Source organism: Ranitomeya imitator, chromosome 5 (genome assembly GCF_032444005.1).
Source record: "Ranitomeya imitator isolate aRanImi1 chromosome 5, aRanImi1.pri, whole genome shotgun sequence".
Lineage (NCBI taxonomy): Eukaryota > Metazoa > Chordata > Amphibia > Anura > Dendrobatidae > Ranitomeya > Ranitomeya imitator.
The window spans coordinates 201,212,298-201,284,386 of record NC_091286.1 but is presented as its reverse complement, the minus strand read 5'-3'; the positions used below and the strand labels follow the sequence as shown (position 1 = coordinate 201,284,386).

At 45.1% G+C, this 72,089-nt stretch overlaps 1 protein-coding gene across 1 annotated transcript; it reads right to left on the bottom strand.

Annotated features, from left to right (window-relative positions):
• Window positions 1-33,887: 33,887 nt before the first annotated feature.
• LOC138637707 (uncharacterized) lies at window positions 33,888-36,902 on the bottom strand. The gene is made up of 6 exons (XM_069726572.1): window positions 36,634-36,902; window positions 36,480-36,554; window positions 35,968-36,160; window positions 35,638-35,800; window positions 34,386-34,890; window positions 33,888-33,995 (listed from the first exon to the last, which is right to left on the bottom strand). The coding sequence occupies exons 1-6, from the start codon at window positions 36,676-36,678 to the stop codon at window positions 33,888-33,890; spliced, it is 1,089 nt and encodes a 362-aa protein (XP_069582673.1). The 5' UTR covers window positions 36,679-36,902.
• Between the last annotated feature and the right edge of the window lie 35,187 nt (window positions 36,903-72,089).

Sequence of the window (72,089 nt, the reverse complement as noted above, 5' to 3'; positions counted from 1 at the left end):
ATGTTGTTGTCGATTATCTTCCCGGGCTGTCTGCACGGGGTCTACTTCATATAGGACTTCCTCCATCTCTTCCATCCTTTGGTTAGTCGTAGCCCCAATGCCGGGTCAGCTTCGCCTTGGTAGCAGTGTACATCAGCCCGGCTGAAGGTAGCTGTTCCTGCCTTTGGCCACTGGGTATGCTGAGTCCGGTTGGGACATTGTCTTTGCAGGTGGCCCAGCTGACGGCAGGTATGGCATCGCGCCCCAGGGGGACTGTGGTAGGCCGGGTTTCTAGCTGGTCCCCCTACAATCTTCGGTGGTTTGGGGCCCGCCCATGGACCTGGAGGGTCTTTGATCCGGACAACTGCAGCCTCCTGGCATCATGATGTTCATCGGCCTGACGAGCGGCTTCCTCAAGAGTCGTTGGCCGCCTGTCCCGAAGCTATTCCTGTGTCTCGGGGGTTAACAAATTAGAGAATCGTTCTAACAAGAAGAGCTGGTTAGTGGTTGCTTGGCTCCTTTGTAGCCACTGTAGCAGTGACGGCCGTAATTTACAGGTCCATTCAGAGTGGGTATCGGTTACGCGTTTTGTAAGTCCGCGGAAATTTTGGCGGTATGCCTCTGGTGTCAGCGCATACCAGGCCAAGATCACTTCTTTGATCCGCTCATAGTCCATACAGTCCTCATCAGGTACCATGCGATAGGCATCCCCTGCCCGGCCTGTCAGCTTGCTGGCCAGAATCTGAACCCATTCCTCCAGCTTCACTTGATGAAGGGCACATTGCCGCTCAAAGTTCTGCAGAAAGCCATCAATGTCTTCCTCTGCCTCCACCAACTGACAGAAGGCATTATACTGGATCTTTTTGTGGCTTACTGTTGAAGGTACCTGGTCGAAGGCCAGAGCTCCCCCTGCTCGCTGACTCTCCTCTTTCCGCTCTGCCATCTCCATCTTGGCCAGCTCCACTTTGATCCACCCTGCCATCTCCATCTTGGCTAGCTCTATCCTGGTCCGCTCAGCCATCTTTTCTTTCAGATCAGTACGCACATCAGCCATCATCTCTCGTATGATCTCTACTGCAGGGTTTGGGCCATAGAATGCCAGTCTGTTCTTTAACTCCCTCTGGAATTCAGTCTCCTCCACATTCACATTGGGGGGCACTGCACTGTCGTGTTCCACGATGGCTGCTATCAAATCCGCTTTTGTTTTGTTGCTGGCGATCAACCCTCGGGCTTCTACCAGGTCTTTTAATGTAGTCCTCTTTAACTTCTGGTAGTTGTTTTCCATTCATTCCTTTCCTCCTGTAGAAGGGGTATCATATCCCGCTGTCTGCCACCAGTGTAACGGGGTCTACCAATCTGGGGTACCTCTTTCAGTACCACCTCGTGTTTCCGGAGGTCCACTCTGCTTTGGCTGGAGTCTGAATGAAGGACGCTGGCTGGAATTCCTTGGTTTCATGGGCGCATATAAAAGATCACTGTTTCTCCACGTATTTCCAGTCTGACAACACTTCACTCACAGGACACAGAATATATCACACAGATACAGAGGGCAGGCCAATAGAAAAGTGGCAGGCCAGACAAACATTACAATAGCTGCAGGTGGCCGGAGCCTGCCGATATTTACTGTGGGAATTACAAAGGTGGGGGGGGACAAAAGGGGAATATCGTGTCCCCTCTGCCCAGGGGCATAGCCTGTGGGCTGATGCATTAGGGTCATGCATCTCACATGGAACCTATTATACATACATATAACGGCACAACATATTCTGGGTGCTGAGTGGTTCCGTAACACGTAACACCGCACAATGCTGAAGAGTTGTAGACAGTAGTGATGATGAGCGAACGTGCTCACCACTACTCAGTACTTTCCCAAGTATCACTATGCTCGATGTACTCGGCGAGCACCGTGTATTTCCGGGATTATTCGGCAGGAGCTCGGGTCTCCGTCCTGCAATTTTGGTGCTCTTTAGAGTGCCAATAACCATGCTGGGATTGTCTGCCATGCACTATAATGCCGCAGCCATCTTTGTTGTGGTATTACAGTGACTGGCTGGCCGCACAGCATCATCAGGTCTATAAGAGACCTGGCGCTGCCCTGCTCGCTGCATTCTGCTCCGGACTCAGCTAGTTTAGGAAGAGCTGCTGAGATAACGCCAGAATCATTCTTTTAAGGCCGGCTTCACACTTGCGAGTTTTACGGACGTAAGAGCGCAGAAACTACGTCCGTAAAACTCGCAAAAAATACGGCACAATTATTCTCTATGCCTCTGCTCCTATCTGCCGTATTTTACTGATCAGTATTATACGGCTTTCTACGGCCGTACAAAATCGCAGCATGCTGCGTTTGTCACCGTACTGCGCAAGAAATACGCCAATGAAAGTCTATGGAAGCGTGAAAAATACGGATTACACACGGACAAGCAGTGTGACTTGCGAGAAATACGCAGCGCTGTTAGAGAGAAAAGCCGGCAATTCAGTGCGGTGTACAGTAAAATCACACTGACAGCTTACAGTAGAATAGGTAGAATAAATGTGTACACATAGAATAGGTATATATATATATATATATATATGTCAGTGAGACACATATATGTATATATATTAATATTTATTCCAGCGCTATACAGCTTGAAAGCCGGTAATTCAATTACCGGCTTTTTCTTTCTCCTTCCTAAAACCCGACATGATTTGAGACATGGTTTACATACAGTAAACCATGTCTTCTCTCCATTTTTTTTGCAGATTCCACACTACTAATGTCAGTAGTGTGTATCTGCAAAATTTGGCCGTTCTAGCTCTTAAAATAAAGGGTTAAATGGCGGATAAAATTGGCGTGGGCTCCCGCGCAATTTTCTCCGCCAGAGTAGTAAAGCCAGTGACTGAGGGCAGATATTAATAGCCTGGAGAGGGTCCATGGTTATTGCCCCCATCCTGGCTAAAAATATCTGCCCCCAGCCACCCCAGAAAAGGCACATCTGGAAGATGCGCCTATTCTGGCACTTGGCCACTCTCTTCCCATTCCCGTGTAGCGGTGGGATATGGGGTAATGAAGGGTTAATGCCACCTTGCTATTGTAGGAAAGTTCCCACGATCTATGAACATCCAGCAGAGGGCGCCTCACCGCAAATGAAGCTAAATATAGCTCATTGATCTATATTTAGACTCATTCCCCGGGGTTTTGCAGCGAGGAGTAGCATTGCATTAGCAAAGCTCCTTGCTGCAAAATGTTTTAACCCCTTCAGAAGGATTTACATCGTTGGACGTTACAGATCTGCGGAGGGTAAGTATATTGTTGGTTTATTATGTTTTTTCTTTCACAGAACGAGGGTCTTCAGTGACTGGATTGGGCGTAGAATAAAATACTCCAACAACCATTGTTTTTATTTCATTAAAATAATTTTAAATAATGTGTTTGTGTTTTATTTAACCCTTTACTACAATTGGATTAATAATGGATAGGTGTCATAATTGACGCCTCTCCATTATTAATTAGGCTTAATGTCACCTTACAATAGCAATGTGGCATTAACCCTTCATTACCCCATATCCCACCGCTACACGGGAATGGGAAGAGAGTGGCCAAGTGCCAGAATAGGCGCATCTTCCAGATGTGCCTTTTCTGGGGTGGCTGGGGGCAGATATTTTTAGCCAGGGGGGGCCAATAACCATGGACCCTCTCCAGGCTATTAATATCTGCCCTCAGTCACTGGCTTTACTACTCTGGCGGAGAAAATTGCGCGGGAGCCCACGCCAATTTTTTCCGCCATTTAACCCTTTATTTTAAGAGCTAGAACGGCCAAATTTTGCAGATACACTCTACTGACATTAGTAGTGTGGAATCTGCAAAAAAAATGGAGAGAAGACATGGTTTACTGTATGTAAACCATGTCTCAAATCATGTCGGGTTTTAGGAAGGAGTAAGAAAAAGCCGGTAATTGAATTACCGGCTTTCAAGCTGTATAGCGCTGGAAAAAATAGTAATATATATACAGTACATATATGTGTCTACTGACATATATATATATATATATATATATATATATATAGACAGTATATATATATATTTTTTTCTTTTTGGGACACATGGATCATTTCTATAGCGGTATGTTGGTTTTGCAAGCCTGCGAGAAAACCACGCAGTACGGATGCCATACGGATTACATACGGAGGATGCCATGCGCAAAAAACGCTGACACACCCTGCCTACGGGGGAGCTACGGACCACTATTTTCGGGACATTTCAGCGTATTACGGCCGTAATATACGGACCGTATTTTCATACGCTGAGTGTGAAGCCGGCCTAATAGTTAGTGTGGGTCTGCTAGTGTTCATTCCTGATAAACCATCAATCCTTTTTAGGGCTAATTCGGGGGAACAGGGTTTGCAGCGCTAGGTAGGCAGGGGAGTCTATGCGCACATATCCACATCAGTGCAAGGCCTGCAAGCACTGTATGTGAGTACATAGATCTCACTGCATACCTCAAAAAGCTTCCTTACTGTCTGATGCTGCTTATTTTCTATATACCTAGCTGCAGTTATCCATGGCAATTGTTTTTCAGCTTATACCTACTCATTTTATTCTAAAGCAATCCATAGCCCCCTTTTTTCTACATTTATTTTCTTGGTCATTATAATACAAGAGCGCGCAAAGCTAAGAATTTAGAAAAATGTTTTTTGTCCCAGGTATCAGATGTGAGTGTGCCAAAAAAATCTGTATTTTTTTCTGTACTATCTAATATTTTGTAGTGACTTACAACATTTTTGGACAACATTTTTGCCCCAAAAATCTGTAGCTTGCCCAAAAATATTTAGCTACAGTTCTTATATTTATCACAGTTTTTTTTGTATGCCACATGCATTGCATATCATTGTGCTAAATATCTTACAATGTTAGTACTCCATTATTTTGGTGTGTCATAGCCAACTTATTGACACAATTGTGGTGGGCCCAAAAAAAATTAACCCCTTCATGACCTTGGGATTTTTCGTTTTTCCGTGTTCGTTTTTCACTCCCCTCCTTCCCAGAGGCATAACTTTTTTATTTTTCCGTCAATTTGGCCATGTGAGGGCTTATTTTTTGCGGGACGAGTTGTACTTTTGAAGGACATCATTGGTTTTAGCATGTCGTGTACTACAAAACGGGAAAAAAATTCCAAGTGTGGTGAAATTGCCAAAAAAGTGCAATCCCACACTTTGCTAGGTTCACTAAATGCTGAAACTGACCTGACATTATGATTCTTCAGGTCAGTACGAGTTCATAGACACCTAGCATCACTAGGTTATTTTTTACCTAAGTGGTGAAAAAAAATTCCAAACTTTGCTAAAAAAAAAAAAAAATTGCGCCATTTTCCGATACTCGTAGCGTCTCCATTTTCCATGATCTGGGGTCGGTTGAGGGCTTATTTTTTGTGTGCCGAGATGACATTTTTAATGATAGCATTTTGGTGCAGATACGTTCTTTTGATCACCCATTATTGCATTTTAATGCAATGTCGTGGCGACCAAAAAAACGTAATTCTGGCGTTTCAAATTTTTTTCTCACTACGCTGTTTAGCGATCAGGTTAAAGGGAACCTGTCACCCCGTTTTTTCAGATTGAGTTTGCATCTCGGCTTCAGGAAAATGGCCGCCGCGATCTCCATCTGCGCACACGCGGCATCCCGCGGCCATTTTCCTGAAGCCCCGTGCAGCAGAGCACTACATCTGCGCACGCGCGACCCCAGGAAGATGGCCGCCCCCACCGATGACAAGGGTAATAGCGCAGATCGCGCGCTGTTTCTTCACGTGCGCGCAGTGGATTTGGCACTTGGACATGCGCACACCACTATGCCACCAACGGAAAGCTGGGGAAGAAACAGCGATGTCACCACGCCCACCTGACCTGACCAGCCTGATTGACAGGCGAAAACGGCAACTTTGGTAATGTATTTCGCAGCATAGGTGGGGAATCAAGGTACACTACAGACACTATTGTAACGCACAGCTCAGGCCCTATTTAACAGTATTTTTATCTCAATCTGAAAAAACGGGGTGACAGGTTCCCTTTAATACTTTTTTTTAATTGATAGATTGGACGATTCTGAGCGCGGTGATACCAAATATGTGTAGATTTGATATTTTTTTTATTGATTTATTTTGATTGGGGCGAAAGGGGGGTGATTTAAACTTTTATATTTTTTTTATTTTTTTCACATTTTTTTTTAACTTTTTTTTTAACTTTTGCCATGCTTCAATAGCCTCCATGGGAGGCTAGAAGCAGGCACAGCACGATCGCCTCTGCTTCATAGCAGCGATCTGCTGTTCGCTGCCATGTAGCAGAATTGCAGGTGTGCTGTGAGCGCCGACCACAGGGTGGCGCTCACAGCTGCCGGCGATCAGTAACCATAGAGGTCTCAAGGAGCTCTATGGTTACTATGGAGAAGCATCGCCGACCTCCGATCATGTGACGGGATCGGCGATGCCGTCATTTCCGGCCGCCCGGCCGGATGCGGTAGTTAAATGCCGCTGTCTGCGTTTGACAGCGGCATTTAACTAGTCAATAGGCGCGGGCAGATCGCGATTCTGCTTGCGCCTATTGCGGGCACATGTCAGCTGTTCAAAACAGCTGACATGTCCCGGCTTTGATGCGGGCTCACCGTGGAGCCCTGCATCAAGGCAGGGGATCTGACCTCGGACGTACTATCCCGTCCAAGGTTAGAAAGGGGTTAAGGCCACATTTTGATGAGTCTGTTATCTGTGGCTAACACCTGGTGTATCTGTGGTGTCAAAATCCTTGCTTTGCAGGCATACATTGCATTATTCTGTCTGCTAGCCTTGTTCTACACAGTATTTATTGTTTTCAAAAATAAAAAAATAAAAAAATTATACAGTCTGTTATCTCTGTCAGACGCCTGGTGTATCTGTGGTGCCCAAATCTTTGCTTCGCAGACATGTGTTGTATTGTTCTGTCTGCTAGCCTTGGTCTACTCAGTATTTATTGTTTTCAAAAATTACCAAAAAACATTAACAAAAAATTTATACAGTCTGTTATCTCCGTCAGATGCCTGGTGTATCTGTGGTGTAAAAATCTTTACTTCGCAGGCATAGTTTGCATTGTTCTGTCTGCTAGACTTGGACTACTCATTATTTAGTTTATTCAAAAATTACCCAAAATTGTTTTTAAAAATATACACAATCTGTTATCTCTGTTGTGAATTCTGCTCTTGGGTTCCCTCCAGTGGTTGTTGGTGGGAATGCAGTTGTCTCTGAGTCACAGTCTTGGCCAGGTGTATCTGCTAATTGCTGTTCGGACTGGGATATTTAAGTGTGCAGGATTCATTAGCCCTTGCCAGTTGTCAATGTTCCTTGTGAAGTGTTGGATCACTTTCTGGCTTCTCCTGCCTGCTGCCAAATTCTGCAAAGATAAGTGTTTGGTTCTTTGTATCTGTGGCACACTGCTGTGTGCTGGTTTCAGTTTTATTCCTGCTCTGATTGTAGGATTCACTGGAGTTGCAGATTTACGCTCTTACATCTATTAGTTAGATGTAGGTAATTTTTGTTATTTCTGCAGTGGATGTTTTTGAAGGGTTTTTATACTGACCGCACAGAACTCTGTCCTATACGGTCCTATCTAACTAGAGTGGCCTCCTGTGCTAAATTCTGTTTTCTGCCTGTGTGTGTTTTTTCCTCTCTGACTCACCGCCAATATTTGTGGGGGGCTGTCTATCCTTTGGGGATTATCTCTGAGGCAAGATAGTATTCCGATTTCCATCTTTAGGGGTATTTAGTTCTCCGGCTGTGATGAGGTGTCTAGGTGTGTTAGGTACACTCCACGGCTACTTCTAGTTGCGGTGTTAAGTTCAGGATTGCGGTCAGTACAGTGACCACCATCTCCAGTGAAAGTTCTCATGCAGCTCCAAAGTCACCAGATCATAACAGTACAACTGGCCAACAATGAGTTAAATGCATCTCAGAAGAAGGGAAGGAAGCTCTTGAGCCATTTTTTTTTCTCCAGTCTATTTTGTGTTCTCCTCCCTCTTAATATCTGGGTGACTGAGGAGCCTGGTGCAAGCATGAATGTTCAGGATTTAGCTTCTCGTGTAGACCAGATTGCTGCTAAGGTGCAAGGTATTTGTGAGTATATTTTTCAGACTCCTGCTTTCGAACCAAAGATTCCAACTCCTGATTTATTTTCTGGTGACAGGTCTAAATTTTTGAGTTTCAAAAACAACTGTAAACTTTTTCTTGCCCTGAGACCTCGATCCTCTGGTGATTCCAGTCAGCAGGTAAAAATCGTTATTTCACTGCTGCGTGGCGATCCGCAGGAGTGGGCGTTTTCTCTGGAATCTGGCAATCCTGCTTTGCTTAATATTGATTCCTTTTTTCAGGCTTTAGGATTATTGTATGATGAGCCTAATTCTGTGGATCAAGCTGAGAAGACCTTGTTGGCCCTGTCTCAGGGTCAAGAGGCAGCAGAATTGTATTGTCAGAAATTCAGAAAATGGTCGGTGTTGACTAAATGGAATAATGATGCTTTAGCGGCAATTTTCAGAAGGGGGCTTTCTGAATCCGTTAAAGATGTTATGGTGGGGTTTCCCACACCTTCCGGTCTGAGTGAATCTATGTCTCTGGCCATTCAGATTGACCGACGCCTGCGGGAGCGCAGAACTGTGCGCGCTGTGGCGTTATCCTCAGAGCAAATTCCTGAGCCTATGCAGTGTGATAGGATTCTGTCTAGAACGGAACGACAAGGTTTCGGACGTCAAAATAGGTAGTGTTATTATTGTGGCGACGCTTCTCATGTCATTTCTGTCTGCCCTAAGCGGACTAAGAGGATCACCAGTTCAATTACCATCAGTACTGTACAACCTAAATTTTTATTATCTGTGTCCTTGATCTGCTCATTGTCATCATTTTCTGTCATGGCGTTTGTGGATTCAGGCGCCCCCTTGAATTTAATGGACTTAGAATTTGCCAGACGTTGTGGTTTTCCCTTGCAGCCTTTGCAGAACCCTATTCCTTTAAGGGGCATTGATGCTACACCCTTGGCTAAAAATAAGCCCCAGTTTTGGACACAGGTAACCATGCGCATGGCGCCAGCCCATCCGGAAGATTGTCGATTTCTGGTGTTGCATAAGGGTGGTTTCACATTTGCGTTTTTTTTTTTGGCGTTTTTGCGGTAAAAACGCAAAAAAAAGCATACATTTTTTTTTCTATACTTAACATTAAAAACGCATGCATTTTTTTTGCATGCGTTTTGACGCGTTTTTGCAACGCATGCGTTTTTTCGCTGCATGCGTTTTGTTGCAGAAATGCAACACGTAGTAATTTTAGTGGCGTTTAGTGGCGTTTTTTTGCCGTGAAGAAAACGCATGCATTTTTTCGCGGTAAAAAAACCTATTGATGTCTATGTAAACGCATGCGTTTTTAAGCACATGCATTTGCATGCGTTAAAAACGCATGCGTTTTTATAGAAAAACACAAGAATACACACTTACAAGCCATCCCCCAACCCTAACCCTAACCCTAACCCTAAAACACAAACTCTAACCCAAACTGTAACACAAACTGTAACACAAACTCTAACACAAACTCTAACACAAAGTCTAACACAAACTGTAACACAAACTCTAACCCTAACCCTAACCCTAGGGATCCTAACCCTAACACAAACCCTAACCCTAACCCTAAAATACAAACTGTAACACAAACTTTAACACAAACTGTAACACAAACTCTAACCCTAACCCTAACCCTAGGGATCCTAACCCTAACCCTAGCCCTAACCCTAACCCTAGCCCTAACCCTAACCCTAGGGATCCTAACCCTAACCCTAACACAAACCCTAACCCTAACCCTAAAACACAAACTGTAACACAAACTGTAACACAAACTGTAACACAAACTCTAACACAAAGTGTAACACAAACTCTAACCTTAACCCTAGGGATCCTAACCCTAACCCTAACACAAACCCTAACCCTAACCCTAGGGATCCTAACCCTAACCCTAACCCTAACCCTAGCCCTAACCCTAACCCTAGCCCTAACCCTAACCCTAGGGATCCTAACCCTAACACAAACCCTAACCCTAGCCCTAACCCTAGCCCTAACCCTAACCTTAGGGATCCTAACCCTAACCCTAACACAAACCATAACCCTAACCCTAAAACACAAACTGTAACACAAACCGTAACACAAACTCTAACACAAACTCTAACACAAACTCTAACACAAACTCTAACACAAACTCTAACACAAACTCTAACCCTCACCCTAACCCTAGGGATCCTAACCCTAACACAAACCCTAACCCTAACCCTAAAACACAAACTGTAACACAAACTGTAACACAAACTCTAACCCTAACCCTAACCCTAGGGATCCTAACCCTAACCCTAGCCCTAACCCTAACCCTAGCCCTAACCCTAGGGATCCTAACCCTAACCCTAACACAAACCCTAACCCTAACTCTAAAACACAAACTGTAACACAAACTGTAACACAAACTGTAACACAAACTCTAATACAAACTCTAACACAAAGTGTAACACAAACTCTAACCTTAACCCTAGGGATCCTAACCCTAACCCTAACACAAACCCTAACCCTAACCCTAGGGATCCTAACCCTAACCCTAACCCTAGCCCTAAACCTAACCCTAGCCCTAACCCTAACCCTAGCCCTAACCCTAACGCTAGGGATCCTAACCCTAACCCTAACACAAACCCTAACCCTAGCCCTAACCCTAGCCCTAACCCTAACCTTAGGGATAATAACCCTAAACCTAACACAAACCCTAACCCTAACCCTAACCCTAAAACACAAACTGTAACACAAACTGTAACACAAACTGTAACACAAACTGTAACACAAACTCTAACACAAACTCTAACACAAACTCTAACCCTCAACCTAACCCTAGGGATCCTAACCCTAACCCTAGCCCTAACCCTAGCCCTAACCCTAACCCTAGGGATCCTAACCCTAACCCTAACACAAACCCTTATCCCTAAAACACAAACTGTAACACAAACTGTAACACAAACTGTCACACAAACTTTAACACAAACCCTAACCCAAACTGTAACCCTAACCCTAGCCCTAACCCTAGCCCTAACCCTAACCCTAGGGATCCTAACCCTAACCCTTAGGGTTAGGGTTAGGATCCCTAGGGTTAGGGTTAGGGTTACGGTTAGAGTTAGGGTTTGGGTTAGGGTTAGGGTTTGTGTTTGGGTTAGGGTTAGGGTTTGTGTTAGGGTTAAGGTTAGGGGTTGTGTTAGGGTTAGGGTTAGAGTTTGTGTTAGGGTTAGGGTTAGGATCCCTATGGTTAGGGTTAGGGTTTGTGTTAGGGTTAGAGTTTGTGTTAGGGTTAGGATCCATAGGGTTAGGGTTATGGTTTGTGTTAGGGTTTGTGTTAGGGTTAGGATCCCTAGGGTTATGGTTTGTGTTAGGGTTAGGATCCCTAGGGTTAGAGTTTGTGTTAGGGTTAGGGTTTGTGTTAGGGTTAGGGTTAGGATCCCTAGGGTTAGGGTTATGGTTAGGGTTTGTGTTAGGGTTAGGGTTAGGGTTTGTGTTAGGGTTAGGGTTTGTGTTAGGGTTAGGGTTTGTGTTAGGGTTAGGATCCCTAGGGTTAGGGTTTGTGTTAGGGTTAGGGTTAGGGTTTGTGTTAAGGTTAGGGTTAGGGTTAGGATCCCTAGGGTTAGGGTTAGGGTGAGGGTTAGGGTTTGTGTTAGGGTTAGGGTTAGGGTTTGTGTTAGGGTTAGGGTTAGTGTTTGTGTTAGGGTTAGGATCCCTAGGGTTAGGGTTAGGGTTTGTGTTAGGGTTAGGATCCCTAGGGTTAGGGTTAGGGTTTGTGTTAGGGTTAGGGTTTGTGTTAGGGTTAGAGTTTGTGTTAGGGTTAGGATCCCTAGGGTTAGGGTTAAGGTTTGTGTTAGGGTTTGTTTTAGAGTTTGGGTTAGAGTTTGGGTTAGAGTTTGTTTTACAGTTTGGGTTAGAGTTTGGGTTAGGGTTAGAGTTTGTGTTAGGGTTAGGGTTCGTGTTAGGATTAGGGTTAGGATCCCTAGGGTTAGGGTTAGGGTTAGGATCCCTAGGGTTAGGGTTAGGGTTTGTTTTAAGGTTAGTGTTAGTATTCCTAGGGTTACTAGGGATCCTAACCCTAACCCTAACCCTAAGTATTTATGTTTAAAGTGGGTTTTCTAGTTGATTTTGATGATTGGCAGCTGTCACACACTTCTCATTATGCGTTTCAAAAACGCAAACGCAGGGAAAAACGCGTTTAAACGCGTCTAAACGCGTTTAAACGCAAAAAACGCATGCGTTTAAAAACGCATGCGTTTAAACGTGTTTAAACGCGTTTTTGCATCAAATGCGTTTGCGTTAAAAATGCTGCATTTTTAAACGCAAGTGTGAAACCAGCCTGTTATGACCTGGTGGTCAGGACAATAATGGACCTGGTGGTTAAGAGCACACGGAATGACCTGATAGTTACTGATAATATAGGACGAGCTCTGGGACGTGGGAACTCTGCTGACCGCATTCCCTAATCCTATAAAACACACTAGAAATAGCCGTGGATTGCTCCTAACGCTCCCTATGCAACTCGGCACAGCCTAAGGAACTAGCTAGCCCTGAAGATAGAAAAATAAAGCCTACCTTGCCTCAGAGAAATTCCCCAAAGGAAAAGGCAGCCCCCCACATATAATGACTGTGAGTAAAGATGAAAATACAAACACAGAGATGAAATAGATTTAGCAAAGTGAGGCCCGACTTACTGAACAGACTGAGGATAGGAAAGGTAGCTTTGCGGTCAGCACAAAAACCTACAAAAAGACCACGCAGAAGGCGCAAAAAGACCCTCCGCACCGACTCACGGTGCGGAGGCGCTCCCTCTGCGTCCCAGAGCTTCCAGCAAGCAAGACAACAATCAAAATAGCAAGCTGGACAGAAAAATAGCAAACCAGAGAAATACAAGCAGGCACTTAGCTTCTGCTGGGAAGACAGGTAACAAGAACGATCCAGGAGTGAACTAGACCAATACTGGAACATTGACAGGTGGCATGGAGCAAAGATCTAAGTCGAGTTAAATAGAGCAGCCAGCTAACGAATTAACCTCGTCACCTGTGAAAGGAAACTCAGAAACACCCACAGCCACCCGAGGAAGTCCATGGACAGAACCAGCCGAAGTACCATTCATGACCACAGGAGGGAGCCCGACAACAGAATTCACAACAGTACCCCCCCTTGAGGAGGGGTCACCGAATCCTCACCAGAGCCCCCAGGCCAACCAGGATGAGCCAAATGAAAGGCACGAACCAGATCGGCAGCATGAACATCAGAGGCAAAAACCCAGGAATTATCTTCCTGACCATAACCCTTCCACTTGACCAGGTACTGGAGTTTCCGTCTCGAAATACGAGAATCCAAAATCTTCTCCACCACATACTCCAACTCCCCCTCAACCAACACCGGGGCAGGAGGATCAACGGATGGAACCACAGGCGCCACGTATCTCCGCAATAACAACCTATGGAACACATTATGGATGGCAAAAGAAGCAGGAAGGGCCAAACGAAATGACACAGGATTGATAACCTCAGAAATCTTATACGGACCAATGAAACAAGGCTTAAACTTAGGAGAGGAAACCTTCATAGGAACATAACGAGACGACAACCAAACCAAATCCCCAACACGAAGTCGGGGACCCACACAGTGCCGGCGGTTAGCGAAACGTTGAGCCTTCTCCTGGGACAATGTCAAATTGTCCACCACATGAGTCCAAATCTGCTGCAACCTATCCACCACAGTATCTACACCAGGACAGTCCGAAGACTCAACCTGCCCTGAAGAGAAACGCGGATGGAAACCAGAATTGCAGAAAAACGGCGAAACCAAAGTAGTCGAGCTGGCCCGATTATTAAGGGCGAACTCAGCCAACGGCAAAAAGGACACCCAATCATCCTGATCAACAGAAACAAAGCATCTCAGATATGTTTCCAAAGTCTGATTAGTTTGTTCGGTTTGGCCATTTGTCTGAGGATGGAAAGCCGAGGAAAAAGACAAATCAATGCCCATCCTAGCACAAAAAGATCGCCAAAACCTCGAAACAAACTGGGAACCTCTGTCAGAAACGATGTTCTCCGGGATACCATGTAAACGAACCACATGCTGGAAAAATAATGGCACCAAATCAGAGGAGGAAGGCAATTTAGACAAAGGTACCAAATGGACCATCTTAGAAAAGCAATCACAAACCACCCAAATGACCGACATCTTTTGAGAGACGGGGAGATCCGAAATAAAATCCATAGAAATATGCGTCCAGGGCCTCTTCGGGACCGGCAAGGGCAAAAGCAACCCACTGGCACGAGAACAGCAGGGTTTAGCCCGAGCACAAGTCCCACAGGACTGCACAAAAGAACGCACATCCCGTGACAAAGACGGCCACCAAAAGGATCTAGCCACCAAATCTCTGGTACCAAAGATTCCAGGATGCCCAGCCAACACTGAACAATGAATCTCAGAGATAACTCTACTAGTCCATCTATCAGGGACAAACAGTTTCTCCGCTGGGCAACGGTCAGGTCTAGCCTGAAATTTTTGCAGCACCCGCCGCAAATCAGGGGAGATGGCAGACAAAATTACCCCCTCTTTGAGAATACCCGCCGGCTCAGGAACACCCGGAGAGTCAGGCACAAAACTTCTTGACAGGGCATCAGCCTTCACATTCTTAGAGCCCGAAAGGTACGAAACCACAAAATCAAAACGGGAGAAAAATAACGACCATCGAGCCTGTCTCGGATTCAACCATTTGGCAGACTCAAGATAAGTCAAATTCTTGTGATCTGTCAAGACCACCACGCGATGCTTGGCTCCTTCAAGCCAATGACGCCACTCCTCAAATGCCCACTTCATGGCCAACAACTCTCGATTACCAACATCATAATTGCACTCAGCAGGCGAAAACTTTCTAGAAAAGAAAGTACATGGCTTCATCACCGATCCATCAGAACTTCTTTGCGACAAAACAGCCCCTGCTCCAATTTCAGAAGCATCAACCTCAACCTGAAACGGGAGCGAAACATCTGGCTGGCACAACACAGGGGCAGAAGAAAAACGACGCTTCAATCCTGAAAAGCCTCTACAGCTGCAGAAGACCAATTGACCACATCAGCGCCTTTCTTGGTCAAATCAGTCAACGGTTTAGCAACACTAGAAAAATTAGCGATGAACCGCCGATAAAAATTAGCAAAGCCCAGGAACTTCTGCAAGCTCTTCACAGATGTCAGCTGAGTCCAATCGTAAATGGCCTGGACCTTAACAGGGTCCATCTCGATAGTAGAAGGGGAAAAAATGAACCCAAAAAATGAAACCTTCTGAACTCCAAAGAGACACTTTGACCCCTTCACAAACAAGGAATTAGCACGAAGGACCTGGAACACCATTCTGACCTGCTTCACATGAGACTCCCAATCATCCGAAAAGACCAAAATATCATCCAAATACACAATCAGGAATTTATCCAGGTACTCTCGGAAGATGTCATGCATAAAGGACTGAAATACTGATGGAGCATTGGAAAGCCCGAATGGCATAACCACGTACTCAAAATGGCCCTCGGGCATATTAAATGCTGTTTTCCATTCATCGCCTTGTTTAATACGCACAAGATTATACGCCCCTCGAAGATCTATCTTGGTGAACCAACTAGCCCCTTTAATACGAGCAAACAAATCAGACAGCAACGGCAAAGGATACTGAAATGTGACTGTAATTTTATTGAGAAGGCGGTAATCAATACAAGGTCTCAAAGAACCATCCTTCTTGGCCACAAAAAAGAACCCTGCTCCTAACGGTGATGACGACGGGCGAATATGGCCTTTCTCCAAGGATTCCTTTATATAACTCTGCATAGCGGCGTGTTCTGGCACAGATAAATTGAACAATCGGCCCTTAGGAAACTTACTACCAGGAATCAAATTAATTGCACAATCGCAATCCCTATGAGGAGGTAGGGCACTGGCTTTGGGCTCATCAACTACATCCCGATAATCCGACAAAAACTCTGGGACTTCAGAAGGAGTGGAAGACGAAATAGACAAAAATGGAACATCACCGTGTACCCCCTGGCAACCCCAGCTGGACACAGACATAGATTTCCAGTCCAATACTGGATTGTGAACCTGTAGCCATGGCAACCCCAAAACAACCACATCATGCAGATTATGCAACACCAGAAAGCGGATATCCTCCTGATGTGCAGGGGCCATGCACATAGTCAATCGGGTCCAGTACTGAGGCTTATTTTTGGCCAAAGGTGTAGCATCAATTCCTCTCAATGGAATAGGATACTGCAAGGGCTCCAAGAAAAAACCACAGCGCCTAGCATACTCCAAGTCCATCAAATTCAGGGCAGCGCCTGAATCCACAAATGCCATAACAGAATAGGATGACAAAGAGCAAATCAGAGTAACGGACAATAGAAATTTAGACTGTACCGTACCAATGGTGGCAGACCTAGCGAACCGCTTAGTGCGCTTAGAACAATCGGAGATAGCAGGAGTGGAATCACCACAGTAAAAACATAGCCCATTCCGACGTCTGTGCTCTTGCCGTTCAGCTCTGGTCAAAGTTCTATGACATTGCATAGGCTCAGGCCCATGCTCAGATAGTACCGCCAAATGGTGCACAGCTTTACGCTCACGCAAGCGTCGATCGATCTGAATGGCCAAAGACATAGACTCATTCAGACCAGCAGGCATGGGAAATTCCACCATGACATCCTTAAGGGCTTCAGAGAGACCCTTTCTGAAGATTGCTGCCAGGGCACATTCATTCCACTGAGTGAGCACAGACCACTTTCTAAACTTCTGACAATATATCTCCGCTTCATCCTGACCCTGACACAGAGCCAGCAAGATTTTCTCTGCCTGATCCACTGAATTTGGTTCGTCATAAAGCAATCCAAGCGCCAGGAAAAACGCATCAACATCACGCAATGCCGGATCTCCTGGCGCAAGGGAAAATGCCCAGTCTTGAGGGTCACCACGTAACAAAGAAATAATGATCTTTACTTGTTGAACAGGGTCACCTGAGGAGCGAGGTTTCAAGGCAAGAAACAATTTACAATTATTTTTGATATTCAAGAACTTAGATCTATCACCAAAAAACAAATCAGGAATAGGAATCCTAGGCTCTGACATCGGATTCTGAACCACAAAATCTTGAATGTTTTGTACCCTTGTAGTGAGATTATCCATCCAAGAGGACAGACCTTGAATGTCCATGTTTACACCAGTGTCCTGAACCACCCAGAGGTAAAGGGGAAAAAAGAGACAAAACACACTGCAAAGAAAAAAAATGGTCTCAGAACTTCTCTTATCCCTCTATTGAGATGCATTAGTACTTTGGGCCACCTGTACTGTTATGACCTGGTGGTCAGGACAATAATGGACCTGGTGGTTAAGAGCACACGGAATGACCTGATAGTTACTGATAATATAGGACGAGCTCTGGGACATGGGAACTCTGCTGACCGCAATCCCTAATCCTATAAAACACACTAGAAATAGCCGTGGATCGCTCCTAACGCTCCTTATGCAACTCGGCACAGCCTAAGGAACTAGCTAGCCCTGAAGATAGAAAAATAAAGCCTACCTTGCCTCAGAGAGGGGCGCAAAAAGACCCTCCGCACCGACTCACGGTGCGGAGGCGCTCCCTCTGCGTCCCCGAGCTTCCAGCAAGCAAGACAACAATCAAAATAGCAAGCTGGACAGAAAAATAGCAAACCAGAGAAATACAAGCAGGCACTTAGCTTCTGCTGGGAAGACAGGTCACAAGAACGATCCAGGAGTGAACTAGACCAATACTGGAACATTGACAGGTGGCATGGAGCAAAGATCTAAGTGGAGCTAAATAGAGCAGCCAGCTAACGAATTAACCTCGTCACCTGTGAAAGGAAACTCAGAAACACCCACAGCCACCCGAGGAAGTCCATGGACAGAACCAGCCGAAGTACCATTCATGACCACAGGAGGGAGCCCGACAGCAGAATTCACAACACCAGCCTTACTTGCATGATGTTGTCGTGCTGGGTTTTCCGTGGTTGCAGGTACATAATCCTGTGTTGGACTAGAAGTCCATGTCTGTGACTAGTTGGGGTTGTCAGGGGGTTCATAATGATGTTCCTCTGATGTCAATCTCCTCTTCTTCACCTTCTGAGATTGCAGAGTTTTTGTCTGATTTTCAGGATGTATTCGATGAGCCCAAGTCCAGTTTTCTTCCACCGCACAGGGACTGTGATTGTGCTATTGACTTGATTCCAGGCTCTATGTTTCCTAAGGGTCGACTTTTTAATCTATCTGTGCCTGAACATACCGCCATGCGGAGCTATATTAAGGAGTCTTTGGAGAAAGGGCATATTCGGCCATCTTCTTCACCGTTGGGAGCGGGGTTCTTTTTTGTTGCTAAAAAAGATGGTTCCTTGAGACCCTGTATAGATTATCGCCTCTTGAATAAAATCACGGTCAAGTTTCAATATCCTTTACCTTTGCTTTCCGATTTGTTTGCTAGGATTAAGGGAGCTAGTTGGTTTACGAAGATTGACCTTCGAGGGGCTTATAATCTTGTTCGTATTAAGCAGGGTGATGAATGGAAAACTGCGTTTAACACGCCCGAAGGCCATTTTGAATACCTTGTGATGCCATTCGGACTCTCTAATGCTCCATCTGTTTTTCAGTCCTTCATGCATGATATTTTTCGGACTTATCTTGATAAATTCTTGATTGTATATTTGGACGATATTTTGATTTTTTCCGATGGCTGGGAGTCTCATGTGCAACAGGTTAGGATGGTATTTCAGATCCTTCGTGACAATGCCCTGTTTGTGAAGGGGTCTAAGTGTCTCTTTGGGGTGCAGAAAGTCTCTTTTTTGGGCTTCATTTTTTCTCCCTCGTCTATAGAGATGGATCCGGTTAAGGTTCAGGCCATTCATGATTGGATTCAGCCCACATCCGTGAAGAGCCTTCAGAAATTTTTGGGTTTTGCAAATTTTTATCGCCGGTTCATTGCTAATTTTTCTAGCGTGGTTAAACCCTTGACAGATTTGACGAAGAAAGGTGCTGATGTGGCGAATTGGTCCTCTGCGGCTGTCTCTGCCTTTCAGGAGCTTAAATGTCGATTTACTTCTGCTCCTGTGTTGTGCCAACCGGATGTTTCTCTTCCGTTTCAGGTTGAGGTTGAAGCTCCTGAGATTGGGGCAGGGGCCGTTTAATCTCAGAGGGATCTTGTTGGTTCCTTAATGAAACCGTGTGCCTTCTTTTCTCGGAAGTTTTCGCCTGCGGAACGCAATTATGATGTCGGCAATCGGGAGTTGTTGGCTATGAAGTGGGCGTTTGAGGAGTGGCGACATTGGCTTGAAGGAGCTAAGCACCGTATTGTGGTCTTGACCGATCATAAGAATTTGATTTACCTCGAGTCTGCTAGACGGCTGAATCCTAGACAGGCTCTATGGTCCTTGTTTTTTTCCTGTTTTGATTTCGTGGTCTCGTACCTTCCGGGTTCTAAGAATATTAAGGCTGATGCCTTCTCTAGGAGTTTTTTGCCTGGTTCTCCTGAGGTCTTGGAGCCAGTCGGTATTCTGAAAGAAGGGGTGGTCCTTTCTGCCATTTCCCCTGATTTACGACAGGTTCTTCAGGAATTTCAAGCTGATAAACCTGATCGTTGTCCTGTGGGGAAGCTGTTTGTTCCTGACAGGTGGACTAGTAGAGTGATTTCTGAGGTTCACTGTTCCATGTTGGCTGGTCATCCTGGCATTTTTGGTACCAGAGACTTGGTTGGTAGGTCCTTTTGGTTGCCTTCATTGTCACGTGATGTGTGTTCTTTTGTGCAGTCCTGTGGGACTTGTGCGCGGGCTAAGCCTTGTTGTTCCCGTGCTAGTGGGTTGCTTTTGCCATTGCCTATTCCTGAGAGGCCCTGGACGCATGTTTCGATGGATTTTATTTCTGATCTTCCGGTCTCCCAGAAGATGTCTGTTATCTGGGTTGTTTGTGAACGGTTCTCTAAGATGGTTCATTTGGTGCCCTTGCCTAAATTGCCTTCCTCTTCAGATTTGGTTCCGTTGTTTTTTCAGCATGTGGTACGTTTGCATGGTATTCCAGAGAATATTGTGTCCGACAGAGGTTCCCAGTTTGTTTTTAGGTTTTGGCGGGCCTTTTGTGCCAGGCTGGGCATTGATTTGTCTTTTTCCTCTGCATTTCATCCTCAGACAAACGGCCAGACCGAGCGAACTAATCAGACTTTGGAGACTTATTTGAGATGCTTTGTGTCTGCTGATCAGGATGATTGGGTGGCTTTTTTGCCATTGGCCGAGTTTGCCCTTAATAATTGGGCTAGTTCGGCTACTTTGGTTTCGCCTTTCTTTTGTAATTTTGGTTTTCATCCTCGTTTTTCTTCTAGGCAGGTTGAGCCTTCTGACTGTCCTGGTGTGGATTCTGTGGTTGACAGGTTGCAGCAGATTTGGGCTCATGTGGTGGACAATTTGGTGTTGTCTCAGGAGGAGGCTCAACGTTTTGCTAACCGTCATCGGTGTGTTGGTTCCCGGCTTCAGGTTGGGATCTGGTTTGGTTGTCTTCCCGTTATGTTCCTATGAAGGTTTCTTCCCCTAAGTTTAAGCCTTGGTTTATTGGTCCTTATAGGATTTCTGAGATTATTAATCCGGTGTCTTTTCGACTGGCGCTTCCGGCCTCTTTTGCTATCCATAATGTCTTCCATAGATCTTTGTTGCGGAAATATGTGGAGCCCGTTGTTCCCTCTGTTGATCCTCCGGCCCCTGTGTTGGTTGATGGGGAGTTGGAATATGTTGTTGAGAAGATTTTGGATTCTCGTTTTTTGAGGCAGAGGCTTCAGTACCTTGTCAAATGGAAGGGTTATGGCCAGGAGGATAATTCTTGGGTTTTTGCCTCTGATGTCCATGCTGCTGATTTGGTCCGTGCCTTTCATCTGGCTCATCCTGATCGTCCTGGAGGTCCTGGTGAGGGTTTGGTGACCCCTCCTCAAGGGGGGGTACTGTTGTGAATTCTGCTCTTGGGTTCCCTCCAGTGGTTGTTGGTGGGAATGCAGTTGTCTCTGAGTCACAGTCTTGGCCAGGTGTATCTGCTAATTGCTGTTCGGACTGGGATATTTAAGTGTGCAGGATTCATTAGCCCTTGCCAGTTGTCAATGTTCCTTGTGAAGTGTTGGATCACTTTCTGGCTTCTCCTGCCTGCTGCCAAATTCTGCAAAGATAAGTGTTTGGTTCTTTGTATCTGTGGCACACTGCTGTGTGCTGGTTTCAGTTTTATTCCTGCTCTGATTGTAGGATTCACTGGAGTTGCAGATTTACGCTCTTACATCTATTAGTTAGATGTAGGTAATTTTTGTTATTTCTAAAGTGGATGTTTTTGAAGGGTTTTTATACTGACCGCACAGAACTCTGTCCTATCCTGTCCTATCTAGCTAGAGTGGCCTCCTGTGCTAAATTCTGTTTTCTGCCTGTGTGTGTTTTTTCCTCTCCGACTCACCACCAATATTTGTGGGGGGCTGTCTATCCTTTGGGGATTTTCTCTGAGGCAAGATAGTATTCCGATTTCCATCTTTAGGGGTATTTAGTTCTCCGGCTGTGACTAGGTGTCTAGGTGTGTTAGGTACACTCCACGGCTACTTCTAGTTGCGGTGTTAAGTTCAGGATTGCGGTCAGTACAGTGGCCACCATCTCCAGTGAAAGTTCTCATGCAGCTCCAAAGTCACCGGATCATAACATATCTCCGTCAGATGCCTGGTGTATCTGTGGTGTAAAAATCTTCACTTCGCAGGCATACGTTGCATTGTTCTGTCTGCTAGTCTTTGTCTACTCAGTATTTAGTGTTTTCAAAAATGACCAAAAAACATTTTTAAAAATGTAAACAGTCTGTTATATCTGTCAGACGCCTGATGTGTCTGTGGAGTAAAAATCTTCACTTTGCAGGCATACGTTGCATTGTTCTGTCTGCTAGCCTTGGTCTGCACAGTATTTAATGTTTTCAAAAAATACCAAAAAACATTTTTAAAAATGTATACAGTCTGTTATCTCTGTCAGACGCCTGGTGTATCTGTGGTGTAAAAATATTCGCTTTGCAGTCATACGTTGTATTTTTTTGTTTGATAACCTTGGTATACTCATTATTTAAAAAAAAATATGTAAAAACAACAACATATTTTAACTGTCTGTTATCTCCGTCAGACGCTCGGTGTATCTGTGGTCTCCAAATACTTGCTTTTCAGGCATACTGATCACATATAATTTTTTGCCAAATAAATCCATTTGTATTGAGCTTTTCAAATATTTCAGTAGTCCATTTAAAATGGGCAAGGCAAGGGACAAGGAAGTGGACGTGATGCTGATGGTGCATGCAGAGGATGAGGCCGTGGCCAAGCTGAAAGTGGGCCACAACAAAGCCCCACATCTTCTCGCTCGACCTTCCTGTCCCAGTTTCTAGGGGACTGCAGCACACAACTATTGAAGCCAGAGCAGTGTGAAACTGTTTTTGGTTGGATAGCGGATAATGCTTCCAGTCACTTAGCCACCACGACCACCATGTCTTGCACATGGTCAAGTTTGAGTAGCCATGAGTGTGGACCGGATATTCCTCACCATGATCCTCGTTCCTCCCACCTTGCTGCGTGCCCTGAGGCAACTGATCCCACACTTGGACACTCGAAAGAGCTGTTCTGTTTTCCCTTTATAGATTCCAGACTCTCGGCTGGTCAACTTAAAGTGGGGCCAGATGAGATCGCATGCAGTGATGCCTAAAGCTTTGACTTGTCACGGTCACACATGGCAATGGTGGGAAAGTGTCACAAGAGGTGGACGATGATGAGACACAATTGCCAGAAAGTCAGGAGGAGGAGCAGGGTGCGGATGTGGAAGACGAGGTGGTGGATGACATAGTGACTCACCCAACCTGGCAGGAGGATATGCAGAGCGAGGACAGCAGCACACATGGGGAAGGAGGCATATCACCAAAACAGGCAGGAAGAAGCAGTGTGGTGGCCACAGACAGAAGGCTTGCACCCGTTCCCCAAAACACCAACATGAGGGAAATTGCCATTCCAACTGTTAGATCTTCCCAAGTCTGGTTATTTTTTAAATATTTAAGTAAATAGGGCAGCACACTGCAGCGCCAAAACATGCAAACTTGAAAACACAAAATTTGAACTGCATTACTGCACTGAAAATATGAAAAATGAGAGCTTTTAGCGCATAAAAATGGCCAATTTTATGTGTACCTCGTAGCCACGATAAGGCATCTCTCTTATACGAGGCCCTACGCTTGACCTACCTCTCTGAGAATAAACGTCTCCATCTGAATGGGTACATGTGAAACCTCTCCTTGGACTCAAATTCTCTCTCACTGTGGAGGGGTATTGGACCTATTATAATTAAAACACCTGAAGCTAGGAGGCGGGGAGTGCACGATCAGAAGGCTAGAGAATACATTTCAAAAAACCTGATCTGCACATCCAAACATAGACACAGTGTGAACAGGTGCTGAACCCAGAGTCGCCAACTCGTATATATTTAAGTAAATAGGGCAGCACACTGCAGCGCCAAAACATGCAAACTTGAAAACACAAAATTTGAACTGCATTACTGCACTGAAAATATGAAAAATGAGAGCTTTTAGCGCATAAAAATGGCCAATTTTATGTGTACCTCGTAGCCACGATAAGGCATCTCTCTTATACGAGGCCCTACGCTTGACCTACCTCTCTGAGAATAAACGTCTCCATCTGAATGGGTACATGTGAAACCTCTCCTTGGACTCAAATTCTCTCTCACTGTGGAGGGGTATTGGACCTATTATAATTAAAACACCTGAAGCTAGGAGGCGGGGAGTGCACGATCAGAAGGCTAGAGAATACATTTCAAAAAACCTGATCTGCACATCCAAACATAGACACAGTGTGAACAGGTGCTGAACCCAGAGTCGCCAACTCGTATATATTTAAGTAAATAGGGCAGCACACTGCAGCGCCAAAACATGCAAACTTGAAAACACAAAATTTGAACTGCATTACTGCACTGAAAATATGAAAAATGAGAGCTTTTAGCGCATAAAAATGGCCAATTTTATGTGTACCTCGTAGCCACGATAAGGCATCTCTCTTATACGAGGCCCTACGCTTGACCTACCTCTCTGAGAATAAACGTCTCCATCTGAATGGGTACATGTGAAACCTCTCCTTGGACTCAAATTCTCTCTCACTGTGGAGGGGTATTGGACCTATTATAATTAAAACACCTGAAGCTAGGAGGCGGGGAGTGCACGATCAGAAGGCTAGAGAATACATTTCAAAAAACCTGATCTGCACATCCAAACATAGACACAGTGTGAACAGGTGCTGAACCCAGAGTCGCCAACTCGTATATATTTAAGTAAATAGGGCAGCACACTGCAGCGCCAAAACATGCAAACTTGAAAACACAAAATTTGAACTGCATTACTGCACTGAAAATATGAAAAATGAGAGCTTTTAGCGCATAAAAATGGCCAATTTTATGTGTACCTCGTAGCCACGATAAGGCATCTCTCTTATACGAGGCCCTACGCTTGACCTACCTCTCTGAGAATAAACGTCTCCATCTGAATGGGTACATGTGAAACCTCTCCTTGGACTCAAATTCTCTCTCACTGTGGAGGGGTATTGGACCTATTATAATTAAAACACCTGAAGCTAGGAGGCGGGGAGTGCACGATCAGAAGGCTAGAGAATACATTTCAAAAAACCTGATCTGCACATCCAAACATAGACACAGTGTGAACAGGTGCTGAACCCAGAGTCGCCAACTCGTATATATTTAAGTAAATAGGGCAGCACACTGCAGCGCCAAAACATGCAAACTTGAAAACACAAAATTTGAACTGCATTACTGCACTGAAAATATGAAAAATGAGAGCTTTTAGCGCATAAAAATGGCCAATTTTATGTGTACCTCGTAGCCACGATAAGGCATCTCTCTTATACGAGGCCCTACGCTTGACCTACCTCTCTGAGAATAAACGTCTCCATCTGAATGGGTACATGTGAAACCTCTCCTTGGACTCAAATTCTCTCTCACTGTGGAGGGGTATTGGACCTATTATAATTAAAACACCTGAAGCTAGGAGGCGGGGAGTGCACGATCAGAAGGCTAGAGAATACATTTCAAAAAACCTGATCTGCACATCCAAACATAGACACAGTGTGAACAGGTGCTGAACCCAGAGTCGCCAACTCGTATATATTTAAGTAAATAGGGCAGCACACTGCAGCGCCAAAACATGCAAACTTGAAAACACAAAATTTGAACTGCATTACTGCACTGAAAATATGAAAAATGAGAGCTTTTAGCGCATAAAAATGGCCAATTTTATGTGTACCTCGTAGCCACGATAAGGCATCTCTCTTATACGAGGCCCTACGCTTGACCTACCTCTCTGAGAATAAACGTCTCCATCTGAATGGGTACATGTGAAACCTCTCCTTGGACTCAAATTCTCTCTCACTGTGGAGGGGTATTGGACCTATTATAATTAAAACACCTGAAGCTAGGAGGCGGGGAGTGCACGATCAGAAGGCTAGAGAATACGTTTCAAAAAACCTGATCTGCACATCCAAACATAGACACAGTGTGAACAGGTGCTGAACCCAGAGTCGCCAACTCGTATATATTTAAGTAAATAGGGCAGCACACTGCAGCGCCAAAACATGCAAACTTGAAAACACAAAATTTGAACTGCATTACTGCACTGAAAATATGAAAAATGAGAGCTTTTAGCGCATAAAAATGGCCAATTTTATGTGTACCTCGTAGCCACGATAAGGCATCTCTCTTATACGAGGCCCTACGCTTGACCTACCTCTCTGAGAATAAACGTCTCCATCTGAATGGGTACATGTGAAACCTCTCCTTGGACTCAAATTCTCTCTCACTGTGGAGGGGTATTGGACCTATTATAATTAAAACACCTGAAGCTAGGAGGCGGGGAGTGCACGATCAGAAGGCTAGAGAATACATTTCAAAAAACCTGATCTGCACATCCAAACATAGACACAGTGTGAACAGGTGCTGAACCCAGAGTCGCCAACTCGTATATATTTAAGTAAATAGGGCAGCACACTGCAGCGCCAAAACATGCAAACTTGAAAACACAAAATTTGAACTGCATTACTGCACTGAAAATATGAAAAATGAGAGCTTTTAGCGCATAAAAATGGCCAATTTTATGTGTACCTCGTAGCCACGATAAGGCATCTCTCTTATACGAGGCCCTACGCTTGACCTACCTCTCTGATCGTGCACTCCCCGCCTCCTAGCTTCAGGTGTTTTAATTATAATAGGTCCAATACCCCTCCACAGTGAGAGAGAATTTGAGTCCAAGGAGAGGTTTCACATGTACCCATTCAGATGGAGACGTTTATTCTCAGAGAGGTAGGTCAAGCGTAGGGCCTCGTATAAGAGAGATGCCTTATCGTGGCTACGAGGTACACATAAAATTGGCCATTTTTATGCGCTAAAAGCTCTCATTTTTCATATTTTCAGTGCAGTAATGCAGTTCAAATTTTGTGTTTTCAAGTTTGCATGTTTTGGCGCTGCAGTGTGCTGCCCTATTTACTTAAATATATACGAGTTGGCGACTCTGGGTTCAGCACCTGTTCACACTGTGTCTATGTTTGGATGTGCAGATCAGGTTTTTTGAAATGTATTCTCTAGCCTTCTGATCGTGCACTCCCCGCCTCCTAGCTTCAGGTGTTTTAATTATAATAGGTCCAATACCCCTCCACAGTGAGAGAGAATTTGAGTCCAAGGAGAGGTTTCACATGTACCCATTCAGATGGAGACGTTTATTCTCAGAGAGGTAGGTCAAGCGTAGGGCCTCGTATAAGAGAGATGCCTTATCGTGGCTACGAGGTACACATAAAATTGGCCATTTTTATGCGCTAAAAGCTCTCATTTTTCATATTTTCAGTGCAGTAATGCAGTTCAAATTTTGTGTTTTCAAGTTTGCATGTTTTGGCGCTGCAGTGTGCTGCCCTATTTACTTAAATATATACGAGTTGGCGACTCTGGGTTCAGCACCTGTTCACACTGTGTCTATGTTTGGATGTGCAGATCAGGTTTTTTGAAATGTATTCTCTAGCCTTCTGATCGTGCACTCCCCGCCTCCTAGCTTCAGGTGTTTTAATTATAATAGGTCCAATACCCCTCCACAGTGAGAGAGAATTTGAGTCCAAGGAGAGGTTTCACATGTACCCATTCAGATGGAGACGTTTATTCTCAGAGAGGTAGGTCAAGCGTAGGGCCTCGTATAAGAGAGATGCCTTATTGTGGCTACGAGGTACACATAAAATTGGCCATTTTTATGCGCTAAAAGCTCTCATTTTTCATATTTTCAGTGCAGTAATGCAGTTCAAATTTTGTGTTTTCAAGTTTGCATGTTTTGGCGCTGCAGTGTGCTGCCCTATTTACTTAAATATATACGAGTTGGCGACTCTGGGTTCAGCACCTGTTCACACTGTGTCTATGTTTGGATGTGCAGATCAGGTTTTTTGAAATGTATTCTCTAGCCTTCTGATCGTGCACTCCCCGCCTCCTAGCTTCAGGTGTTTTAATTATAATAGGTCCAATACCCCTCCACAGTGAGAGAGAATTTGAGTCCAAGGAGAGGTTTCACATGTACCCATTCAGATGGAGACGTTTATTCTCAGAGAGGTAGGTCAAGCGTAGGGCCTCGTATAAGAGAGATGCCTTATCGTGGCTACGAGGTACACATAAAATTGGCCATTTTTATGCGCTAAAAGCTCTCATTTTTCATATTTTCAGTGCAGTAATGCAGTTCAAATTTTGTGTTTTCAAGTTTGCATGTTTTGGCGCTGCAGTGTGCTGCCCTATTTACTTAAATATATACGAGTTGGCGACTCTGGGTTCAGCACCTGTTCACACTGTGTCTATGTTTGGATGTGCAGATCAGGTTTTTTGAAATGTATTCTCTAGCCTTCTGATCGTGCACTCCCCGCCTCCTAGCTTCAGGTGTTTTAATTATAATAGGTCCAATACCCCTCCACAGTGAGAGAGAATTTGAGTCCAAGGAGAGGTTTCACATGTACCCATTCAGATGGAGACGTTTATTCTCAGAGAGGTAGGTCAAGCGTAGGGCCTCGTATAAGAGAGATGCCTTATCGTGGCTACGAGGTACACATAAAATTGGCCATTTTTATGCGCTAAAAGCTCTCATTTTTCATATTTTCAGTGCAGTAATGCAGTTCAAATTTTGTGTTTTCAAGTTTGCATGTTTTGGCGCTGCAGTGTGCTGCCCTATTTACTTAAATATATACGAGTTGGCGACTCTGGGTTCAGCACCTGTTCACACTGTGTCTATGTTTGGATGTGCAGATCAGGTTTTTTGAAATGTATTCTCTAGCCTTCTGATCGTGCACTCCCCGCCTCCTAGCTTCAGGTGTTTTAATTATAATAGGTCCAATACCCCTCCACAGTGAGAGAGAATTTGAGTCCAAGGAGAGGTTTCACATGTACCCATTCAGATGGAGACGTTTATTCTCAGAGAGGTAGGTCAAGCGTAGGGCCTCGTATAAGAGAGATGCCTTATCGTGGCTACGAGGTACACATAAAATTGGCCATTTTTATGCGCTAAAAGCTCTCATTTTTCATATTTTCAGTGCAGTAATGCAGTTCAAATTTTGTGTTTTCAAGTTTGCATGTTTTGGCGCTGCAGTGTGCTGCCCTATTTACTTAAATATATACGAGTTGGCGACTCTGGGTTCAGCACCTGTTCACACTGTGTCTATGTTTGGATGTGCAGATCAGGTTTTTTGAAATGGTTATTTTTTAAAGACTCTGCCGATAACCCCAAATAGGCCATTTGCACCACCTGCTATGCCCGCATCAGCAGGGGTAGCAAAACTACCAGCCTGACCACCACCAACATGATTAGGCACATGGCAGCAAAGCACCTGACTTTGTGAGCCGAACCTCAGGCTCCAGGAACACTGTCTGCAGGTGACACCACTGCTTCTTCCACTGTTTTGCATAGAAGCCAATCCCCAGTTCACTGTGCATGTGAAGATGCCTCTGGCCCTGCACCTGTTCTTGCCCACAGTGAACCAGCACCATTATCAAGCCCTTCCATGTCCTTGTCCCAGCGCAGTCTTCAGTTGTCTATACCCCTGTCATTGGAACACAAGCAGAAATACCCAGCCAACGCCCCACAGGCCACAGTACTAAATTCTAACATTTCTCATCTGCTTGGCCTTGAAATGTTGCCTTTTAGGTTCGTTGTGATGGAAGCTTTCCGCAACCTGATGGTGGCGGCCTTCCCAAGGTACTCGGTTGTCAGTCACCACCATTTCTCCCGGTGAGCCGTACCAGCATTACACCAGCATGTGTCCCACAATATTACCCGCGCCCTCAACAATGCTGTTACTGGGAAAGTCCACCTAACCACGGACATGTGGACAAGTGCTTGTGGGCAGGGATGGTACATCTCACTGATGGCACACTAGGTTAACATAGTCGAAGCCGGGACCCAGTCGGACTTTGGGATGGAACACATCCTCTCCACGCCGAGGATTGTGAGCCCTACGTCAATCAGGGTTGCCTCCACAGTCTACAGCTCCTGCACCTCCTCCTCTTAAGCCTCCGTCTCTGAAATGAACACATCAGTCAGAAGCTGGAAGCACTGCAGCACTGCCTCAGCCAAGTGACAACAAGCTGTGCTGAAGCTAGTCTGCTTAGGTGACAAACTGCACAATGCTGAACAGTTGTGGACAGCACTGAAAGATCAGTCAGATATTTGGATGACACCGTTGAACCTATAGCCAGGCATGGTCGTATGTGACAATGGCCAGAACCTGGTGGCAGCTCTGAGGCAAGGTGAGCTCACACACGTACCTTGCCTGGCTCATGTGCTAAACCTCATGGCTCAATGCTTTCTGAAAAGCTACCCGGAGCTGCCGGATCTGCTAATGAAAGTACACTGTCTTTTTGCCCATTTTAGAAAGTCAGCTACAGCTTCAGCCACTTTTGCTGTGCTTCTGCAACGTTTGCAGCTTCCGGCTCACCGACGCGTGTGTGATGTCCCCACACATTTGAACTCTGCACTGCATATGTTGGAAAGGATTTGTGAGCAGAAGAGGGCAATTGTTGACTACCAGCATCAACAAGGCCGTCGATATTCAGTTCAGACTCCACACATAAGACCTCAGGAGTGAACATGGATGTCAGACATATGTACCATCCTCCAAAACTTTGAGGACTGCACCAAGATGGTGAGCGGCAATGACGCCATAATTAGCGTCACCATCCTGCTTCCCTACATAATGAAAACCTCTGCTCACAACAAAATAGGATACATTGCAGGCACAGCATGAGGACATGGAGCAAGGAACCATATAGGGTGATTACACTCAGCCCACCCTCATGTCGTCCCAACGTGGACTGGTAGACAATGAGGAGGAGGAGGAAGAACAGGAGCTACTTTCATGTGCTATAGACAGTACTACAAGCACAGCTGTCATATAATCTGTTCAGCGGGGATGGCCTGAGGACAGGGAGGAGGAGGAGAAGGAGCAGGTTGAGGACAGCATGGTCAGTCGTCCTGTTGGTGAAGACAGGGAAGTCTTGCCTGTTAGCAGTCTGGCACGTATGGCAGACTTTATATTTTGCTGCATTTCCCGTGACCCTCGCATTAATGCAATTTTTGGTGACACTCATTACTGCTTGGTGACACATCTAGACCCACGCTACAAGGAGAACTTTCAATATCTTATTCCAGAGGCAGACAAGTGTACTAAAATGTTGCAATACCAGGGGGCCCTTGTAGTGGAATTACTTTAAAAATTCCCATATGAGAATGCTGGCAGCAGACAGCAGAGCTTGTTGTACAGCCAAGGAGTCCAAGTGAGAGAGACAGAAGTACAATCCAGCTCAGGCAGGGGAACAATGGCAAAGTTCAGGGACAGTTTTCTCAGACCCTCCCATTATGCCGGCACAGAGGCAAGGGGGCTCTCACAATAAGTGCAATGTTTGGGAAGATGCTGAGGGAGTACCTTGCAGATCGTACAAACGTCCTTCGGGATTCCTTTATGCCTTTTAATTATTGGGTATCCAAGCTGGACACAAGGCATAACTGGCTCTCTATACCTTGGAGGTCATGGCCTACCCTGCTGCTAGAGTTCTGTCAGAGCGGGTTTTTAGAGCAACAGATAAGCGGTTCTGCATTTCAACTGAAAAAGCTGACAGGCTGTCTCTTATAAAAAATGAACAAGGGCTGGATTTGGCAAGACTTCTGTACACCACCAAGTGAAAACAGCGAAACATAACCTCTAAGTCTAAGTTCACATTTGCGTTGTGCGCCGCAGCGTCGTTGCCGCAACGCACAACGCAAACAAAAACGCAGCAAAACGCATGCACAACGCAGCGTTTTGCGCCGCATGCGTTCAACGCATGCGGCGCAAAACGCTGCGTTTTTTTGAAACGCAGTTGCGTTTTTACCAAAAAACGCAGCGTTTTTCGACGCATGCGTTTATAGTGCAGTGAGTCATTCTTCATCCCCCTCCCACAAAAAAAAGTGTCTACACAATAGATAAGGACCACCAATGGCTAGAAGAGGGTTGGTGTTAAAAATGTGTATATACCATGGCAGAGATGAATTCCTCCCATTTTGCTGGTATTCATGATGGAGCGACCCATGGACAGTATCTACATGGATATGGAGATGGAATTTGCCTTGGCTCATGCCTATGCTGTTGCCTGTTTTAATCAAAGGGAAAGGGAAAAATGGAGATGGAGTCGTCGCCGCTTTTGGATACACCCTATCGTGGAAGTCCGGGAGAGCCGTGGAGCATACCATTGCTTGTTCGGCGAACTGAATGACAACCGGGAAAAATATTTTGAATATACCAGGATGTCACAGGACAGCTTCCGCTATCTTCTGCGTCGGGTGGAAGGATCCATTAGCAGGCAGGACACGCAGCTCCGGAGAGCTATTTCCACAGAGGAACGGCTGCTGGTGACTCTACGGTACGTTGCTGTTTGAATGACTGTGATATGTATTTACTTTTTATTTTATTTTTAATTTTTGTTTTTAATTGTAATGGTCAATGTACTTTTATAAATTACAATGTACTTTAATCTAAATTTCTTTATTTTCTTGGCAGTTTCCTGGCTACCGGAGAGACGTTGAGATCACTTCATTTTCAATTCCGGATTGGAGTCTCCACTCTTTCCGGAATTATTGCTGACACATGCCGCGCATTGTGGGATAATCTCCGGGAGGAATTATTACCCGTCCCTACAAGCGAAATCTGGGAGGCCAACGCACAGAAATTCGAGCAAGTGTGTTCTTTTCCAAACTGTATTGGCGCAGTGGATGGAAAGCACATTCGGATTACCAAGCCTGCGAAAAGTGGATCCGTTTTCTACAATTACAAAAAATACTTTTCAACTGTGCTCATGGCAATTGCCGGTGCGGACTGCCGTTTTCTCGCAGTGGACATTGGTGCATTTGGGCGTGCAAATGACTCGCGCACATTTAAAGAGTCGGATATGGGCCAAAAATTATATGGCAACAATTTTAATTTCCCACAGCCACAACCTCTTCCCCACACCGAAGGCCCTGCGATGCCATTTGTTGTGGTTGGGGATGAGGCATTCCAAATGTCTGCCAACCTATTGAAACCCTACTCCAGTCTGGGCTTGGACCATACAAAAAGGGTTTTCAATTACAGACTGTCCAGGGCCAGAAGGACTGTGGAATGCGCCTTTGGCATCCTTGTCTCCAAATGGCGGATATTAGGATCCGCCATTAATCTTAAAATTGAAACAGTGGATGAGGTGGTGAAGGCTTGTGTGGTTCTCCACAATTTCATTATGGCCAAAGAGAGACTGAATGTGGAACTCGATGAACCCATAGCCAACCCATTGCCCGATTACCATGATCATCCTCTGAGGACAAGTGTGGAAATTGCGCAGATGCGGGATCGTTTTGCGGCCTATTTTGTGTCAGATGTTTGCCGTGTGTCATGGCAAGATCAAATGGTGTAGTAATGTTACTGTTGGACTGTCTTCTGATTTTAACTACACCAATAAATACCTCTACTGTGACTGTGCTAAAAATATATGAAAATAAAGTAATTCTCCAGTAAATGTGCAATAAATGTTCCGTTTAGGTTGGTTGGGTATATGTCAAATTTGGCATCTAACTATAGTTCACAAATTTAATGTGCCTATAAAAAACTGGAACCCGTTGTTTTTAAAATGTTGTTGTTTAATAAAATTTTTTTCTAATTTTATACCGATTCAAATAACATTTTTATACCATACCATAACATATTTATTTGTTTGTCTGATCGCCGTGTATCTTTGTGTTTTACAGCAAACGCAACGATAACAGCGATGTTTTACAATGGTAACCAGGGTAAATATCGGAAGCGTGGCCCTGCGCTTAGCAACATGATGTTTACCCTGGTTACCCGTGGGCCTCTGCATCGTTGTTCGCTGGAGAGCTGTCTGTGTGACAGCTCTCCAGGGACCAAACAGCGACGCTGCAGTGATCTGCATCATTGTCTGTTTCGCTGCTGCATTAAGTGTGAACACCTCATACACTTTAGTGTTTGTGAACACCTCATACAGCAATGAGAGACACCCAAAAAAAGGCAAACTAACAATTGTAAAAATAGTGTCTGACATTGCATATATGAGGTGTTTGAAGCACAAAATATGTGTAGACAGCACACGGCGTGACTTGCCGAGAAATATTCTGGAAACTAAGAACAAATATTGTTTTTTTAAACCAAAATTTTTTATTGGGGGGGGGAAACAGAAAAAAAAAGGGGGAAATAAACTTAGGGGGTTTCAACCTGTGCCACCATGGGGGAATGGTATGTGTCTTGTTTGGAATGGGGAGAGGAAGGGGAGGATGATGATGAACAGGAGGATGATGGCGAAGAGGAGGATGATGTCCTATAGTCCAGGAGGCTCGATGGCAGGTCCAAACCCTCCGCAGGGTATACTGGGGAAGAAACCGCCACCTCTGTAGGGGAGGGAGGAGGCAACACAAGCCTTTGAGTTTTTCTTGGTTGGCCCTGGCTGCTCCTGCTGCGGCTAGAGCCCCGACGCGCATTTGGTGTCTGTACTGGAGCAGCCAGAGCCTCAGTGTGTCCTCTTTCCTTTTTTGCCGTTTTTTGCTCCCACGGCAGCTCCCACAGAATGACGCCTACGGGAGGATGAGGGCATGGCAGGAGCAGGAGTCGGCGGCACTATGCTATGGTGCCTGTGGTGGCGTCGCTCGGCACGTGGACCACGGTGGGGTGGCTGGAGTGGCTCTCCAGCAGGAGTCGGAGTCATGCTTGCCAGCGACGGCACTACAGGCATTGTCGCTGACTGCATGACCCGAGCCTGCTGGAGAGCTCTCACGTAGGTAGTGTTGCAGGCCTGCATTACCGAAATCTGGAGTTCCGGCGTAAGGTGTTCCACCATGCCCTTAGCAATGGTACTAAAGAAATGTTTGGCCGGACTCGAGAGCTCGGATTCCATAGTTTCAAGGCGCCGGTCGATATTGGACAGACGAGTGTCCATTTTATCGCTCAATGCCTTGAAACAGTTCTGGAAAACCGTGCTCAAATGCAAAAATTTGGGCATGGCTGGCCTGTCCGAGGCCCGCTGGCGCTGTCGGGAATTCCCAAACGAAGGTGCGCCAGAGGCCTCGGGCAGGGGAACACCTGATGTACCGGCTGCCGGTTCTCCAGATGGCGGTGCAAGCCTGCTGTCGCTGTGGGAGGGCTGTGATGGGTCAGATGGCGATTCATGAAGGTCCGCTCCTGCGGGGCGAGCTCTCTCGAGGGTGCTGCTGTGTGTCCTGTGGAAAGATAATGGAAAAATTAGTCTTCAACCTATCCCATACGCCAACTCCTGGAATAAAAGTAACATTACATTACACAACAATACAAATCCTCTGTCTCTCAGTCTGTGTGGCCTATAATAAATTGCTGATTGTTATCGCCAGCTGACCGTTATGGCTGACGATAACAATCATGGACATTCCCGCTGCCAAAGCCTTTTGACCGCATACCACTGTGGGTAAAAAAAAATTTGGAATCTAAAACTCTTTCTTGACGCTGCCTATGCCGCAAAAATAGTATAAAATTTAATGTCAAGATAAAAAAAAAATACACAGTGATTTCGCTGATCTGATTGCAGGAACGACCATGACGTTAGGATCATGTGATCAAGACTTCATCATTATTCCTGCGATCAGAACTACCCTGACTCAGAACTTAACCTGTCATGGACTACAAGGACTCACGCTTAACCCAAAAAATAACTAATGGCCTATATACCATTTCACTAGAGATAAATTTACGTGGATGGCCAATATGTTACGCTGACTACATGGATGGCCAATACACTATGTGCCTGGGAAATATACTATGTGGATACGTGGCTAGAACGTGTACTATGTGGCTGCGATATAGTGCCCTGCCAATATACTATGTGGATGCACAATGTACGTGGCTGGGCAATGTACTATGTGGCTGTGCAGTAGGCTATGTGGCTGGGCAATGTAATGTGGCTGTGCAATATGGTTTGTGGACAAAATACTTACTGTCGGCGGCCAAGGACCGGTCTTAAGAACTGTAAAGCCTTGCTGTATTTGTATGGCACAGACTTGGCCGCAGCAGCACCACTCTTTGATCGCTCCTCCTCAGCCCGGATCCCCTTATTGAAACGGTCCTTCATGGATCGCCATCTGATCCTCAACCTTTTAACTGTGAATGCAAAGAAAAAAAAAAGGTTACATATTTAGCATTTTAAAAGGATAAAACAACCGTGTGCGATGCAAACTTTAGGCGTTGATTGCATCACACACGGTTGTGTTTATCCTGGAAAGATGGGTCATAGCAGCGTATCAGCACTGCGTATCAGCAATACTCACCAAAGTTGGCTTTGTCCTTGGCTGGAGCAATGTCAAAGCCCTCCCACAGCGACTTTGCCACCTCTACCCACAAACGCCTCAACACCACCTGGTCCATGTGCCGGGAGTCACGGCTGTCCCACAACGGGCCACGCTCCTGGATGCTGGAGATCAGGAGCTCCACGTCAATTACTCCTTGGTCCCGTTGTGAAACCTAGAAAAAATTACAAACCAAAAAGGTTAGAAATATGCAAATATTAACAACCACCAGCACCTGTCATGATATGTACCTTGGCCCTATCCTTTGCCATTTGATATATGTATATTGATGGTTTCTACACCTGTATTTTGGAATGTTTTTGTTCTGAAAGTTTCACCTTTGTTACCTTCCCCCAATACTTGCTACCCTGAAAAGTTATAATGTAAGCTTACTAAACATCCCTAGTGAAAGCAGGATGCTACTCAAATGTAATGTTCGGCACAGCAGGATGCTACTCAAAAAAATAAAAAAATTGTTAAAAAAAAATACTCACTCGCCGTCCTGACGCCACACCTTGGCCCTGACCTCGCTGCTCCCGCTGACTGCCTTCCCCCTCACTTGAAGAAGCCTGTAAAAATTGTATAAAGAAATTATTTTCAATACTACAAATGACAGCGAATAGTAAGCAAATGGACATAATTACTCACCGCACTCCCCTGCGCCGATTGGCTATGTTCAGAATCACTCGCCATTCTTGCAAGTTTGTTCTGCCATGAAAAAATGGGAAAAAAAATCACATCCAAACCTAACTATGGCACATACAATAAAATAGGCCCAAAAATTTAAACAACCACAATTGACTGTTGACTGATAGGACAATGCAAAATCAGAAAGCGACACCACAACGCCATACATTGCAAGAGAAGACAATAGAAGAAACTATACAAGAATAGACCCAAGCAAAATCAAGCAAAAATAGACACCTATGTCCAAATTTTTACATATCAAAACTTTCCAAAAAAACATTACAGGCACAAAAAAGGACAATGAAATAGCAAAATAATGAACGCCATACTTTACAATTGCAAGAAGACATGATCCAAAAAAACACCATCTGGTGACATCTAACCACAGAAAGACATCAGAAAAAGGCAATAAATACCATTCTAGATAATAAGCAATAAACATTACGGGACAACCGCTGTAAAAATATACAGCAACCCAAAGATAAACCATAGTCAAATAGAAAAGAAAACACATGAAATTTTCAAAAAGGGCACCACCCAAAAAAAAAAAAAAAAAATTATACTACACACTTGGCAATGCAAACAGTCAATGATGGAAGATATATGCCATACGGAAAACGACGTAAAAACATCAGAGATTTTTTCTTTAAATAAAGGGAAAGTACAATTGAAACTATAATGGCATAGCAGCACGGAACTATACAATACAAATGAGACATCATAAATATAGCCCCCCCACCAGCAAGAAAAGACACTCAAGGAAAGAAAAAATAAAGCCAACAGCATAATAAAAACACAGCAAGACATGAGCCAAGAAAATGCCACACAGTTACCACCAACAATAGAAACCAGAAAAACATGCACCTGAAATTTTACAAGAAAAAATGAGCCAAAATCAAGACATTGAACAACCACATGACACAAGAACAAAACACAAAACCAATCCAAAACCAACGTAAAAAAAAAAAAAAAGCCAAAGACAATAAACGCAATCATATAAAGCCAGAAGAACATCAGAACCAGAAAAACAATTTTTCAATAACAACCCATAACCGTAAAATAGCACAGACCAAACATTGCAAAAATAAATAAAAATCAAGAAATAAAACACAGAATACAAAATGTGCAAAGAGAAATATATACTTACAAGTTTGGAAAGCAGATTCTCTCCAGATTCTCTCCTGGGTGATGACTTGTAAAAGACAATGGCAAACCCCTTTTTCTTTTATATATATAGGTTGTTTTTTTTGTGTCTAGACAAAGTCTAGACAATGTTTTGCATTTTTTATTGGAAAACGCATGCGTCGTACAACGCACCACGACGCAGGTACTTGCGTCGTCTGCGTTGTCAATACAAGTCTATGGGGGAATAGGCGCATCGACGACGCAAACACGACGCATGCGTTTTTTAAAAGGTCGGCGCCGCCCGAAAAATGCAACATGTTGCGTTTGCCGCGCCCAGACAGGTGCGCCCTAACGTCGCATGCGGCGTAAAACGCAATAAAACGCAACACAACGCATGCACATGCGGCCCCATGCGGCGCCAATGTTAAAGATAGGGCCGCACGACGCATGCGTTTTGTTGCGGCGGCGACGTTGCGGCGCAAACCGCAAATGTGAACGTAGCCTAATACATACTTCTTTTTTGTGAAGGTGTATTCTCATGCACCTCTTCACAACCACGTATCGGTATACACTTCCTGAATTAGTCTGTTTGGTGTTATCCTCCTCCTTATCCTCATCCTCATCATCCATAACCACTAGAACACCAGGATGAATGTATTCAGTGATGCAAAAGTCACTCATTTTTTGTGCAAGGGTGTTTTTATGATGCCCGATACTAATTTGAAACCAAAACAAATGTTACATCCCCAGGGGAAAATGTCATAAAAATGAGATGTATGTATATTCTTCCCATTTATTCTTATGTTTTCCAGTTTTCCTTTCTCTGGACCATCCTCTTATGACCTAGTCTACACCTCTCCAATATAAAAATATTGAAATACTATTACCGTATATACTCGAGTATAAGCCGATATTTTCAGCCCAAAATTTTGGGCTGAAAGAGGACTGGCCGGAGCGAGCCGCCCCCTCCCCCCCACGGCTAAGCGAAGGCCAGCATGACAATGGGTTGGAGAGGAGGGGGTGGGGCTGAAAGGGTTAACAGTATAGGGGGCGGGGGAGATAGTTGAAGAGAGGGTTAGGGAAGTGTCAGGGGGCGGGGGCCGGTCAGTTCCCGCTCACCAGCACTGAAAGCAGCAGCATGTCAGGTGTGGATGCTGTGCTGCAGAGCCTGAGGGCGGCTGCAGCCTCTCGGCCTTCCGGATGGCTGGAGGCGAAGGTGGCCCACCTGCTGGACGGCGGCGCCGGCGGCAGCGGATCCCCGCCGGCGGTCCCCCATCTTGATCGGCGGGCTCGGCGGACACGGCCCCCCGAGCGCCTATCGCCGGATCCTGGGCCTAGCGCCCCCCGCAGGAGTAGGAGCCCCTCCCGGGACCCTCCAGGCCGGGCGCCGGTAAGAGCAGCGGCGAGTAGGCCCCGGCCTGGGAGGAATCCGACTGCCAGGGGGGGCGCAGCGGCGGTTGCTAGGCCCTCACCTCGTGGTGCGGTGGGGGCGGAGCCAAGACGCGCCGGGCAGCGCTTGGGGCCTAGAGCAGCGGGAGGCCGCGGCGGTGCCGGTTCCGCCGCGCGGTCTGCCTCGGCGGTGAGAGCGGGGCCCAGAGGAGCGGTGGATGGAAGCGGGGCGGGCGGCCCAAGGCAGGACGGCGCTGGGTCGGCCCCTACTGCAGTGGCAGGGGTCCCCCTGCTCCAGGGCCTTGGAGCGGACAGCCTCTTACGGCGGCCTGGACTGCGGCTGGCGCCGGTCAGCAAGATGTGCCCTCGCCGGTCCAGGCGGCGTCTCCCCCCATCGCGGGGAGTCCGAATCCAGTGTCCCACGGGCCAGCTGCGTCCGGGAGCAGCGGGTCTGACGGACACCTCCAAGGCACATCGTTGGATGGGTCGGTGGCGGATTGGGCCGTTCGTGGACGTCCGGATACCAGCACTCCGGCTGGAGGGACCACAGATCCCTTGCAGCCCGGTGAGTATGCGTCTGTGTCTCGTGCTTGTTCTTATGATGCTAGTGCGCCTGCGTTTAGTGGTGGTCAGGGAGCGCTTAGCGGCGTAGCTGCGGCAGGGGTAGCAGGCGGCGGTGAAGCGGCAGGGGTGCGGGAGCTTTTGGTTAATGTGCAGAACCTGCTAGCTAGATTGGATCGTGATGTGGCTCCGCAGGGTTTTTTGGGTGCTTGGTCTGGTGTAACACGGAGTCCGGTTAGTGCGGCAGCAGCGCAGGCCGAGGTTGCGGAGCCAGTTTCGGTTTCTGTGCAGACTGAGAAGGAGAAGGAGTGTAGGGTCCACTTAGATGATAGGGCGCACGGCGAGGTATACGTGTGTTTTGAGGGCCCGTTGGGGGCGCATCTTAAGAAAGAGGTCAGGGAAAAGATTAGTAAGGATGAGTACGTGGAAATTTTTTCACTGCTCCCCTTGGAGAAATTTAACATTGACAAGGGGAAGAAGGAGGATTTAAAAAAGGAGGAGGAAGAAAAGCGGCGTTGGCGTTTGATTCCCCAGACTTTTGCTAATTGGCTTCAAGCTTTTGCCATTTTGGCCAGTGTTATTGGCGAGAAGGCTCCGGAGAATTGCTCGGGGCTGTTTTGCTACATGGATTCCATCAGTGAGGCTCATAGGGTGTATGGCGGTCAGGCGTGGCTGAGATACGATGAGCAGTTTAGGCAGAGAAAAGCTGTGCGGCCGGCTATTAGGTGGGACCAGAAGGATATTGGTCTCTGGTTGCGCGTGATGGCGCAGTACAAGTTCGGCCATCCCTTTCAAGGGGGGGCCGGTGGGTCCGGCCATGGATCTCAGTCCGGTGCAGGGAGCTCCTCAGCAACGCCGGTCAGGCAGGAGGACAGAAGTTGGGTGTCTGCTGGCAATTTAATGAGGGACAGTGCAAATTTGGAAGCAATTGTAGATTTAAACATTTGTGCTCCCACTGCAGTGGTTCCTCCCACGGAGCCGCAAAATGCTTTAAGAAGGGCAAGGCAAAAGCAGGTCCAGGTAATTCCCATGGGGGAGACTCCGGTGATGGTGGAAAGGATGGTCCCTTATCTAAGTAGGTACCCGGATAAGGAAAAGGCGGCACTGTTACTGTCCGGTTTTACGGAAGGTTTTGTTATTCCAGCACCTCCTTTTGTGGTTCCCGTTGTTAGGAAAAATCTGCATTCAGCCTTGTTACACTCTGAGGTGGTTTCAGAGAAGTTACGTAAAGAGGTGGCTTTGGGCCGCATGGCTGGCCCTTTTGACCATGCTCCGTTTGAGGACTTAGTTGTTTCCCCTCTGGGGGTGGTCCCTAAGAAGGAAGCGGGAAAATTTCGCCTTATCCAGCACCTGTCGTATCCTAAGGGTAGGTCGGTGAACGACGGCATTGATCCTGATTTGTGCTCGGTGGTTTACGCATCGTTTGATGAAGCGGTAGCTTGGGTGCAGAGATGCGGAAAAGGTGCCCTGTTGGCAAAGACGGACATAGAAGCCGCTTTTCGATTGTTGCCGGTTCATCCGTCTAGCGTTAGACTTCTTGGATGTTTTTGGGAGAAAAAATTTTTTGTTGACAGATGTTTGCCCATGGGTTGTTCGCTGTCTTGTGCTTTGTTCGAGGCGTTTAGTTCCTTTTTGGAATGGGTGGTACGGGACATGTCTGGTTGCGATGCGGTCCTACACTACCTAGACGATTTTTTGTGCATCGGCCCGGCGGGGTCCGATTGCTGTGCAAGGATTTTGAATGCGATTGAATGGGTGGCTTCGCGGTTCGGGGTCCCGCTGGCACCGGGTAAGACGGAAGGCCCGAGTACGTGCTTGTGTTTCTTAGGCATAGTCATCGATACCGTGCGGTGGGAGTTTCGTTTGCCTGAGGACAAATTGACGGGCCTACGGGAAGACGTTGTGCGAACTGGTCGCCTGCGTAAGGTGCCTTTGCGAGACCTGCAATCTCTGCTCGGTAAGCTTAATTTCGCTTGTCGAGTCATGCCAATGGGGCGAGTTTTTTCTAGGAGGTTGGCTAGCGCTACGGCGGGAGTTAAGGCTCCCCACCATTTTGTGCGGTTATTAGCTGAGCACAAGGAGGATTTGGCAGTGTGGAGTGAGTTCCTGAAGTCATATAATGGTAGGTCGTTGTTTATGGCGGGCATGATTGACAACGAGTCGTTGGAATTATTCACTGACGCAGCCGGAGGTTCGGGTTTTGGAGCATATTTCCAAGGGCAATGGTGCGCTGCAAAGTGGCCTGCGAGTTGGATTTCTACTGGTTTAGTTCGTAACATTGCTCTCCTGGAGATTTTCCCTATTTTGGTAGCGGTGCACTTGTGGCAAGATAATTTTCGGAACAGGCGTGTTCGTTTTCGTTGCGATAACATGGGGGTGGTTTGCGCGATTAATAGTTTGTCTGCATCTTCGCCGCCGGTGGTTTGCGTGTTACGGCGTTTGGTGCTGTTGTGTTTGAATTTGAACGCGCATGTCACAGCGTCGCATGTGCCGGGAGTTCATAACTCCATCGCTGACTCTCTTTCTCGTTTGCAGTTCGATCGTTTTCGGTCATTGGCCCCGGAGGCGGAGATGGTCGGTTTGGAGTGCCCTCCAGAACTTTAGCTAGCGGTGTCCGGGACGCTCAGGCATTGATTAAGGCGTCGTTGGCTCCCAGAACCTGGGAGGCTTATCAGGCAACTTGGCGGGAGTGGGAGTTTTTGCTAGCAGCGGAATCTGGTGGGTGGAGCTACCAGGATCAGATCGGGATCCTGTTGTCATGGTTGAGCCGGGGGGCATCAGCGGGTTGGTCTCCCGCAAAAGTGTCAAGAGTCATGGCGGCCCTGGCCTTTGGTTGCAAATTGCGGGGTCGGGACGATATCACCAAGTCCTTTTTGGTGCAGAGGGCCGTAAGAGGTTTTAGGCGGCGGCCCAGAGGAACAGATTCTAGGAGGCCGGTGTCTTTTAACGTTTTGGAAAAATTGGGCGAAGCATTGTCATCACTGTGTTCTTCGTTTTTTGAGCTTTGTTTATTTCGGCTGGCCTTTTCATTGGCCTTTTTTGGGGGCCTTTAGAGTAGGAGAGTTGGTGGCACCAAACAAAAAAGGGTCGGGGGGTTTATTGGCCAGGGACGTATTGTTGGCTGGGGGCCAGGTGGAGTTATGGTTGCGAAGGTCAAAGTCGGATCAGGAGGGGCGGGGCAGCAGAATTGTGGTGGGCTCAGTTGCGGGGTCCGTTATGTGTCCAGTCTCTTGCCTTAGCAACTTTTGGGGCCTGCAGCCTAAGCGGGATGGGGCATTGTTATGTCACCAGGATGGTTCCTGCTTGTCTCGATACCAAAAACAATCAAACATGAAGATATTTTATCAAATATCCCAACCATGCTCAACCCCACCATGGGGGAGCGGCCCAAAGAGATATTTAATTATTTTTAGTCACAACGGACACTCCTAAGAATAGCATTTAACAAAAGAAAAAATGGAGTTCATGTCCATAAATAAATATTTTATTTTACAAATGACAATCATAATACTACACATACATGAATAAAGATGTTTTCAAATAATACCTTAATATAAATCATAACAAAGAGGATAATTGGTAGCAAAAGATGGAAATATAAACACCTGAAAGGGTTAAACTAGTGCCCGGTAGTTATTATTTAAAGTGCATAGTGCTGTAAACGTCTAGGGGCAAGGACCTACAATAATAAAGTTCTCATACGTAAATCTACCCGGCTAATATGAAGTCATGTAATTTGTATCAGCCCTGCGCACAGACCGAGTGACTACAATAGAGTCCGTAATAGGCCAGTCAGATCTAAGAAATCGCTATAAGTCCATCAAACTAAATCCTTACCCAGATAGGAGGCAACTAGGATAACCCGCCAGGTGGCCCCAACGCGCGTTTCGCGTTAGCTTCGTCAGGGGGCGATGCTGCTATGTGACCTGAAAATGCCTTATATAATGCACCTCACTAGAGGGACCCCTTTCCACCTGTCGCGGCGCATGTCATCACCCGCCTGACCGGAAATTGCATCACCGGCGGCATCCAAGATGGCGCCGCGGTCAGTTCCGTCGCGATGACGTCACTGACCCGCACGCGTCATCACACGGCGCCGCCCGCAATGCTCCGGACCAAGACGTCAGCGGACATGCGCACAGTGGCCCTGTGCTCAAACTAGAAGATGATGTATCACAAAAAGAGGGGAAGGGGGGCGGAGAAAAACAGTCAAATAACCAGCGGAGCCAATAATAGCCCCAGATAGAGGAGGAAAGATAGAAACAATAGCGTTTGAGATGGTCATACATTGCTCAAAGTGACTAGTTGGTTAACAATCAGTGAAAATAGCGCTAAACATATATAATGACGGGGCCTCATAATGACAGGACATACCCATAAAATTGTGCATAATTTGTAGGTGACAAAAGACAGTGTTTAAGTGCCATGCTCAGGCACAGTGAATATTGATACAAAAAGTGGCACATACAAATCAGCCACATAAGTTCATATGCGCATCTATATACATAACAATATTATGATAAAAAATATACAGATAAAATAAAAAAATATACACGATGCATAAATATTAATTTGTTGATCATTCCATAGGTTCAGTGATCTGAAGGAGACATATGCCGACCATCCGAGAACACATCAAAAGACCGCCTTCTCCACTGACACAGAGGAAAGACTCCGCCGGATAATATAAATATGGTGAGTATAAAAAAATTGAAAACTAAAAAGGCAAAAAAGAAGAAATTAGAAATAAAAATAAAAATAAAAATAATAAAAAAGAATCCAACACAAACAACAACATCAACACAAAATAACATATAAAAGGTAAAAAAATATATATATACAGGAGACAAATATTATAAAAAGGAACTAAAACTGAGCTGCTCATTGAGACCCGCTGGAGCTAGTGTATGTAACACTGCAATCCACCGGCATTCTCGTTGAGCAAGCTTTTTTTTGGCATCACCACCTCTTATGCCAGTATGAACTTTTTCAATGCCCCAAATTTTTAGATCTTTCGGATTGCATTTATGGTATTTTCGAAAATGTTTCGGAATGGGTTTTAAGCTTTCGATGTCCACCACCTCACTGGCTACTTGGATGTCACGCACGTGTTCACGCACTCGAACACGTAACTCTCTTGATGTCAATCCAATATATATAAGATTACACGTACAAGTCGCGTAATACACGACATAGGTTGTACTACATGTAATGTGTTCTCTAATCATGAACTCACGTGAACCGTCCGAAGAGGTAAAGGTAGAACATCTGACCATATTTCTGCAGGCAAGGCAATCTCCACAAGGAAAGAAGCCATTTTTCTGTTTCCCAATTTTGAATGGGTTTTGGGTTTTTGCCACGTAATGACTGTGCACTAAAATATCCTTGATGTTGTTACTCCTACGTGCTGTCATAAGAGGTCGTGTTGAAAGGCAATTTCTGAGCAAGGGGTCAGTAGTTAAGACAGACCAATGTCTATCAAATATCTGTCTCATTTCCTCCCATCTGTGGTTAAAAGTGGATATAAATCTGGGTTGATTATCCACCGATTTTTTCTTTTTTCCATCTACCAAGAGGTCATTCCTATGTGTACGTTTAGCTCTTACATAACCTCTTTTGATAACACGTTTGCTGTAACCGCGTTGTTGAAACCGCTCCCCAAGGTCCACAGCCTGCCTTTCAAATGATGAATCTGAGGCACAGATCCTTCGAGCCCGAAGGAACTGTCCAATGGGGATGGCTCTTATCGTGGAGGGGGGATGAGATGAGGAAGAGTGAAGAAGAGCATTAACTGAAGTTTCCTTACGATACATATCAGTATGGATTTCTCCATTCTCTTGAACTCGTAGTGTAATGTCAAGAAAGGAGATTTCATTTTTGTGATATGTATATGTGAGTTTGATGTTGGAGCCGTTGTCGTTCAATCCCAACATAAACTGCCCTGGAGTTACAGCAGTTTATGTTGGGATTGAACGACAACGGCTCCAACATCAAACTCACATATACATATCACAAAAATGAAATCTCCTTTCTTGACATTACACTACGAGTTCAAGAGAATGGAGAAATCCATACTGCTTGTATCGTAAGGAAACTTCCGTTAATGCTCTTCTTCACTCTTCCTCATCTCATCCCCCCTCCACGATAAGAGCCATCCCCATTGGACAGTTCCTTCGGGCTCGAAGGATCTGTGCCTCAGATTCATCATTTGAAAGGCAGGCTGTGGACCTTGGGGAGCGGTTTCAACAACGCGGTTACAGCAAACGTGTTATCAAAAGAGGTTATGTAAGAGCTAAACGTACACATAGGAATGACCTCTTGGTAGATGGAAAAAAGAAAAAAAATCGGTGGATAATCAACCCAGATTTATATCCACTTTTAACCACAGATGGGAGGAAATGAGACAGATATTTGATAGACATTGGTCTGTCTTAACTACTGACCCCTTGCTCAGAAATTGCCTTTCAACACGACCTCTTATGACAGCACGTAGGAGTAACAACATCAAGGATATTTTAGTGCACAGTCATTACGTGGCAAAAACCCAAAACCCATTCAAAATTGGGAAACAGAAAAATGGCTTCTTTCCTTGTGGAGATTGCCTTGCCTGCAGAAATATGGTCAGATGTTCTACCTTTACCTCTTCGGACGGTTCACGTGAGTTCATGATTAGAGAACACATTACATGTAGTACAACCTATGTCGTGTATTACGCGACTTGTACGTGTAATCTTATATATATTGGATTGACATCAAGAGAGTTACGTGTTCGAGTGCGTGAACACGTGCGTGACATCCAAGTAGCCAGTGAGGTGGTGGACATCGAAAGCTTAAAACCCATTCCGAAACATTTTCGAAAATACCATAAATGCAATCCGAAAGATCTAAAAATTTGGGGCATTGAAAAAGTTCATACTGGCATAAGAGGTGGTGATGCCAAAAAAAAGCTTGCTCAACGAGAATGCCGGTGGATTGCAGTGTTACATACACTTGCTCCAGCGGGTCTCAATGAGCAGCTCAGTTTTAGTTCCTTTTTATAATATTTGTCTCCTGTATATATATATTTTTTTACCTTTTATATGTTATTTTGTGTTGATGTTGTTGTTTGTGTTGGATTCTTTTTTATTATTTTTATTTTTATTTTTATTTCTAATTTCTTCTTTTTTGCCTTTTTAGTTTTCAATTTTTTTATACTCACCATATTTATATTATCCGGCGGAGTCTTTCCTCTGTGTCAGTGGAGAAGGCGGTCTTTTGATGTGTTCTCGGATGGTGGGCATACGTCTCCTTCAGATCACTGAACCTATGGAATGATCAACAAATTAATATTTATGCATCGTGTATATTTTTTTATTTTATCTGTATATTTTTTATCATAATATTGTTATGTATATAGATGCGCATATGAACTTATGTGGCTGATTTGTATGTGCCACTTTTTGTATCAATATTCACTGTGCCTGAGCATGGCACTTAAACACTGTCTTTTGTCACCTACAAATTATGCACAATTTTATGGGTATGTCCTGTCATTATGAGGCCCCGTCATTATATATGTTTAGCGCTATTTTCACTGATTGTTAACCAACTAGTCACTTTGAGCAATGTATGACCATCTCAAACGCTATTGTTTCTATCTTTCCTCCTCTATCTGGGGCTATTATTGGCTCCGCTGGTTATTTGACTGTTTTTCTCCGCCCCCCTTCCCCTCTTTTTGTGATACATCATCTTCTAGTTTGAGCACAGGGCCACTGTGCGCATGTCCGCTGACGTCTTGGTCCGGAGCATTGCGGGCGGCGCCGTGTGATGACGCGTGCGGGTCAGTGACGTCATCGCGACGGAACTGACCGCGGCGCCATCTTGGATGCCGCCGGTGATGCAATTTCCGGTCGGGCGGGTGATGACATGCGCCGCGACAGGTGGAAAGGGGTCCCTCTAGTGAGGTGCATTATATAAGGCATTTTCAGGTCACATAGCATCATCGCCCCCTGACGAAGCTAATGCGAAACGCGCGTTGGGGCCACCTGGCGGGTTATCCTAGTTGCCTCCTATCTGGGTAAGGATTTAGTTTGATGGACTTATAGCGATTTCTTAGATCTGACTGGCCTATTACGGACTCTATTGTAGTCACTCGGTCTGTGCGCAGGGCTGATACAAATTACATGACTTCATATTAGCCGGGTAGATTTACGTATGAGAACTTTATTATTGTAGGTCCTTGCCCCTAGACGTTTACAGCACTATGCACTTTAAATAATAACTACCGGGCACTAGTTTAACCCTTTCAGGTGTTTATTTTTCCATCTTTTGCTACCAATTATCCTCTTTGTTATGATTTATATTAAGGTATTATTTGAAAACATCTTTATTCATGTATGTGTAGTATTATGATTGTCATTTGTAAAATAAAATATTTATTTATGGACATGAACTCCATTTTTTCTTTTGTTAAATGCTATTCTTAGGAGTGTCCGTTGTGACTAAAAATAATTAAATATCTCTTTGGGCCGCTCCCCCATGGTGGGGTTGAGCATGGTTGGGATATTTGATAAAATATCTTCATGTTTGATTGTTTTTGGCTATATTGTTATCTGTGTTTCCACAGTAATCAGATTTGAAGAGATGGACTTTCGTGAACGCGAAAAAGCGTGGCTAAACCAGCTTGATCATGTCTTCAAGGAGGGTGTTGGTAGCATAATTGATTTTAAAACAGGAGACACGAGTACTGTCATCAATAAATATAAGGATCTATTACATAGGCGTACCCGCCTCTGGTGGAATAAGGCTTTTCTTGAGAGGTATATCGGATGTGGTTTGATTCCAAGGGGGCTTAGAGTCCAAGTGTTTCCATCCTTTGCAGTAACAGAAAATGAATTTATTCAACAGTGGGAAGATGCAGCATCTGTATGCTCAAAGAAATTTATGGAATTATTGATTAAACAGAATGATAAGCAACTTAAAGAATTGGATGTTGAGTTAAATCTAATACAGGAGGAAATTAACAAGTGTTTGGTGGGAGATGCAGCCAACAAATTTAAAGATGAGATGGAAGTGATTCTAAAAAAATGGGAAACAGAAGTGGTCCAGAATAAGACAAAAAAATATCAGCGGGATATGACTGACCGACAGCAGGGTCAAATGTACAGGTGGCACAATAGACGTGCATTCAATAAAACCACTCCTAGAAGCCGTTCCACCTCCATATCTTCAATGTCATCTGCTGATGATAAAATACAACGATCTGATAACATCAGACCCTTCTGGATGAAAAGAGATCAAGAGAGAAATGAGTGGAGAAATGGACGTTTGAGGAACAAGCGTAAAATGAATACCTCTCCGGTTAATGATAAAAAAATGAAAACCAACACTTTAGAGGTAATTAATTTATCCACTCATGTTCTCTCTGAATCACAAAAGGAAGTATTGGAACTAGGGTTGTCATTTTCTCCATGCAATAATTTTGACTTTTTTGTAGCATTGAAGGATTTACATCTCTTTGCCCGAAAGATTGTGTTAAAGAGGCTTCATCTACGTACGTCAGGATATTTGGAGTGTACTGACCCCATGGAACTGCAAACGCTGAGGGATCTGGAGGATTTGGAACAGGAATCTCATGTGGGGGTAAGTGCCTCTCCATCTCATATTTCGGCCAGATGTACCACTTTTCCCCCATTGTCTCTCTGTCCACAGGTTGAAATTTTTACTAAATTGGTGACAGAAGATCTGAGTAGAATTAGTAATTACAAAAAAAGAGATAATCTCACATCTAAACAGAGGATGGCTCTGCAAGAGATTAAGATGTGGGATGATGTGGTCATAAAACCGGCAGACAAGGGGGGAAACGTGGTCATCTGGCCTGTGGAGAGGTACGAAAAAGAAGCCTTTAGGCAGTTGAAAAATAAAGAAACTTATACCCCTTTAGATAAAAATCCGCTCCCTACTTTCCAGAAACAACTTCAGACCATTCTTGAAATAGCGTTTGAAAGAGGTATCATCAATAAGAAAACGCTGGGTGGTTTATTAATCCAAAATCCGGTTATACCCACCTTCTACCTCCTCCCCAAGGTCCACAAGGACCCCCTTTCTCCGCCAGGACGTCCGATTGTCTCTGGCATAGGAGGGCTGTGCGATGTAACATGCAAATTTATTGAATTTTATCTCAAACCACAGGTGGAGACGCTGCCCTCTTATGTCAGGGACACCACGGACGTTCTGCGTAGGGTGGATAGACTTATCGTGGAGGGGGATATGCTATTGGTAACAGCAGACGTTGAGCAATTGTATACAAGCATCCGTCATGTTGATGGTTTGAAGGCTTCAAGATTTTTTCTGGAATCCAGCAATCTTGACCCGGATGTACGTGAGTTGGTGTTGGAGCTGTTGGAGTTCATCCTCACTCACAATTTTTTTGTTTTCAAAGATCGTTTTTACCTCCAGCGGCAGGGCACTGCTATGGGGGCGGCTTGTGCGCCGTCTTATGCTAATTTATTTTTGGGTTTTTGGGAGCGTGAGATATTCCAGGGCGGCGCACAATCCGCCCCCTCTGTCCACCAAATTCTTGGGTGGTACAGGTATATTGATGACGTATTGTTTAATATGGCACGGCCCTGCCCTGGAGTTACAGCAGTTTATGTTGGGATTGAACGACAACGGCTCCAACATCAAACTCACATATACATATCACAAAAATGAAATCTCCTTTCTTGACATTACACTACGAGTTCAAGAGAATGGAGAAATCCATACTGATATGTATCGTAAGGAAACTTCCGTTAATGCTCTTCTTCACTCTTCCTCATCTCATCCCCCCTCCACGATAAGAGCCATCCCCATTGGACAGTTCCTTCGGGCTCGAAGGATCTGTGCCTCAGATTCATCATTTGAAAGGCAGGCTGTGGACCTTGGGGAGCGGTTTCAACAACGCGGTTACAGCAAACGTGTTATCAAAAGAGGTTATGTAAGAGCTAAACGTACACATAGGAATGACCTCTTGGTAGATGGAAAAAAGAAAAAATCGGTGGATAATCAACCCAGATTTATATCCACTTTTAACCACAGATGGGAGGAAATGAGACAGATATTTGATAGACATTGGTCTGTCTTAACTACTGACCCCTTGCTCAGAAATTGCCTTTCAACACGACCTCTTATGACAGCACGTAGGAGTAACAACATCAAGGATATTTTAGTGCACAGTCATTACGTGGCAAAAACCCAAAACCCATTCAAAATTGGGAAACAGAAAAATGGCTTCTTTCCTTGTGGAGATTGCCTTGCCTGCAGAAATATGGTCAGATGTTCTACCTTTACCTCTTCGGACGGTTCACGTGAGTTCATGATTAGAGAACACATTACATGTAGTACAACCTATGTCGTGTATTACGCGACTTGTACGTGTAATCTTATATATATTGGATTGACATCAAGAGAGTTACGTGTTCGAGTGCCTGAACACGTGCGTGACATCCAAGTAGCCAGTGAGGTGGTGGACATCGAAAGCTTAAAACCCATTCCGAAACATTTTCGAAAATACCATAAATGCAATCCGAAAGATCTAAAAATTTGGGGCATTGAAAAAGTTCATACTGGCATAAGAGGTGGTGATGCCAAAAAAAAGCTTGCTCAACGAGAATGCCGGTGGATTGCAGTGTTACATACACTTGCTCCAGCGGGTCTCAATGAGCAGCTCAGTTTTAGTTCCTTTTTATAATATTTGTCTCCTGTATATATATATTTTTTTACCTTTTATATGTTATTTTGTGTTGATGTTGTTGTTTGTGTTGGATTCTTTTTTATTATTTTTATTTTTATTTTTATTTCTAATTTCTTCTTTTTTGCCTTTTTAGTTTTCAATTTTTTTATACTCACCATATTTATATTATCCGGCGGAGTCTTTCCTCTGTGTCAGTGGAGAAGGCGGTCTTTTGATGTGTTCTCGGATGGTCGGCATATGTCTCCTTCAGATCACTGAACCTATGGAATGATCAACAAATTAATATTTATGCATCGTGTATATTTTTTTATTTTATCTGTATATTTTTTATCATAATATTGTTATGTATATAGATGCGCATATGAACTTATGTGGCTGATTTGTATGTGCCACTTTTTGTATCAATATTCACTGTGCCTGAGCATGGCACTTAAACACTGTCTTTTGTCACCTACAAATTATGCACAATTTTATGGGTATGTCCTGTCATTATGAGGCCCCGTCATTATATATGTTTAGCGCTATTTTCACTGATTGTTAACCAACTAGTCACTTTGAGCAATGTATGACCATCTCAAACGCTATTGTTTCTATCTTTCCTCCTCTATCTGGGGCTATTATTGGCTCCGCTGGTTATTTGACTGTTTTTCTCCGCCCCCCTTCCCCTCTTTTTGTGATACATCATCTTCTAGTTTGAGCACAGGGCCACTGTGCGCATGTCCGCTGACGTCTTGGTCCGGAGCATTGCGGGCGGCGCCTTGTGATGACGCGTGCGGGTCAGTGACGTCATCGCGACGGAACTGACCGCGGCGCCATCTTGGATGCCGCCGGTGATGCAATTTCCGGTCGGGCGGGTGATGACATGCGCCGCGACAGGTGGAAAGGGGTCCCTCTAGTGAGGTGCATTATATAAGGCATTTTCAGGTCACATAGCAGCATCGCCCCCTGACGAAGCTAACGCGAAACGCGCGTTGGGGCCACCTGGCGGGTTATCCTAGTTGCCTCCTATCTGGGTAAGGATTTAGTTTGATGGACTTATAGCGATTTCTTAGATCTGACTGGCCTATTACGGACTCTATTGTAGTCACTCGGTCTGTGCGCAGGGCTGATACAAATTACATGACTTCATATTAGCCGGGTAGATTTACGTATGAGAACTTTATTATTGTAGGTCCTTGCCCCTAGACGTTTACAGCACTATGCACTTTAAATAATAACTACCGGGCACTAGTTTAACCCTTTCAGGTGTTTATTTTTCCATCTTTTGCTACCAATTATCCTCTTTGTTATGATTTATATTAAGGTATTATTTGAAAACATCTTTATTCATGTATGTGTAGTATTATGATTGTCATTTGTAAAATAAAATATTTATTTATGGACATGAACTCCATTTTGTCTCGATACCAGTTCACGGCGGTTTTCAAAAAGGCGATTTCCTCGGTGGGGTTGGATGGGGCTTGTTTCGCCCCTCACTCCTTCCGGATAGGTGCCGCAACTGAAGCGGCAATTGGGGGATTGGAGGATTCCGCCATTCGTAGGATCGGTAGGTGGCGCTCCAACCGCTTTAGAAGTTATGTGCGGCCACAGGGGGTGGTCGATGGGGTTTTATGGAGCGTTTTGCTGCAGTAGGGGACAGTTGTTAAGTTTGTGTTTGTTTTCCAGGTCACCAAGGTTTATTGGTGTGGATTCTTGGACACTCGTACGTGCGCTGGGGAGCTCTGCGAGCCGACGTTCGGACGGAGGGCAGGCAACTCGGATTTGATCGAAGCGTCGCAGTCATCCGGTGGCTCGGTTTTCGGGGTATGGCCTGGAATCGTGTGTTGCGGGAAATCCAGAACAGTGTGAGACTGGACAGAGCTCCCGACGTTTTGGTTTTGCACGTGGGGGGTAACGATCTTGGGGTCCGACCTTTTCGGGAGTTGGTTAGAGACATCAAACAGGACTGTTTACGTTTGTGGGTTTTGTACCCGGGATTGACTGTCGTCTGGTCCGAAATCGTGCCGCGGAAACGGTGGAAGCACATGCGGTCTTTGCAAAAAATTGATAAGGCCCGCATAAAGGTGAACAGGGCGGTGTCTGCCTTTGTGGTTAGGAATGGGGGTGCGGCGGTCAGACATTTTGAATTGGAATCTGGAAATGGGGAGTATTGGTTGGCGGACGGCGTGCATTTGAATGCTGTAGGAATGGATTTTTGGGCTCTCGGGTTACAGGAGGGCATTGAGAAGGCCATAGCTTTTCGGTCGGGTGGGGTCTCGGGCCTTTAAGGTTTTCAAAGGCCTCTCGTTGTGGCGCTTGGGGGGAGTCCTTGGAGTTGGTGGAAATTGGTTTGGGGGGTCCATAGGTATATGGCTCCTCTGTTCTGAAGTTTATTATGTTTTGGATCTGGTGATTGGTGGTGGGGAGTTCCGGCAGGGGTGGTCGGATCTCATGTTTTTACCACGAACAGTGAACCCTCTTGCGGGGTTTTTGGTGCTCCCGAGCCAGGCTTACAAAGGCTGGGAGTAAAATATGGTTTGAGTTATGTTCGCGGTATGGTTAAAATCACCAGATTCTTTTGGGCTCCAAGGACTTCCCCTAGTTTTGAAATGTATGCTTTTACATTAATTGTTAACCGTTGTTTTTGTTTAATAAACAGGCTGCTGTGGCCTACATAATTCCAAAGAAACTCTTGTCTCTGTCTTAATTGGGAGAAGGGGTTCGGGTGGTCGCGCTGGGGGAAAAAAGGTAAGGGATGGTAAGAGTGTCAGTAGGGGGTATCTCCCTCTTTCCCAAGAAGCTTCGACAATACCAGGGTCAAGGACAGGCCGGAGCGAGTCGCCCCCTCCCCCCCACGGCTAAGCGAAGGCCAGCATGACAATGGGTTGGAGAGGAGGGGGTGGGGCTGAAAGGGTTAACAGTATAGGGGGCGGGGGAGATAGTTGAAGAGAGGGTTAGGGAAGTGTCAGGGGGCGGGGGCCGGTCAGTTCCCGCTCACCAGCACTGAAAGCATCCCTCCCTCCCGCCCTTTTTGGTTTGTGGTTCTGTGGGTGTAAATTACTCGCGGTGAGCGGGTGGTTTTAGTATGCACATGGTTCTTTTTGGGTCATTGCGGCCTGGGCGGTTGGGGGGAGTCCTTGGAGTTGGTGGAAATTGGTTTGGGGGGTCCATAGGTATATGGCTCCTCTGTTCTGAAGTTTATTATGTTTTGGATCTGGTGATTGGTGGTGGGGAGTTCCGGCAGGGGTGGTCGGATCTCATGTTTTTACCGCGAACAGTGAACCCTCTTGCGGGGTTTTTGGTGCTCCCGAGCCAGGCTTACAACGGCTGGGAGTAAAATATGGTTTGAGTTATGTTCGCGGTATGGTTAAAATCACCAGATTCTTTTGGGCTCCAAGGACTTCCCCTAGTTTTGAAATGTATGCTTTTACATTAATTGTTAACCGTTGTTTTTGTTTAATAAACAGGCTGCTGTGGCCTACATAATTCCAAAGAAACTCTTGTCTCTGTCTTAATTGGGAGAAGGGGTTCGGGTGGTCGCGCTGGGGGAAAAAAGGTAAGGGATGGTAAGAGTGTCAGTAGGGGGTATCTCCCTCTTTCCCAAGAAGCTTCGACAATACCAGTGTCATGCCCCTCTCGGCTTATACTCGAGTCACGGTAGCGGTGGGGTCGGTGGGTGAGGGGGAGAGGGCGCTGAGGCATACTTACCTAGTCCCAGTGATCCTGACGCTCCCCCTGCCGTCCCACGGTCTTCTGTGCTGCAGCTTCTTCCCCTCTTCAGCGGTCACGTGGGACCGCTCATTAGAAAAATGAATAGGTGGCTCCACCTCCCATAGGGAGCTATGGGGCAGTACTGAACGGCACACAGCAGTATATGGCAGCTATGGGGCAGTACTGAACGGCACACAGCACTATATGGCAGCTATGGGGCAGTACTGAACGGCACACAGCAGTATATGGCAGCTATGGGGCAGTACTGAACGGCACACAGCACTATATGGCAGCTATGGGGCAGTACTGAATGGCACACAGCACTATATGGCAGCTATGGGGCAGTACTGAACGGCACACAGCACTATATGGCAGCTATGGGGCAGTACTGAACGGCACACAGCACTATATGGCAGCTATGGGGCAGTACTGAACGGCACACAGCACTATATGGCAGCTATGGGGCAGTACTGAACGGCACACAGCACTATATGGCAGCTATGGGGCAGTACTGAACGGCACACAGCACTATATGGCAGCTATGGGGCAGTACTGAACGGCACACAGCACTATATGGCAGCTATGGGGCAGTACTGAACGGCACACAGCACTATATGGCAGCTATGGGGCAGTACTGAACGGCACACAGCACTATATGGCAGCTATGGGGCAGTACTGAACGGCACACAGCACTATATGGCAGCTATGGGGCAGTACTGAATGGCACACAGCACTATATGGCAGCTATGGGGCAGTACTGAACGGCACACAGCATTATATGGCAGCTATGGGGCAATACTGAACGGCACACAGCACTATATGGCAGCTATGGGGCAATAATGAACGGTGCAGAGCACTATATGGCAGAGCTTTCTATGGCACATCTATGGGGCAATAATGAACAGTATGGAGCATTATATATGGCACAGCTTTATATGGAGCATCTTATGGGGCAATAATGAACGATATAGAGCATCTATTTTTATTTTTGAAATTCACCGGTAGCTGCTGCATTTCCTATCCTAGGCTTATACTCGAGTCAATAAGTTTTCCCAGTTTTTTGTGGCAAAATTAGGGGGATCAGCTTATACTCGGGTCGGCTTATACTCGAGTATATACGGTATATTATATTTTTATTTATATCCCTGTCTCTGAGCTGTTGCTAGGGACCAACATATCTCATTGGACACATTCTGGCTTCATATCTGTGAACCTGTGTTTGCCCCTCCCTTTTGTTATTTTCTTTCATAGGTAGATTCACATCCTTTATTGATTTGTTTGATTTTTGTATGATTTATCATTATGTCTCCTCATTCATCACCACTAGTTTACCATGGTTAACGTGTTCTGTGCTGCTACAGCCAGTCCAATTTTTGGCCAGGGTGTCTATGATGCTCATAAAATAGTTTTAAAAAATGTACCCCCCATGGGGAAAAGTTTGTCACTTTGTGTATGGGCATTACAAGTCTAGGAGACCCGCTCGTTTACATAGGGCCTAGTTTCTAATGAGGTGTTCCTCAACGTGTCATCATTCTCCACTACTAGATCACCAGGGTTAAAGTTTTCTGGCTGTTACAGCCAGTCCAACTTTTGCAAGGGTGTCTATGATGCCCATAAATTATTTTCTAAAAATGTGCCCGCAATGGGCAAATGTTTATCAGCCCATGCACTTCGTGTATGGGCATTACAAGTCAGGAGACAAGCTCATTAACATTGGGCCTAGTTTTTAATAATGCCTTCCTCCACATGTCATCATCCTCCACCACTAGAACACCATGGCGAATGTGTTGTATGCTGCTACAGCCATTCCATTTTTGGGCAAGGGTGTCTATGATGCTCATAAAATAGTTTTAAAAAATGTACCCCCCATGGGGAAAAGTTTGTCACTTTGTGTATGGGCATTACAAGTCTAGGAGACCCGCTCGTTTACATAGGGCCTAGTTTCTAATGAGGTCTTCCTCAACGTGTCATCATTCTCCACTACTAGATCACCAGGGTTAAAGTTTTCTGGCTGTTACAGCCAGTCCAACTTTTGCAAGGGTGTCTATGATGCCCATAAATTATTTTCTAAAAATGTGCCCCCAATGGGCAAATGTTTGTCAGCCCATGCACTTCGTGTATGGGCATTACAAGTCAGGAGACAAGCTCATTAACATTGGGCCTAGTTTTTAATAATGCCTTCCTCCACATGTCATCATCCTCCACCACTAGAACACCATGGCGAATGTGTTGTATGCTGCTACAGCCATTCCATTTTTGGGCAAGGGTGTCTATGATACCCATAAAAAATTTTTTTTAAATGTACCCCCCATGGGGAACTGTTTGTCAGCCCATGCACTTGGTGTATGGGCATTACAAGTCTAGGAGACCCGCTCCTTAACATTGGGCCTAGTTTTTAATAATGCCTTCCTCCACATATCATTCTCCGCCACTAGAACACCATGGTGAACATGTTGTATGCTGCTACAGCCATTCATTTTTTGTGCAAGGGTGTTTTTATGATGCCCGTTACTAATTTGAAACCAAAACAAACGTTACTCCCCCAGGGGGAAATGACGTAAAAATTAGATGTACGTATATTCTTTCCATTTATTCTTATATTTTCCATTTTTCCTATCTCTGGACCATGCTCATATGACCTAGTGCTTACCTCTCCAATATAAAAAAATTTTGAATTACTATTATATTATATTTTTATTTATATCCCTGTGTCTGAGCTGTTGCTAGGGACCAACATATCTAGTTGGACACATTCTGGCTTCATATCTATGAACCTGTGTTCGCCCCTCCCTTTTGTTATTTTATTTCATAGGTGGATTCACATCCTTTATTCATTTGTTTGATTTCAGTATGATTTATCATTATGTCTCTTCATTCTCCGCCACTAGATCACCAGGGTTAACGTATTCTATGCTGCTACAGCCAGTCCAATTTTTTGCAAGGGTGTCTATGATGCCCTTAAAATATTTTTAAAACATGTACCCCCCATGGGGAAATGTTTGTCAGAACATCCACTTCGTGTATGGGCATTACAAGTCTAAGAGACACGCTCCTTTACATTAGGCCTAGTTTTTAATGAGGCCTTCCTCCACATCTCATCATCCACCGCTACTGATCACTGATGAGCGAACGTGCTCGCCACTACTCTGTACATGTCCGAGTATCACTGTGCTCGGTGTACTGGGCGAGCACAGAGTATTTCCAGAATTATTAGGCAGGAGCTTGTGTCTCCGCCCTGCAATTTTGGGGTTCTTTACAGCGCCAATAAACGTGCAGGGCATTGTCTGCCATGCACTGTAATACCACAGCCATCTTTGTTGTAGTATTATAGTGATTGGCTGACCACACAGCAGCATCAGGTCTACAAGAGACCTGACGCCGCCCTGCTCGGCGCATTATGCTCCGGACTCAGCTAGTGTAGGGAAAGCTACCACTGATATAGGCTCAGATTAGTTCTTTTATTAGTTAGTCTGGGTCTATTAGTGTTCAATCACAGTTACATAGTTACATAGTTATTAAGGTTGAAGGAAGACTTTAAGTCCATCTAGTTCAACCCATAGCCTAACCTAACTTGCCCTAACATGTTGATCCAGAGGAAGGCAAAAAAAACCCATGTGGCAAAGAGTAAGCTCCATCTTGGGGAAAAAAATTCCTTCCCGACTCCACATACGGCAATCAGACTAGTTCCCTGGATCAACGCCCTGTCAAGGAATCTAGAGTATATACCCTGTAACATTATACTTTTCCAGAAATGTATCCAGTCCCCTCTTAAATTTAAGTAATGAATCACTCATTACAACATCATACGGCAGAGAGTTCCATAGTCTCACTGCTCTTACAGTAAAGAATCCGCGTCTGTTATTATGCTTAAACCTTTTTTCCTCCAAACGTAGAGGATGCCCCCTTGTCCCTGTTTCAGGTCTATGATTAAAAAGATCATCAGAAAGGTCTTTGTACTGTCCCCTCATATATTTATACATTAACATAAGATCACCCCTTAGTCTTTGTTTTTCCAAACTAAATAGCCCCAAGTGTAATAACCTATCTTGGTATTGCAGATCCCCCAGTCCTCTAATAACCTTGGTCGCTCTTCTCTGCACCCGCTCCAGTTCAGCTATGTCTTTCTTATACACCGGAGACCAGAACTGTGCACAGTATTCTAAGTGTGGTCGAACAAGTGACTTGTATAGAGATAAAATTATGTTCTCCTCATGAGCATCTATGCCTCTTTTAATGCATCCCATTATTTTATTTGCCTTTGTAGCAGCTGCCTGACACTGGCCACTAAATATGAGTTTGTCATCCACCCATACACCCAGGTCTTTTTCATTGACGGTTTTGCCAAGAGTTTTAGAATTAAGCACATTATTATACATCTTATTACTTCTACCCAAGTGCATGACCTTACATTTATCCCCATTAAAGCTCATTTGCCATTTATCAGCCCAAGCTTCTAGTTTACATAAATCATCCTGTAATATAAAATTGTCCTCCTCTGTATTGATTACTCTGCTGAGTTTAGTGTCATCTGCAAATATTGACATTCTACTCTGAATGCCCCCTACAAGGTCATTAATAAATATGTTAAAAAGAAGAGGGCCCAATACTGACCCCTGTGGTACCCCACTGCTAACCGCTACCCAGTCCGAGTGTGCTCCATTAATAACCACCCTTTGTTTCCTATCCCTGAGCCAGCTCTCAACCCACTTACACATATTTTCCCCTATCCCCATTATTCTCATTTTATGTATCAACCTTTTGTGTGGCACCGTATCAAAAGCTTTTGAAAAGTCCATATACACTACATCTACTGGGTTCCTTTGGTCCAGTCCGGAACTTACCTCTTCATAGAAACTGATCAAATTAGTCTGACATGAACGGTCCCTAGTAAACCCGTGCTGATACTGGGTCATGAGGTTATTCCTCTTCAGATACTCCAGTATATCATCCCTTAGAATGCCCTCCAGGATTTTACCCACAGTAGAGGTTAAGCTTACTGGCCTATAGTTTCCGAGTTCAGTTTTTGTTCCCTTTTTGAATATTGGCACCACATTTGCTATACGCCAGTCCTGTGGTACAGACCCTGTTATTATGGAGTCTTTAAAGATTAAAAATAATGGTCTATCAATGACTGTACTTAATTCCTGCAGTACTCGAGGGTGTATCCCATCCGGGCCCGGAGATTTGTCAATTTTAGTGATTTTTAGACGCCGCCGCACTTCCTGCTGGGTTAAGCAGGTGACATTTAATGGGGAATTTTTATCACTAGTCATTTTGTCTGCCATGGGATTTTCTTGTGTAAATACTGATGAAAAAAAGTCATTTAGCATATTGGCTTTTTCCTCATCCTCATCCACCATTTCACCCAGACTATTTTTAAGGGGGGCAACACTATCATTTTTTAGTTTCTTACTATTTATGTACAATGCCTACAAGTAGTATTCAACCCCCTGCAGATTTAGCAGGTTTAATAAGATGCAAATAAGTTAGAGCCTTCAAACTTCAAACAAGAGCAGGATTTATTAAGAGATGCATAAATCTTGCAAACCAAAAAGTTTTGTTGCTCAGTTAAATTTTTATAAATTTTAAACATAAAAGTGTGGGTCAATTATTATTCAACCCCTAGGTTTAATATTTTGTGGAATAACCTTTGTTTGCAATTACAGCTAATAATCGTCTTTTATAAGACCTGATCAGGCCGGCACAGGTCTCTGGAGTTATCTTGGCCCACTCCTCCATGCAGATCTTCTCCAAGTTATCTAGGTTCTTTGGGTGTCTCATGTGGACTTTAATCTTGAGCTCCTTCCACAAGTTTTCAATTGGGTTAAGGTCAGGAGACTGACTAGGCCACTGCAACACCTTGATTTTTTGCCTCTTGAACCAGGCCTTGGTTTTCTTGGCTGTGTGCTTTGGGTCGTTGTCTTGTTGGAAGATGAAATGACGACCCATCTTAGGATCCTTGATGGAGGAGCGGAGGTTCTTGGCCAAAATCTCCAGGTAGGCCGTGCTATCCATCTTCCCATGGATGCGGACCAGATGGCCAGGCCCCTTGGCTGAGAAACAGCCCCACAGCATGATGCTGCCACCACCATGCTTGACTGTAGGGATGGTATTCTTGGGGTCGTATGCAGTGCCATCCAGTCTCCAAATGTCACGTGTGTGGTTGGCACCAAAGATCTCGATCTTGGTCTCATCAGACCAGAGAACCTTGAACCAGTCAGTCTCAGAGTCCTCCAAGTGATCATGAGCAAACTGTAGACGAGCCTTGACATGACGCTTTGAAAGTAAAGGTACCTTACGGGCTCGTCTGGAACGGAGACCATTGCGGTGGAGTACGTTACTTATGGTATTGACTGAAACCAATGTCCCCACTGCCATGAGATCTTCCTGGAGCTCCTTCCTTGTTGTCCTTGGGTTAGCCTTGACTCTTCGGACAAGCCTGGCCTCGGCACGGGAGGAAACTTTCAAAGGCTGTCCAGGCCGTGGAAGGCTAACAGTAGTTCCATAAGCCTTCCACTTCCGGAAGATGCTCCCAACAGTGGAGACAGGTAGGCCCAACTCCTTGGAAAGGGTTTTGTACCCCTTGCCAGCCTTGTGACCCTCCACGATCTTGTCTCTGATGGCCTTGGAATGCTCCTTTGTCTTTCCCATGTTGACCATGTATAAGTGCTGTTCACAAGTTTGGGGAGGGTCTTAAATAGTCAGAAAAGGGTGGAAAAAGAGATGATTAATCCAAACATGTGAAGCTCATTGTTCTTTGTGCCTGAACTACTTCTTAATACTTTAGGGGAACCAAACAGAATTCTGGTGGGTTGAGGGGTTGAATAATAAATGACCCTCTGAAAAGACTTTTCACAATTTAAAAAAAATAAATAAACAAAGAAATAACATTCTTTTTTGCTGCAGTGCATTTCACACTTCCAGGCTGATCTACAGTCCAAATGTCACAATGCCAAGTTAATTCCAAATGTGTAAACCTGCTAAATCTGCAAGGGGTTGAATACTACTTGTAGGCACTGTAGTTAAAGAATATTTTGGGATTATTTTTACTCTCTCTGGCAATGAGTTTCTCTGTCTCAATCTTTGCTGCCTTGATTTGCTTTTTACAGACTTTATTTAATTTTTTGTATTTATTTAATGCCTCCTCACTACCTACTTCCTTTAATTCTCTAAATGCTTTCTTTTTGTCACTTATTGCGCCCCTTACAGCTCTATTTAGCCATATTGGCTTCCTCCTATTTCTAGTATGTTTATTCCCATACGGTATATACTGTGCACAGGTCCTATCCAGGATGCTAATAAATGTCTCCCATTTTCTTTGTGTATTTTTGTGTCTCAGGATATCATCCCATTTAATTGCACCAAGATCCTCTCTCATCCGTTGTAAATTTGCCCTCCTGAAGTTTAGTGTCCTTGTAACCCCTCTATTACACATCTTTTTAAAGGATACATGAAAACTTATTATTTTGTGATCGCTATTTCCCAAGTAACCCCCAACCCTTATATTTGCTATGCGGTCTGGCCTGTTGGTTAATATTAGGTCTAGCAGTGCCCCCCTTCTTGTTGGGTCCTGAACCAGCTGTGAAAGGTAATTGTCTCTCATAGTTGTCAAAAACCGATTAACTTTGCTGGAACTGCAGGTTTCTGTTCCCCAATCTATTTCAGGGTAGTTGAAGTCCCCTATAATAATGACATCTCCTTGAGTCACAGCTTCATCTATTTGCTTTACGAGGATATTCTCCATTGCTTCCATTATTTTTGGAGATTTATAACAAACCCCTATCAGTAATTTATTATTTTTTTCCCCCTCCCCTTATCTCCACCCACAGGGACTCCACATTTTCATTAGATTCACCTATATTATCACGCCGGATGGGTTTTAAGGATGATTTTACATATAGACACACACCTCCCCCTCGCTTATCTGTACGGTCATTTCTGAGCAGACTATAGCCCTGCAAGTTAACAGCCCAGTCATGGCTCTCATCCAGCCACGTTTCAGATATCCCCACCATGTCATAATTATGCTCCAACAACATTAGTTCTAATTCGTCCATTTTGTTGGCGAGGCTTCTGGCATTAGTATACATGCACTTGATGTTCCTCTCTGTACCTCTACTCTTTCTTAAATTATTAACTGTTCTAACCCCACCCCCCATGCCACCGCCACCCCCAACTTCCTTATTTGTGCCCAGGTCTCTGTCTGCACTATCTTCCCCTCCTATAAATTGAATACCCTCCCCCCCCAATTATTCATTATGCTCCGGACTCAGCTAGTGTAGGGAAAGCTACCACTGAGATAGGCTCAGATTAGTTCTTTTATTAGTTAGTCTGGGTCTATTAGTGTTCACTCCACAAATCATGATAAGCCAACAGTACTTTTTAGGGCTATTTTGGGGGGATATAGATCAATGTGCTAGGTAGGCAGGGAAGTCTACAGTATGTGCACATATCCACATCACGGCAAGGCATGCAGGCACTGTATGTCAGTTTATAGATCTCTCTGCATACATCAAAAGGCTCAATTACTGTCTGCTGATGAGTATTTTATATATACATAGCTGCTGTTATCCGTTGCAATGAATTTTTTTTTTTGCGCACCTTATACCTGCAACTTTTAGCACAAAGCAATACAGAGCCCCATTTTTTACAACATTTATTGGCTTGGTCACACTGCAGACTACAGCCAGGTAATTTTAATACATGAGGATTAACCCCTTAATCCCATTTGATGTACTATCCCGTCAAGGTGATCTGGGACTTAATTTCCAGGAACGGGATAGTACGTCATAGCGCGGCCGATCGTGGCTGGGTGTCAGCTGACTATCACAGCTACTAGATACGAGAAAAAAGTCCTTAGTTCATGCAAAGTATTTATTTTCAAACAGAAATGGTGAATTTCCAAATTTTTGTTAGGATATTCTGTACATTTCAAAATAATGATGGGATTTCCAAAAATTGCATTTATCAAACTCCGTATGGACATAAAACCAAATCCTTCTCAACGTTTCGGCTGTAAAGCCTTTTTCAAGAGATTTAATGTCCCTGAAATACATATGGAAAAAATAACAATAAAGAAATATAGAAATAAAGACATAAATAAACAAATCATAGAAGGGGAGCAGAGTACAATATCACCCCTTTAATGTGTAAATCTTACACTATTCACCATATAAATGTCATATAATGATAATCTCATATTTGGAATTATATCTATGCATCAAACGCTAAAAATTTCCCATACAGTCTTAGTTAACATGGTAGTCTTAGGGGAGACATCTATGAATAGATAAACCCAAGTTCCACTAAATAATCTGATTTTAATTTATATAAAGTGCAACGGCCGTTAAAGTGAGGCTGACGTTAGAATGAACTATGTCCCATGTGCTAAATGGTAGCCAAACCCTCATTGAACCCCGTGAGCAGTAAAAAAAGGGGGATTTCATACTTGAATACAGGAGGAGAGCCGGTAAGGAAAATCCACTGTAGAAATAAACATACAAAAGACTTAAGAATATTGGACCCGAGAGCTATCCGCACCGCTACAGGGATAAGGGGATAAAGCTAGTTACCTTAGAGTAGAATACCGCCGTACAGGTGCTGCTGCGACCACAAAGAAAACCGCTAATGGGAGGCAGTGAGGGAGTACTGAGCGGCCGGCATTTTATACCGCTCCGGCGCTCGTGCCCGTCGGAATACTTCCGGGTAAGAGTGCAAGTGACGGACCTGTATGCTGAAGTCCGGGGAAAGACGAAAAAAGCCGATGGCAGCCGAAATAGTGCGCTTGCGCAGAAGTGTCTGAGACCGGACTCTAAGAAGCTCCCGAATGCTGCAATATAACAAAGAAGAAAATAGCTATGAGACATACAATAGATCAAAACTTTATATTTAGTATTTATAACTATGTACTAAGTTAGTGGCCAGAAATAGGCTTAGGTAAATTTACTTGTATATTAAGATACATTTAAAATAGGCAACTAAAGAGGACTTTGATATACTAATTTGAAATGACCAAGGTTGGTCCCATAGAGGGAAAAAAGGAAAGAGAATGACACGATTTAATAGCCCATATACTCCGAACTATATAAAGATCTAATTAGTAGGAGACCTCATATTCTCTATTAAGCCCTTGTGGGAACAGAGTTTGTAATGTAAAAATCCAAAAGGATTCCCGCTCCTTTAATTTCTTGATCCTGTCTCCCCCCCTCCTAAGCACAGGCACATGATCTATCACCTGATATTTAAGTTGGGCCACATTATGATTGTGCTGTAAAAAGTGGGCAGGAATAGGTAAAAGTGTCCTACCACACCTGATGGTAGATTTATGCTCTACAGTGGATTTTCCTTACCGGCTCTCCTCCTGTATTCAAGTATGAAATCCCCCTTTTTTTACTGCTCACGGGGTTCAATGAGGGTTTGGCTACCATTTAGCACATGGGACATAGTTCATTCTAACGTCAGCCTCACTTTAACGGCCGTTGCACTTTATATAAATTAAAATCAGATTATTTAGTGGAACTTGGGTTTATCTATTCATAGATGTCTCCCCTAAGACTACCATGTTAACTAAGACTGTATGGGAAATTTTTAGCGTTTGATGCATAGATATAATTCCAAATATGAGATTATCATTATATGACATTTATATGGTGAATAGTGTAAGATTTACACATTAAAGGGGTGATATTGTACTCTGCTCCCCTTCTATGATTTGTTTATTTATGTCTTTATTTCTATATTTCTTTATTGTTATTTTTTCCATATGTATTTCAGGGACATTAAATCTCTTGAAAAAGGCTTTACAGCCGAAACGTTGAGAAGGATTTGGTTTTATGTCCATACGGAGTTTGATAAATGCAATTTTTGGAAATCCCATCATTATTTTGAAATGTACAGAATATCCTAACAAAAATTTGGAAATTCACCATTTCTGTTTGAAAATAAATACTTTGCATGAACTAAGGACTTTTTTCTCGTATCTAGTAGTGTGCCGGAGTCTTCTTGTATTATTGCTATTTTTTCCAGAGCACCTTTTATATAGTGAGCACCTTCTGCATCGTCATACAGACTATCACAGCTGACATCCAGCACTATGTGCCAGGAGTGGTCATGGACCGCCCCCGGCACATTAACCCCGACACACTGCGATCAAACATGATCGCAGTGTTCCGGTGGTATAGGGAAGCATCGCGCAGGAAAGAGGGCTCCCTGCGGGCTTCCCTGAGACCCTCGGAGCAACGCGATCACATCAGGTAGGGTCTCCTACCTTCTTCTCCCTGCAGGCCCCGGATCCAAAATGGCAACAGGGCTGCATCCAGGTGCTGCAGGGAGGTGGCTTACCAAGCGCCTGCTCAGAGCTGGCGTCTGTAAGCCAGGAGCCCTGCATGTCAGATCACTGATCTGACACAGTGCTCTGCAAAGTGTCAGATCAGCGATCTGACCTTATAACATAGTGTTATCCGTTATCTGGATTGTCACCGATCATTTCTCTAGGATGGTGCACTTGGTGCCGCTTCCACGGTTACCTTCTGCACGGGCCTTGGCGGCGTTGTTCATTAAACATATTTTCCGTTTACATGGCATGCTTGATAAAATTGTCAGTGACCAGGGTCCCCAGTTCGCGTCTCGGTTTTGGAGAGAGCTCTGTCGTTTACTCAGCATAGAACTAAATCTCTCCTCTGCATATCATCCCGAGACGAATGGGTTGGTAGAGAGGGCCAACCAGACTCTGGTGACATATTTGCGACATTTTGTCTCTGCTTGGCAGGATGACTGGGCATCTAATGCTACCTTGGGCAGAATTTGCTCTGAACAACGCCGTAGCAGATTCCATTGGGCAGACTCCTTTTCTCCTTAATTATGGCCAGCTTCCGCGTGTCCCTGTGCCCATGCCCATATCATCCACTGATTCCAGGGTGGCAGACTGGGCAGTGGAGGCACGTGACATTTTGGACCGCACACAGGATGCCATTCGGGCTTCCAAGGAGAGAATGAGGGATTCTGCCGATGCTCACTGGCGCCCGGCTCCGACCTTCGCTCCTGGCAACTTAATATGGCTCTCCGCCCGTAACATCAGGCTGCGAGTTGAGTCCACTAAGTTTGCGTCTCGCTACATTGGTCCTTTCAACATTCTGGAACAGGTTAACCCTGTGGTCTACCATTTGGCTATTCCTCCGCGCCTTGGTATCACCGACACCTTCCACATTTCCCTCTTAAAGCCCGTCTATATGTCCCGGTTTTCTGAGTCATCTGCCGGGACATTGGGTTCGTCCACGGATGAGTACGAGGTGAATGCTATCGTGGGGTGCAAGGTTGTACGTGGCAAAAAATACTATCTGGTGGACTGGAAGGGCCACGGCCCTGAGGACAGAACCTGGGAACCTGTGGAGCACATTCGGGCTCCGCTGCTCATTGCAGCCTTTGAGCATAGCAAGGCTCAAGGAGGGGGGGGCATAGGGGGGGTAATGTTAGGAGTCGAGTTCCCGCCGCTGCACAGGGAGAATCTCGAACCATGTCTGCTGCGGTCTCTCATTCTGCATCAGCCGCAGTGGAGCCTGCTCAGCGGAGACGTTGGTCCCAGCGTCTTGCTCAGTCTCACTCTGTGCAAAGGGTTACTGCTGCTTTTCCAGCTTCTGCCATTGAAGCCTGTGCTGGGCAGCGGAGAGCAGACGCTTTTGGGACTAGTCCTGCTTTTCCCCTTCTGAGCATGTCCATGGCAAGATCTCCTGTTGTGTTATGATAAGGTAATTCAGTACCACAATGGACATAGAAGTCAGAGCACATACAGTGACCTGACTATAACCCAAAAACATAGAACGAGCTCTGAGACGTGGGAACTCTGCTGACCGCAATTCCTAATCCTCTCCAACCACACTAGAGGCAGCCGTGGATTGCGCTTAACGCTCCCTATGCAACTCGGCACAGCCTGAGAAACTAGCTAGCCTGAAGATAGAAAATAAGCCTACCTTGCCTCAGAGAAATACCCCAAAGGAAAAGGCAGCCCCCACATATAATGACTGTGAGTTAAGATGAAAAGACAAACGTAGAGATGAAATAGATTTAGCAAAGTGAGGCCCGACTTTCTGAACAGAGCGAGGATAGGAAAGGTAACTTTGCGGTCAACACAAAACCCTACAAACAACCACGCAAAGGGGGCAAAAAGACCCTCCGTACCAAACTAACGGCACGGAGGTACACCCTCTGCGTCCCAGAGCTTCCAGCAAGCAAGAAAAAACAAATAAGCAAGCTGGACAGAAAAAAACAGCAAACAAAATAGCAAAGCAGAACTTAGCTATGCAGAGCAGCAGGCCACAGGAACGATCCAGGAGGAAACAGGTCCAATACTAGAACATTGACTGGAGGCCAGGATCAAAGCACTAGGTGGAGTTAAATAGAGCAGCACCTAACGACTTCACCACATCACCTGAGGAAGGAAACTCAGAAGCCGCAGTACCAATCTCCTCCACCAACGGAAGCTCACAGAGAGAATCAGCCGAAGTACCACTTGTGACCACAGGAGGGAGCTCTGCCACAGAATTCACAACAGTACCCCCCCTTGAGGAGGGGTCACCGAACCCTCACCAGAGCCCCCAGGACGACCAGGATGAGCCATATGAAAGGCACGAACAAGATCGGGAGCATGGACATCAGAGGCAAAGACCCAGGAATTATCTTCCTGAGCATAACCCTTCCACTTAACCAGATACTGGAGTTTCCGTCTTGAAACACGAGAATCCAAAATCTTCTCCACAATATACTCCAACTCCCCCTCCACCAAAACCGGGGCAGGAGGATCAACAGATGGAACCATAGGTGCCACGTATCTCCGCAACAATGACCTATGGAATACGTTATGAACGGAAAAAGAATCTGGAAGGGTCAGACGAAAAGACACAGGATTAAGAACCTCAGAAATCCTATACGGACCAATGAAACGAGGTTTAAACTTAGGAGAGGAAACCTTCATAGGAATATGACGAGAAGATAACCAAACCAAATCCCCAACACGAAGTCGGGGACCCACACAGCGTCTGCGATTAGCGAAACGTTGAGCCTTCTCCTGGGACAAGGTCAAATTGTCCACTACATGAGTCCAAATCTGCTGCAACCTGTCCACCACAGTATCCACACCAGGACAGTCCGAAGACTCAACCTGCCCTGAAGAGAAACGAGGATGGAACCCAGAGTTGCAGAAAAACGGCGAAACCAAGGTAGCCGAGCTGGCCCGATTATCAAGGGCGAACTCAGCCAAAGGCAAAAAGGACACCCAGTCATCCTGATCAGCAGAAACAAAGCATCTCAGATATGTTTCCAAGGTCTGATTGGTTCGTTCGGTCTGGCCATTAGTCTGAGGATGGAAAGCCGAGGAAAAAGACAAGTCAATGCCCATCCAAGCACGAAAGGCACGCCAAAACCTCGAAACAAACTGGGAACCTCTGTCAGAAACGATATTCTCTGGAATGCCATGTAAACGAACCACATGCTGGAAGAACAATGGCACCAAATCAGAGGAGGAAGGTAATTTAGACAAGGGTACCAAATGGACCATCTTAGAGAAGCGATCACAAACCACCCAAATGACTGACATTTTTTGAGAGACGGGAAGATCTGAAATAAAATCCATAGAGATATGTGTCCAAGGCCTCTTCGGGACCGGCAAGGGCAAAAGCAACCCACTGGCACGAGAACAGCAGGGCTTAGCCCGAGCACAAATCCCAAAGGACTGCACAAAAGAACGCACATCCCGCGACAGAGATGGCCACCAAAAGGATCTAGCCACTAACTCTCTGGTACCAAAGATTCCAGGATGACCAGCCAACACCGAACAATGAACCTCAGAGATAACTTTATTCGTCCACCTATCAGGGACAAACAGTTTCTCCGCTGGGCAACGATCAGGTTTATTAGCCTGAAATTTTTGCAGCACCCGCCGCAAATCAGGGGAGATGGCAGACACAATTACTCCCTCTTTGAGAATACCCGCCGGCTCAGATAAACCCGGAGAGTCGGGCACAAAACTCCTAGACAGAGCATCCGCCTTCACATTTTTAGAGCCCGGAAGGTACGAAATCACAAAGTCAAAACGGGCAAAAAACAGCGACCAACGAGCCTGTCTAGGATTCAACCGCTTGGAAGACTCGAGATAAGTCAAGTTCTTATGGTCAGTCAAGACCACCACGCGATGCTTAGCTCCTTCAAGCCAATGACGCCACTCCTCGAATGCCCACTTCATGGCCAGCAACTCTCGATTGCCAACATCATAATTTCACTCAGCAGGCGACAACTTCCTGGAAAAGAAGGCGCATGGTTTCATCACCGAACAATCAGAACTTCTCTGCGACAAAGCAGCCCCTGCTCCAATCTCAGAAGCATCAACCTCGACCTGGAATGGAAGCGAAACATCTGGTTGACACAACACAGGGGCAGAAGAAAAACGACGCTTCAACTCTTGAAAAGCTTCCACAGCAGCAGAAGACCAATTGACCACATCAGCACCCTTCTTGGTCAAATCGGTCAATGGTTTAGCAATACTAGAAAAATTGCAGATGAAGCGACGATAAAAATTAGCAAAGCCCAGGAACTTTTGCAGACTTTTCAGAGATGTCGGCTGGGTCCAATCATGGATGGCTTGGACCTTAACAGGGTCCATCTCGATAGTAGAAGGGGAAAAGATGAACCCCAAAAATGAAACCTTCTGAACACCAAAGAGACACTTTGATCCCTTCACAAACAAAGAATTAGCACGCAGGACCTGAAACACCGTTCTGACCTGCTTCACATGAGACTCCCAATCATCCGAGAAGATCAAAATGTCATCCAAGTACACAATCAGGAATTTATCCAGGAACTCTCGGAAGATGTCATGCATAAAGGACTGAAACACTGATGGAGCATTGGCAAGTCCGAATGGCATTACTAGATACTCAAAATGGCCCTCGGGCGTATTAAATGCAGTTTTCCATTCATCGCCTCGCTTAATACGCACAAGATTATACGCACCACGAAGATCTATCTTGGTGAACCGACTAGCCCCCTTAATCCGAGCAAACAAATCAGATAACAGCGGCAAGGGGTACTGAAATTTAACCGTGATCTTACTTAGAAGGCGGTAATCTATACAAGGTCTCAGCGAACCATCCTTCTTGGCCACAAAAAAGAACCCTGCTCCTAATGTTGACGATGACGGACGAATATGCCCCTTCTCCAAGGACTCCTTCACGTAACTCCACATAGCGGCATGCTCAGGCACAGATAAAATAAACAGTCGACCCTTTGGGAATTTACTACCAGGAATCAAATCGATAGCACAATCACAATCCCTATGCGGAGGTAGGGTATCGGACTTGGGCTCATCAAATACATCCTGGTAATCAGACAAGAACTCTGGAACCTCAGAAGGGGTGGATGACGAAATAGACAGAAATGGGACATCACCATGTACCCCCTGACAACCCCAGCTGGACACAGACATGGATTTCCAATCTAATACTGGATTATGGACTTGTAGCCATGGCAACCCCAACACGACCACATCATGCAGATTATGCAACACCAGAAAGCGAATAACCTCCTGATGTGCAGGAGCCATGCACATGGTCAGCTGGGTCCAGTACTGAGGCTTATTCTTGGCCAAAGGCGTAGCATCAATTCCTCTCAATGGAATAGGACACTGCAAGGGCTCCAAGAAAAACCCACAACGCCTAGCATACTCCAAGTCCATCAAATTCAGGGCAGCGCCTGAATCCACAAATGCCATGACAGAATAGGATGACAAAGAGCAGATCAGGGTAACGGACAAAAGAAATTTTGACTGTACCGTACCAATGGTGGCAGACGTAGCGAACCGCTTAGTGCGCTTAGGACAATCAGAGATAGCATGAGTGGAATCACCACAGTAGAAACACAGCCCATTCAGACGTCTGTGTTCTTGCCGTTCAAC

What these genes read in the sequence shown, in the direction of transcription:
- LOC138637707 (XM_069726572.1), bottom strand. Translation starts at nt 36,678, where the DNA reads ATGGCGAGTGATTCTGAACATAGCCAATCGGCGCAGGGGAGTGCG. An exon ending in GTGTGGCGTCAGGACGGCGA is followed by an intron (nt 36,161 to 36,479) that starts GTGAGTATTTTT and finishes AATTTTTTCTAG; the next exon opens with GTTTCACAACGGGACCAAGG. An exon ending in CAAGGACAAAGCCAACTTTG is followed by an intron (nt 35,801 to 35,967) that starts GTGAGTATTGCT and finishes TTGCATTCACAG; the next exon opens with TTAAAAGGTTGAGGATCAGA.